General features: G+C 47.1%; 1 protein-coding gene and 1 pseudogene across 10 annotated transcripts; one reads left to right on the forward strand and one right to left on the reverse strand.

Annotated features, from left to right (window-relative positions):
- The first annotated feature begins 2,906 nt into the window (after positions 1-2,906).
- Positions 2,907-37,373, forward strand: SERPINB6 (serpin family B member 6). 9 transcript variants are annotated; one of them, XM_015135415.3, is made up of 8 exons: positions 23,613-23,643; positions 25,678-25,792; positions 26,718-26,892; positions 29,437-29,583; positions 30,393-30,510; positions 32,220-32,362; positions 36,469-36,624; positions 36,840-37,373. In XM_015135415.3, the coding sequence occupies exons 3-8, from the start codon at positions 26,728-26,730 to the stop codon at positions 37,239-37,241; spliced, it is 1,131 nt and encodes a 376-aa protein (XP_014990901.1). In that variant the 5' UTR covers positions 23,613-23,643; positions 25,678-25,792; positions 26,718-26,727; the 3' UTR covers positions 37,242-37,373.
- A 5,284-nt stretch (positions 37,374-42,657) lies between these two features.
- On the reverse strand, positions 42,658-45,668 carry LOC114677730 (uncharacterized; annotated as a pseudogene). The gene is made up of 4 exons (XR_013416859.1): positions 45,567-45,668; positions 44,993-45,101; positions 44,560-44,749; positions 42,658-42,914 (listed from the first exon to the last, which is right to left on the reverse strand). The product of XR_013416859.1 is annotated as an uncharacterized LOC114677730 (transcript).
- Between the last annotated feature and the right edge of the window lie 8,099 nt (positions 45,669-53,767).

Here is a 53,767-nt window from a genome sequence, read left to right on the forward strand (position 1 = left end):
TCCCCGATGCAAGTCTCTCCCCGCTCGGCTCCGCCTCCCTCTCGGTGACTCACCCACACCGAGCCCTGCGACTCACCCTGTTGCTTTCTTTGTTCATCCGGGAGTGCGGCGCCATCTCTGAGCCCCGCCTCCCCTGCAGTGCTCTGTGCTGAGGTCGCACGTTCTCTCCTCCCTCTCCGGGCTGGGGAGGCGCAGGTGGAGCTCCCTGGCTCTTGGCCCTTCCCAGGCCACCAGGCAACAGCAGCCTCCGCCTTCGTTTCCCTTGGTCACTTCAGGCGCATGCTTGGAGGATTTTAGCATCTGACTCAGCTTCCCCGCGGTCCTTCCCTCCACCAGCATCCAGTCACGCCTCTGCAGCCTTCAGTGTCCCGGAGAGGACTGACCAATCTGACCATCAGATCCTATCCAGCCCAATTGGAAGGCCACTGCGGCTCAACAGTGGCCACCCACTCCTGCCCCACCTGGAGCCCCAAACTGCTCAGCTCCTTCTCTAAAACTCTCCCCTCTTTTGTTTGTTGTGAATAACTCTCTTCCCTGGTTCTTTGCACACCTCTCTGGCCTCTCCTTGTCTCTTTCTGGTTATTTTTTTCCCTATTCTCCCTTATGCACTGGCCTTCCTGGGGGTCCCTGCTCTCCCTGCAAAACCTCACCACACCCATGACTTCAGCTATATCCATTTCACCTCACGTTAACATCTGGTGCCTAGACCTCTCTCCCAAGCCTTTCACACTATGCCAAAAAGGAAATGCATTTTCTCCTCTAAATTTGCTCACCTTCCTGTTTTCTCAATCTTATTTATTGTCACAGCCATTCCTCTGCTGGTCCAAGTCAGCAGTCTGAGAGTCATGCTAGACTCCTCCTTCCTTATCTACCCATCCACCAATCACCAAGCCCTGTCTATCCTCCTTTTTTTTCAGTCGGAGTCTTTCTCTGTTGCCCAGGCTAGAGTGCGATGGCACCATCTCAGCTCACTGCAACCTCCGCCTCCTGGGTTCAAGTGATTCTCCTGCCTCAGCCTCCTGAGTAACTGGATTACAGACGCGTGCCACCACGCCCAGCTAATTTTTGTATTTTTAGCAGAGATGGAGTTTTGCCATGTTGGCCAGGCTGGTCCTGAACTCCTGACCTAGTGACATGTCCACTTCTGCCTCCCAAAATGCTGGGATTATAGGCATAAGCCACTGTGCCCGGTCATCTATCCTCCTTTTTAAATAGCTCTGCCATCTGTGCCTGTCTCCCCTGACAGCTTACCCTCACCCTATTTGTCCACGTTGCTGCAGAGTCGTCTTTTCCATACACCAGGAGTCCCCAACCCCCGGGCCACAGACTGGACTGGTCTGTAGCGTGTTAGGAACCAGGACACACAGCAAGAGATGAGCCACCAGCGGGTGAGCTAGTGAAGCTGTATCTGTATTTGCAGCTGCCCCCATTGCTTGCATTACCACTAGAGAGCTCCGCCTCCTATCAGATCAGGCAGCATTAGATTCTTACGGGAGCACAAACCCTACTGTGAACTGCACACACCAGGGATCTAGGTTGCGCACTCCTTATGAGAATCTAATGTCTGATAATCTGCCATTGTCTTCGTCACCCCCAGATGGGACCATATACTTGCAGGAAAACAAGCTCAGGGCCCCCACTGAAAATAAAGTGCACAATAAGTGTAATGTGCTTGGATCATCCCAAAACCATCCTCTCCCGTCCATGGAAAAATAGTCTCCCACAAAACCCGTCCCTGGTGCCAAAAAGGTTGGGAGGGCTGCCATATATAACTCTGATGATGAGACCACGAAGCTCAGAATCCTCCAGAGGCTCTCCACTGCCTGTAAGATGAAATAAAACTTATAGGTGTGACTTATCCATAAGTGTCCAGTCTAAACTGCCTTATATTTAATTATGTAGTAAGCTATTTGTTTCCTTAAACATGTATTTTGGCCCATTTCCCAGTCTTCTAGGTTGGAATATGCTCCTGTGTCACCTGGCCAGCTCATGCTCTTTCTCATTCTCAGCTCAAGTGTTAGGGACTGTATGATACCCTTCTTGATTCTCCCAGTCAGACGTATTGTTGCCACTTTTTCTTATCACTTATCCTTTTATCCTTAGCACCATTAAAGCAAATATCACATCATATTTCACTTGTTTGCACATCTGTCTGCCATCTTGAGCCTAGGGACCGTGTTGCCTGTCTTCATGTCCCCAGTCCCCAGTGTAGCTCCCAGCCTATAGAGAGTGCAGAATAAAAGTTTGTAGAATGAGGCTGGGCGCGGTGGCTCATGCCTGCAATCCCAGCACTTTGTGAGGCCAAGGTGGGCAGATCACGAGGTCAGGAGTTTGAGACCAGCCTGACCAACATGGTGAAACCTTGTCTGTACTAAAGACACAAAAAATAGCCAGGTGTGATGGCACGTGCCTGTAATCCCAGCTACTCAAGAGGCTGAGGCAGGAGAATCGCTTGAAACCAGGAGGTGGAGGGTGCAGTAAGCTGAGACCATACCACTGCACTCCAGCCTGTGTGACAGAGTGAGACTCCGTCTCAAAAAAAAAAAGTTTGTAGAATGAATGAAACAATTAGTCACACCACAGTTAGTGAGTCCTCGTTACTTCATCAAGGCTGGGTATTTTGTGTAATAAAGTTATTAAAGCTGATAAGCAGAGATCAAGTTACCCAAAGAATAGCACTGCCCGTAATCTAAAGAACTTTGCCCTCAGGTTGCTTAGGTAACGGGAAGGAAAAGAACTTCCCTCTGTTCTTGGGCGGATCTTACATTGCTTTTGGAAGAGGTAATGGACTTGGGAAAGAAAGGAGTATGTGTATTGAAGGAATGGTTAGGTGGGAGGAGTCAGACAGGAAGGCTGCAATAGCCCGTCACTCAACCCTGGCTGCTTTATCGTTGGGGCTCAGTGAACAGATTATCTGTTTTCATGGTAAGAGGTTGGGGTTCTCTACTTCAGGTGGGCACTGAGAAAGTGAATTGCTCGCCTTTGTTTAAAAATAATGAAAATGGGCCGGGCGCATTGCTCATGCCTGTAATCCCAGCACTTTGGGAGGCTGAGGCAGGTGGATCACTTGAGGTCAGGAGTTTGTGACCAGCCTGGCCAACGTGGTGAGATCCTGTCTATACTAAAAATACAAAAATTAGCCAGGCATGGTGATGGTCACCTGTAATCCTAGCTACTTGGGAGGCTGACACAGGAGAATTGCTTGAACCCAGGAGGCACAGGTTGCAGTGAGCCGAGATCTCGCCACTGCAGTCCAGCCTGGGTGACAGAGCAAGACTCTGTCTCAAAAACAAACAAAAAACCCAAAAATAATGAAAATGTCTGCCCACCCTTCACTAAGTAGACATAATGAAAATGCATATCTTGTGCCCTCTTTTGCTTTTATTCCGTAATACCCAAGCCCACGTTTTGGAATTAAGCCCCACACCCTTTGTGTGAAAGCCACGCGGCTCTTCAAAGGACCCCTTTAGGGGGAGCATTAAGTTTGCCCAAGGAGGCACCCTTCTGGGTCTTCAAGGCCACCTGGCTGCAATGCAGTCCAATTCCAGCCTGTGTCTCCCAGAGCACCCCCTGTGCCAGGGTGGCAGGGTCCGAGGGGTGTGTCCACCATGGCACCAGACACACACCTGTAATGTGTGTCCATGTGAAGAGACCAGCAAACAGCCTTTGTGTGGGCAACAAGGCTGTTTGTTTTACCTAGGTGCAGGTGAGCTGAGTCCGAAAAGAGAGTCAGCAAAGGGTGGTGGGATTATCATTAGTTCTTACAGGTTTGGGACAGGCAACGGAGTTAGGAGGAATGTTTTGCAGGCAAGGGGTGGATCTCACAAAGTACATTCTCAAAGGTGGGTAGAATTACAAAGAACCTTCTTAAGGGTGGGGAGAATTACAAAGAAGCTTCTTAAGGGTGGGGGAGACTACAAAGTACATTGATCACTTAGGGTGGGGCAGAAACAAATCACAATGGTGGAATGTCATCAGTTAAGGCTATTTTCACTTCTTTTGTGGATCTTCAGTTACTTCGGGCCATCTGGATGTGTACATGCAGGTCACAGGGGATATGATGGCTTGGCTTGGGCTCAGAGGCCTGACATTCCTGTCTTCTTATATTAATAAGAAAAATAAAATGAAATAATGGTAAAGTGTTGGGGCGGTGAAAATTTTGGGGGGTGATATGGAGACATAATGGGCAATGTTTCTCAGGGCTGCTTCGAGCAGGATTAGGGGCAATGTGGGAACCTAGAGTGGGAGAGATTAAGCTGAAGCAAGATTTTGTGGTAAGGGGTGATACTGTGGGTTAGAAGAAACATTTGTTGTATAGAATGATTGGTGATGGCCCGGATACGGTTTTGGATGAATTGAGAAACTAAACGGAAGACACAAGGTCCAAATAAGAGAAGGGAAAAACAGGTATTAAACGACTAAGAATTGGGAGGACCCAGGGCATCCAATTACAGAGTGCCCAAGGGGGTTCAGCATAATTACTTGCTTGGTTGGTGAGTTTTTGGGCTCTATCCTTGACCCTCCTTTTTAAGTAGGAGGCTGAGCTTGGTGAAGTGTGTTTTTAAAAGACCATTAGTCCGTTCTACCTTTCCTGAAGATTGAGAACGGTAAGAGGTATGAAGGTTCCACTGAATACGAAGAGCCTGAGAAACTGCTTGGGTGTTTTGACTAATAAAGCCTGGTATGTTATCGGACTGTATAGAGGTGGGAAGTCCAAACCGAGGAATTATGTCTGACAAAAGGGAAGAAATGATCGTGGTGGCCTTCTCAGACCCTGTGGGAAAGGCCTCTACCTTCCAGTGAAAGTGACTACCCAGACCAAGAGGTATTTCAGTTTCCTAACTTGAGGCATGTGAGTAAAGTCAATTTGCCAGTCCTGGGCGGGGGCAAATCCCTGAGCTTGATGTGTAGGGAAGGGAGGAGGCCTGAACAATCCCTGAGGAGTAGAATAGCAGATGGAACACTGAGAAGTGATTTCCTTAAGGACAGATTTCCACGATGGAAAGGAAATGAGAGGTTCTGAGAGGCAGGCTAGCGGCTTGTAACCTACATGGAAGAGGTTATGAAATGATGATATTATAGAATGGGCTTGTGAGGCTGGAAGGAGATATTTTCCTTTGTCCAAGAACCATTTGCCTTGTGTGGGAAGAGACTGATAGATGGAAGTTTCAGTGGGGGAGTAGGTGGGAGTGGCCAGATGAGAAGGAGAAAAACTGCCGTGAGGGATAAAAGTTGGAATGCTAGCTGCTTTTTTAGCTACCTTATCAGCATAAGCATTGCCCTGAGCAATGGGATCTGATGCCTTTTGATGGCCCTTGCAGTGAATGACTCCAGCTTCCTCTGGAAGTAAAGCAGCCTTGAGAAGAGTTTTTATCAAGGAGGCATTAATGATGGAGGACCCTTGCGTAGTGAGGAAACCTCTTTCTGCCCATGTAACAGCATGGTGGTGCAGGATATGGAAGGCATATTTACAGTCAGTATAAATATTGACGTGTAGTTCCTTTGCAAGAGTGAGGGCCTGAATTAAGGCAATGAGTTCGGCTTACTGAGAGGTAGTAGAAGGGGGCAGAGTGGTAGCCTCAATGATAGATGTGGAAATACCATAACATAGCCTGCCTTTGCTGGTGAGTTGCAATCAGGACTGGTGGAACTGCCATCAATAAACCAAGTGTGATCAGGATGAGGAACAGGAAAGAAGGAAATATGGGGAAATGGAGTGAATGTTAGGTGGATCAGAGAGATACAGTCAAGGGAGTGGGGGCCAGCCTAAAACAGTAAGGTCAAGTTGGACAGAAAGGCTACAGGGCATGGTCCCAGCTCTTGTGTAAGGATTTTGATCACATGGCCCTGTACTTTGGCTGTGTGAAATGAAAAGAGTTGAGATGAATTAGGGAGAGCTAGTGTGGGGGCAGCTTCTAGGGCTGTTTTTAAGGAATGGAAAGAGGAGTGGCAAAAGGATTTAGGATCTGTGGGGTCAGCTAGGTTTGCTTTTGTGAGTTTACATAATGGTTTAGTCAGGATGGTGAAACTAGGTATCCAAAGGCGGAAGTACCTAACCATGCCTAGGAAGGAAAGGAGTTATTTTGTAGAAGGGGTTCAGGTTTGTGAGATTAGCCAGACATGATCAGCAGGGAGAGCACGTGTGTTTTCATGAAGAATTATGCCGAGATAGGTAACAGATGAGGAAGAAATTTGGGCTTGACCGAAGTAATGGGGGCTGTCCCTGAAGCCTTGTGGCAGTACAGCCCAGGTAAGTTGCTGAGGCTGATGGGTGTCCAGGTCAGTCCAAGTGAAAGCGAAGAGAGGCTGGGATGAAGGGCGCAAAGGAATAGTAAAGAAAGCTTGTTTGAGATCCAGAACAGAATAACGGGTTGTGGAGGGAGGTATTGAGGATAGGAGAGTATATGGGTCTGGCACCATGGCGTGGATAGGCAAGACAATTTGGTTGATAAGGCATAGATCCTGAACTAACCTGTAAGGCTTGTCTGGTTTTTGGACAGGTGAAATGGGGGAATTGTAAGGAGAGTTTATAGGCTTTAAAAGGCCATGCTGTAACAGGTGAGTGATAACAGGCTTTAATCCTTTTAAAGCCTGCTGTGGGATGGGATATTGGCTTTGAGTGGGGTAAGGGTAATTAGGTTTTTATGAGATGGTAAGGGTTGCATGATCGTCGCCAAGGAGGGAATAGAGGTGTCCTATACTTGTGGATTAAGGTGGGGAGATACAAGGGGAGGATGGGAAGGAGGCTTTGAACTGGGGAAAAGGGCAGCAATGAGGTGTGGCTGTAGCCAAGGAATAGTCAGGGAAGCAGATAATTTAGTTAAAATGCCTCAACCTAATAAGGGAACTGGGCAGGTGGGGATAACTAAAAAGGAGTGTTTAAAAGAGCATTGTACAAGTTGACACCAGAGTTGGGGAGTTTTAAGAGGTTTAGAAGCCTGGCTGTCAATACCCACAACAGTTATGGAGGCAAGGGAAACGGACCTTCGAAAAGAAGGTAAGGTGGAGTTGGTAGCCTCCATACTAATTTAGAAGGGGACAGACTTACCTTCCACTGTAAGAGTTACCCAAAGCGTCTGTGATGGTCCAGGAAGCTTCTGAGGCGATGGGGCAGCGTCAGTCTTCAGCTGCTAAGCTGAGAAGATCTGGGAAGGAGTCAGTCAGAGAGCCTTGGGCCAGAGTTCCAGGGGCTCTGGGAGTGGCTGCTGGGCGAGTTGGACAGTCTGATATCCAGTGGGGTCCTGTACAGATGGGACACGGCTTAGGAGGAATCCTAGACTGCGGGCATTCCTTGACCCAGGGGCCAGATGTCCGACACTTGAAGCAAGCTCCTGGGGGAGGAGGTTGTGGAGGAAGCCCTGGCAGCTGCGGTTCAGGCGTTTGGAGTTCTTGTGTCCTGGAGATGTGGCTGGGGTTTGTCTCACAGTGGAGGCAAGGAATTGCAACTCAGAAATACATTGCTACTTGGCCGCCTCTACTCTATTATTGTACACCTTGAAGGCGAGGTTAATTAAGTCCTGTTGTGGGGTTTGAGGGCCAGAATCTAATTTCTGGAGTGTTTTTTAATGTCAGAAGTAGGTTGGGTAATGAAATGTATATTGAGAACAAGACAGTCTTCTGGCCCCTATGGGTCTAGGGCAGTAAAACATCTAAGGTTGTTGTCAAACGGGCCATGAATTGGGCTGGGTTTTTACATTTGATGAAAAAAAACCTAAATGCTAACTGATCTGGGAGAGGTCAGATAAAGAAAAAGGAGCATTAACCTTGACTATGCCTTCAGCTCCAGCCACCTTTTTAAGAGAAAATTGTTGGGCAGGTGGGGGAGGGCTAGTCTCGGAAGGAAACTGTAAGACAGACAGGGTGTGAGAAGAGGAGGTGATAAAAGGATTATAGGGTGGAGGACTGGAGGCTGAGGAAGAATTGGGACCTGGCTCCGCCTGGCGAGGAGCAGCCTGGGGAGGAGGGGAAAGGACAGATGGGTCCATAGAAAAGAAGGATTCAAAGGACTCAGAGCTTGGGATGGAGACTGAAGGAGAGAAAGAAGGAAGATTTGGGACGAGTGGCATTGGGGGCAGAGACTAGGGAGGGACCAATGGGTAAAAGAATGCCTGGACGTCAGGCACCTCAGACCATTTGCCCATTTTTCGACAAAAATTATCTAGATCTTGTAGGATAGACAAATCTGGCCACTTGGAACTACTGTCCAGTTTGTATTGGGGCCAAGCGGTATTGCAGAAGAAAATAAGGCATTTAAGTTTTAGGTCAGGTGTGAGTTGAAGAGGTTTTAAGTTCTTGAGAACACAGGCTAAGGAAGAAGAAGGGGGAATGGAGGGCGGAAGTTGCCCATAGTGAAGGAAGCAAGTTTAAAGAGAAAGGTAGAGACACGGAGAAGGGGGTGGGTGAGCAGCCCTGGGCTGCAACATGGGTGAGCAACCAAAGCAGGCATCCCCACAATTGACTTTCCACCAAGGGAATGTGGGTGAATGACCAGGGCAGGTGTCCCATGGTGATCTAGAGACACCAGAGTGTGGGTGAATAACCAGGCAGGCGTCCCTGTAGTGATTAAACACCAAGAGAAGGCTGCCTTCCTGAGTCCATGACCGGCGCCAGAGTTTTGGGTCCACGGATAAAATGTGTCTCCTTTGTCTCTACTACAGAGGAAAAAGAACTGGAATTGGAAGGACAGGGAGACTGAAGGATAGCGAGAGAGAGGCTGGAGAAGAGAGTGAAAAGACCGCTTACCCGATTTGAAATTGGTGAGATATGCCTTAGGCTGGTTGGTCTGAGGACCCGAGGTCGTAGGTGGATCTCTTCACGGAGTGAGGGTGAGGACAGGGGACTGGTCTCCAGAAGGAGTCCCTCTGACCCCGGTCTTCGGCACCAAATGTCACACGCGTCCGTGTGAAGAGACCACCAAACAGCCTTTGTGTGAGCAGCAAGGCTGTTGATTTCACCTGGCTGCAGGCGGGCTGAATCCGAAAAGAGAGTCAGCAAAGGGTGGTGGGACTATCATTAGTTCTTACAGGTTTTGGGATAGGCGGTGGAGTTAGGAGCAATGTTTTGGGGGCAGGGGGCGGATCTCACAAAGTACGTTCTCAAGGGTAGGGAGAATTACAAAGAACCTTGTTAAGGGTGGGGGAGATTACAAAGTACATTGATCAGTCAGGGTGGGGCAGAAACAAATCACAATGGTGGAATGTCATCAGTTAAGGCTATTTTCACTTCTTTTGTGGATCTTCGGTTACTTCTGGACATCTGGATGTGTACGTGCAGGTCACAGGGGATATGATGGCTTAGCTTGGGCTCAGAGGCCTGATAACACCAGCTGAATGTAGCCTCGTAATTGCTGAGCCCTGTTCGCAACATTTTTGTTTTCATGTTTACTTTTTCAGTTTTAGGAGCTTTGTTGTCACAGGAGCTTTGTATCCCTGGTCAAAACTACTCTGGTGAAGCTCTCTGGGTGACTCTAACTTGGCACAGGAGGAGCAGTTTTCCTGAGTTCCTCATGCAACTTGACCCCACTCCCTTCAGCAAAGTCCTGGGAGCTCAAGGGAGGCTGCCTAGTCAGCTGCAGCCCATCCAATGCATTGGGGACCTGCCCACTTGGCTCTTAATTTGCATTTTGAAATGTCACCTAAGTGATTTCAGACCAGATAAGAAGATGAGCTTCTCTTGTTATGGAAAAAGGAAGAGAGACAGAGAGAGAAACCTCTATTTTGTTATTTAGCTATTCCTCAAATTCTTATGACCAGTGATATTAAAAAAAATCTCTAGAACAACACAATTATTTACATTTAACTCAGATTTTATTTTTATTTATTTATTTATTCTTGAGATGGAGTCTCTCTGTGACACCCAGGCTGGAGTGCAGTGGTACAATCTCGGCTCACTGCAAGCTCAGCTTCCCAGGTTAAAGCGATTCTCCTGCCTCAGCCTTCCAAGTAGCTGGGATTACAGGTGCCCACCACGTCTGGCTAATCAATTAATTATTATCATTTTTTGAGACGGAGTCTCACTCTGTCACCCAGGCTGGAGTGCAGTGGTGTGATCTTGGCTCACTGCAACCTCCACCTCCCAGGTTAAAACGATTCTCCTGCCTCAGTCTCCTGAGTAGCTGGGATTACAGGCACACACCACCATGCCTGGCTAATTTTTTTTTTTATTTTTAGTGGAGATGGGGTTTCATCATATCGGCCAGGCTGGTCTCAAACTCCTGACCACAAGTGATCCACCCGCCTCAGCCTCCAAAAATGCTGGGATTACAGGCATGAGCCACCGCACCTGGCCTTAACTCAGATTTTAAATATGAGAGTGTCAATTTGTAGGGGTGGAAGAGGTGTGACACCTCTCCTCACACACTGTGTGGGTCACAGCCAAGGCTCCTATCTCAGAAGATACAGTCCCACCTCCAACTCCAGTTCGCCTTCTCATTCATCCCAAATAAGTCTCTTGAAAGAGAATTCTAAGATGACTTTCTCCATGTGTCTTCAGGCCTGGATCGGACTCAGTTTTTGCTCATCCCACCTACCGTCCCTTGGTAACTAATGACTTGGGAATGAGAAATGCCGTTTTCAATTCTGACTCTCCTCTTCCTCTTAGCACCAGCAGCAGATGCTGACCTGGTTCTCTGTTTCTTCTGTCTTCTCCTTCTCTGTCCTCTTCACTATGTGCTCTTTTCAAAGTTGTCTTTTAAAATGTTTGTTGCTGGACCAAGGAGTTTCTCCCCCAGCTTCATTTAGCATCAGTAACTCTTACCTTTGTTGTAATTTCTCCCTGACCTCTGGACATCTTCGCCTACATGTTCACCAGCACTCTAAGCCCCTTTTGACTCGAACTGATTATTTGACCCCTAGGTCCGATCCTCCTCCCTCTATATACTCTCTTTCATGTATCCAGTTCTCTGAGTTAGAATAAATACAAACCATCTGGAACTCTGCCCTTCTCTCTCAAAATCCACTTGGTCAGTATAGCCTGTGATTTCTGCTCCCTAACTAGCTCTCTGTCTCACAGGCATCACCATTGCCAGTGCCTGGCTGAGGCCCAAATTACCTGTGCTCTGGGCTCCTGAGGCCAATTTCTAACCAGCCCCCTGCTGTCACTGTCTTCTGCACCCTGCCCATCCTAAGACCTGATGCTGAAGTTGGGAAGGAAGAAAAGAAGGAAAGTAGCGGGTGTGGTGGCACATGACAGTAGTCCCTACTCTGGAGGCTGAGGCAGGAGGATTGCTTGAACCCAGGAGGTAGAGGCTGCCACAAGTTATAATCACACCACTGCACTCCAGCCTGGACTATGGAGTGAGACGTGGAGGTCGGAGGGGAGCGGGGAGGAGGAAAAGAAGAAAGGATGGAAAAAAGAGGGCAAGGAAGGGAAAAAAGAGAAAGCAATCCTCTCCTCTTATTAAAATCCTGTGCTGGTTCCCCAATGTCTGAGGGATAAAACCCAAATTTCCTAGAATGGCACAAGGACTCTTTCCCAGCCCATCCCTGACACACCATCCAGCCCTACCCAGCCTCCCTGGGGGCCCCTCCCCAGCCCATACCCTTCTCTCCTCTCTTAAAGCACACTCACCCTTTGCCCCTGTGAGCTGTCACACTGCACCTTTCTGTGGCCTGTGGTAAAAAATAAGTGAATAAAGGGCCGGGCGCGGTGGCTCACGCCTGTAATCCCAGCACTTTTGGGAGGCCGAGACGGGTGAATCACGAGGTCAGGAGATCGAGACCATCCTGGCTAACACGGTGAAACCCCGTCTCTACTAAAAAATACAAAAAACTAGCCGGGCGAGGTGGCGGGCGCCTGTAGTCCCAGCTACTCCGGAGGCTGAGACAGGAGAATGGCGTGAACCCGGGAGGCAGAGCTTGCAGTGAGCTGAGATCCGGCCACTGCACTCCAGCCTGGGCGACAGAGCAAGACGCCGTCTCAAAAATAAAATAAAATAAAATAAAAATAAATAAATAAATAAATGAATAAATAAATAATTTGATGATCCATGATACTTATTAAAACACAGTAAAGAAGTCTTTATTCAGGACCAACTCGATAGGGTTAGAAACTGTTGTAGTGCAGGAGAGAGATTGGACTTAACCAGAAACGCAGCCTGAGGAAGTGGGGATTTACAGCCAAGGAAAGGGTGGGGTCAGTGGATGGAAAATGGGTGAGGAGACACATCAGGAGTCAGGGGGATTCTGGCTAAACCGGCCTCACCGGATTCTTGCGGAAGGCAGGTCAGGGGGATCAGACAGCCCCTGGGAGGTGGGGGAGGATGAGGAGCCTGATCAGATACCAAGGGTGATTGTGAAAGAAATCAGGTACATTCCTCCATATATCTCCCAACTCCCTGAGCCCAGCACAAACACATTCCTCCATATATCTCTCTCAACTCCCTGAGCCCAGCACAAACACATTCCTCCATATATCTCCCAACTCCCTGAGCCCAGCACTAACACATTCCTCCATATATCTCTCTCAACTCCCTGAGCCCAGCACAAACACATTCCTCCATATATCTCTCTCAACTCCCTGAGCCCAGCACAAACACATTCCTCCATATATCTCTCAACTTTAGAAAAACACCACCTGGGAAATCTCCGATAAGGACACAGCGGGAACCAATAAAAAATGCTAAATGTATAATGTTAACCAATTGTAATGCTGTAACCAAGAGAATTCCCTTGTTCCCCTGTAACTTTACATATCCTGTTTACATCGGGCTATAAAAAGCAAGCACTCGCATTGTTCGGGGCCCTCTTGTATGCTGTGGAATGGAGGGACCAAGTTCGAACTTGCAGTAAAAGATCCTTGCCGCTTGGCTTTGACTCTGGACTCTGGTGGTCTTCTTTGGGGGAACAAAAGGTCTGGGCATTACAATTGCACACTGAAACTGGGGAGTTCTTTGCTAAAACTAGATTTTACATGGAAGTGCACAGGTAGACCTAATAGAAGTTTCAGAAACCTGGCTAATGGGCCAGGCGCAGTGGCTCACGCCACCAGCACTTTGGGAGGCCAAGGTGAGCGGATCGCCTGAAGTCAGGAGTTCGAGACCAGTCTGGCCAACATGGTGAAACCCCATTTCTAGCAAAAATACAAAAATTAGCCGGACATGGTGGTGCATGCCTGTAATCCCAGCTACTCCGGAGGCTGAGGCAGGAGAATCGCTTGAACCTGGGAGGCAGAAGTTGCAGTGAACCAAGATTGCACGATTGTACTCCAGCCTGAGTGACAGAGCAAGATTCCATCTCAAAAAAGAAACCTGACTAATGTTTGACCAAGCTAGGAATCTTTGTCACTTGCTTGTTCTTTCTCAACTCTGGAAAATTACTCTTCCTATGAGTCTGAGCTCAGCTGATGCCCCAGGGAACACATCCTGAGGCCCGCAGAGCCGTTCTTCCAGGCTTCCGTTCTCACAGGTGCTTGCGTGACCGGTTAGAGCAGCCACATGCCCTTCTGTGGGCACAGTGCCTTTCCCAGCCATCTGAGCTCCTGAAAAAGGAAGGACCATGCTTCCTGCAATTCTATGTCTCAATTCTCTGTGATCTGATACAATGCTCGTGCAACAAAGATTAGTGCACGAAGTTATGGGGAACTAGTCACTAGTTTGTCTCATATGATTTTCCAGCTCTGTTACTTAGTGAGGGAGGGACCTCAAGTATATGCATTTGCTGTGGGAAGGGTTTACAAATTCCAGGCGTAGGAGAGTGTGGCCTGGTTACATTTCTGGGTCTTTCACCCACTTCAATGAACTACTTGAGTTGTACGAGTGAGAGAGACAAGTCCATGCTGGACTTGTCTCAAAATTCCAGGGAGCAGGGAGCAAAGCCAATATTCGGCCTAGATTGAAGGACCGTGGCTTTACCTCACTTCCAGGTCTACTCTCACAGGTAAGGGAAGAAAGGGTCTAGCACTTAGTCCCTGCAAATCTGGAAGGAAGGCTGGGGAGCGATCACCCACAAAAGTAAGTCCCAGTGTCTCTCAACCCTCCACTAAGACATTTCAGAAAATAAGGCAGGTTGTTTGCTTCGGTACTAGAAAACTCTGGAAGGAAGCTGGGCTCTTTGCAATAAATGCAGGAGCGGGGAGCGTGGTGGCTGCTCTCACAAGCTAGGGATGGTGCAGGGAGCGGAGCTTAGGGTCTTCCCCAGCCTGACCTTGCAGAGGAGACACAGAGAAGCCTGGGGCCTGCTTTGTGGTTGGACGCTCACGGCTGGTGAGAAGCAGAGCGGCCTGTCAGCAGCCCCTGAAGTGTTGTTCCAGAAGCTTTCCTGGGGCAGAAAAAATCGGGACCTTAGTCTTCCAAACACTTTTCTCTTAGGAAAGTGGGTCACCACCTCTCAGAGGAAGAGAGTGAATCTTGTATTTGCCGATTGCCTGTGGTCTCATCCGATCTCTGTTCCTTGTGTCTTGCACCACTTTGAACAGCATCTTATTTTAAACTCTCCTCCTTGACTTCCTTACACTGGCAGGAGAGGTTACATGAATTTTGTCCGTATTCATGGCCTTATAGCAGGTTCTCTGCTGCCTGCCTGCTAGGTGTCCTTTAGAAGTGATCCATGATCCAATCAGGTTTACCAAGCGGCTAACTGGGAGTGGTTGCTTTTTTTTTTTTTTTCTAATGGGCCCTCAGATATGAGAGCTACAAAGTGTTACCAGACAGGGGTCCCAATCCAGACCCCAAGAGAGGGTTCTTGGACCTCTCACAAGAAAGAATTTGGGGCAAGCCTACAGAGTAAAGTGAAAGCAAGTTTATCAGAGAAGTAAAGAAACGAAAGAGTAGCTACTCTGTAGGCAAAGCAGCAGCAAGAGCTGCTCAGCTGACTATACTTACAGTTATCACTTGATTCTATGCCAAACAAGGGGTGGATTATTCATGAGTTTTCTGAGAAAGAGGTGGGCAACTCCCAGAACTGAGGGTTCCTCCCCTTTTTAGAGCATATAGGGTACCTTCCTAACATTGCCATGGCATTTGTAAACTGTTCTGGTGCTGGCAGACTGTCTTCTAGCATGCTAATGCATTATAATTACTGTATGATGAGCAGTGAGGAGGACCCAAGGTCACTTGGGTCATCATCTTGGTTTTGGTGGATTCTGGCTGGCTTCTTTACCTCAAGCTGTTTTATCAGCAAAGTCTTTGTGACCCCTATCTTGTGCTGACCTGTTATCTCATCCTGTGACTAAGAATGCCTAACCTCCTCCTGGCAATGCAGCCCAGTAGCTCTCATATTTGATGATCCATGATACTTATTAAAGCACAGCCTTATGTGACCTACCTGTATTCAAGATGGAGTAGGTCTGGTTCAAATGCCTCTGACAAAAGTATAGAAACACTGCTGATTGGTATTGCTATATGTCATTTGGTTAATTTTTCTGTTGTTCCTAGGAAACATTGCAGTGTTTACTACTGTTGATGAAAAGAGGTAAACTCTGTAAAACATTTGAAAATATTTATTCTGAGCCAAATATGAGTGACCAATGACTCCTGACACAGGAAATCCCCAACCCTAGGAAATCCTGAGAACATCTGCCCAAGGTAGTCGGGCTACAGCTTGGATTTATACAATCTAAGGAAACATAAGACATCAATCAATACATGTAAAATGTACGTTGGTTTGGTCCAGAAAGGCAGACAACTGGAAATGGGGGCTTCCAGTTCATAGGTGAATTCAAGAATTTTCTGGCCAGGTATAGTGGTTCATGCCTATAATCCCAGCACATTGGGAGGCGGAAGCAGGAGGATCAATTGAGCCCAGGAGTTCGAGACCAGCCTGGCAACATAGTGGGACATTGTTTCTACAGAAAATAAAAAAATTAGTCTGGCATGGTGGCATGTGACTGTAGTCCCAGCTACTTGGGAGGCTATGGTAGTAGGATTGCTTGAGTCTGGGAAGTTGAGGCTGCAGTGAGCCAAGATCATGCCACTGCACTCCAGCCTGGGCAAGAGAGTGAGACCCTGTCTCCAAATAAATAAATAAATAAAATAAAATAAAATAGACCTCTAATTGGCAATTAGTTGAAAAGGGTTATTATCTAAAGATTTAGACTCAGTAGAAGGGAATGTCTGGGTGTCTGGGTTAAGATAAGGGGTTGCAGAGACTAAGGTTCCTGTCATGCAGATAGAATCAATAGAAGAGAATGTCTGCATTAAGATGAGGAATTGTGCCTGGATTCCAAAGGCAGGTGTGTATAATGAGAATGAGGCATGTTTGGCCTCCCTTTTCATCATGGCCTGAACTAGTTTTTCACACTAACTTTAGAATGGCCTTGGTGGAGAGGTCCATTTAGTTGGCTGGGGTACTTATAATTTTATTTTTGGTTTACATTATCTATAAGGAAAACAAATTAGGTGTAGGTAGTTGCCTAGGAACTTATGTCCTCTATTGGAGGGCAGGGGTTCTAGCTCTGGACCAATCTCAATGTTTGCATTGTAGTTGTATGATAAATATTCAATTAACCAAATAGAGTGAACTAGGATGTTTTATCCATTAGGGTAAGTTTTTTACTCATCTCTGGCCCCAGTTTATTGTTTATTTACCATTTAGACACTGAGCCTTCCTTGGTTCAATTCACTGTGACCTAGTTTTTTTAAAGTATTGCTAAATAAATTCAAATCCATCTTTACCATTAACATCAAGGTAGAAATGCTCTTTAAGTTTTACCAGTCTGTTAATCCATGAAATTCTGAGAAATTTACAAGGAGAATGATAACATTACATAATGTAAGTGTCACGGTGAAATAGTCACAGTTATTCAGAAGAACTCCTTTTCTCCCTTTTTGTGTTAGAGCTGATATGTCAGCAGAACAGAATGTACTCATTCACAGCGATCTCTTAGTTGCTGTTCTTTGATTTGGTCATGGGTGAGTTACAGTGCGGTGTTCTTACACCGAACCTGATTTGTGTTAGATGAGCTGGTTTGTGGGTTACACATTCTTTTTGAATGTGTTTTTGTCAATCTATGATTTCTAACATTTGAAAGGGGAAGTGTTTCAAAAAATAAAGTGGAGCAATACAAAATATTTACTTGCAACAATCCCAAATTCAAAAGTAAAATGAGATGTGTTTAGTACCCATGACCAAGATCCCTAGTAAATCTTTTTTATTTTTATTTTTTTAAGCTTCAGGGACACATGCTAAAGCTGGCAAATCTCTATTTCCAATTTCCTGATTGTAAATTCAGACTGTCTTGTAAACAGCTGTAAACTAAAAATAAAACTCTCAGCTCTGCAAGCATCTGAATGGACCCCTCCTCTTGGTCAAGGGCATTCCAAAGTTAACCTGAAAAACTAGTTCAGGGCATGATGGGAAGAGGGGGCAGGACTTGCTTTCCTCCCACTGGAATTCAGACACAACTGACCAACATTAACGTTAAAATAGAGATCTTAATATTAGTGAAACAGCTGTTTTGTTTGTTTGTTTGTTTGTTTTTTGTAGCAATCAGACACCAAATTCCAGCCTGGCCCTCATATAGCATCACATGACAAACAGCAGGCCCTGAAAGAAATCAAAGTATTTTACCCCAAAATATATTTATTTGGCATATTTTGAAATTGGCCCTGCAAAGCTGTCTCTTGTGGGGGAAATCTACATTTTGTAGAGAATCCTTTCCCTTTTCCAGGTCTTTTTCCTGATCCAGGAGAGAATTAACTATGAGTCTGGCACATTTTAAGTCTGATGAGAGACATTTACAATCTGTCCTCTCTGAAGCCTGCTACTTGGAGGCTTCATCTGCATAATAAGAACCTTGGTCTCCACAACTCCTTATCATAACCCAGACACTTCCTTCAACTGAATTGATTCCAGGTCTTCAGATAAACTCTTTTAAACCAACTGAAAATCAGAACATCTTTGAATCTACCTATGTCCTGGAGCCTCCCCACCTGCTTATAGTTGTTTCACCTTTTCAAACCGAACCAATGTACATCTTATATGTACTGATTGATGTCTTATGTCTCCCTAAAACGTATAAAACCAAGCTGTACCCCAACCACCTTAGGCACGTGTTTTCAGGATCTCCTGAGTCTGTGTCATGGGCACGTCCTTAACTTTGGCAAAATAAACTTCTAAATTGACTGATACTCGTCTCAGATACTTTCTGGTTTACACACCAAGAAGGCTTTGTTTACTTTTATTTCACATGGAGTACTGAAGTCCTTTCAAACCAAAACTGAACTAGTCCCCATCCAAAGAAGTTTGAGAAAAGAAAATGTCATGCTCTTGCTAAGTAAAACCCATGTGTTTTCAGTCACGGTTAGCAGCAGGGACCAATGAAGCTGGTGGGAAAGAAAAAGACTTTTCCTGAAGGGCAGGTCTTTGTTATGGCATCTTATGTTTGAAACGAATTTTCTGAACATTACACCAATGAATCACCGAGTTCCGTGGAATAACGATTGTGAGCGTGATCCTCTGCTAACAGACTAGGACGTCCTGCCTTCAGCTCTCTGGTTTCCTCTAACAGTGGCATTAACCTCTCCTCCAGCCACCACCTGGCACTGAGATAGCTTAGAGGCACCCTGAACTCAGTTTTCAAGACAGCTGCCTGGGACATTTCCTGAGTGAAGGCCCAGTCCCTGAAAAGTTCTGAGGAAAACTAAAATGAGACTCAGAAGTCCACTGATTCACCCCTGCTCATCTTTCCTTCCTCACTCTGGGTCCAGAGAGAGGGCGAGGCTCTCCACCGGGAGGTTAGCCCCAAGGGTACATTGCGTGATTGACCAATTCCCTGTTAAATGAGAAAGAGGAGAAAGAGAAAAAACATAGAAGAGCCTGAATGTTACCTTTAGAACTTCAGGCGTGAGGCTCTGGAGGCGGGTTTTCCAGGAGAAAACTGTCTTTTTTTGGAGAATGCCGGCATCCCCTCTCCTTTCCCCTCTGAAAATGGCTAAAGAGGGGAAAAGTGGCCTGTATGCATTTCCAGTGGTGCCACATCAAACTGCTTTTTCACGAAAACCCAGGCCTTTGTCCCACGAGCATCAGAACCACTCATCGGAGTAGTTCTCCAACTGTGCACTCATCTATTACTAAAAACCTGGTTACTTTTGGTTTTGATTGCTTTTCATTATAAGCCTGTTAGAATACGATGTAATGAAAATGTCATAAACATGTACGAAACAACTTTTTGCCAGATATGTCTCTCTAGGAGGATGCTGAGCCCAGAATTATTAACCTATGTAATTTGGAAATAGTTCTTCAACCTAATTTAAATCCAGGCGGGACGGCAGAGAATGCCAGACTACAGAACCCCTTCCTAGGTCTCCCTGCCCAGTAAATCTATTTTGAGAAGAAGCAATTAAGTTATGAACAACTTGCCCTTTGGTGAAGCCAAAAGGGCTTCACCCTTTCATTTTGTAGATACTAACACCACAAATGGTCAAGCAATTTGCTCCATTGAAGGTATCAGCCAATGCAATCAAATAAGAGAAAACGATTAGAGGGATGAACATTGGAGAAAGAAGTACAACTATTTCTATTTATAGGTGATATAGTATAGCTATGGATGACTTAAAAGAATCAATAAAAAATACAAATAGTAAAAAAATTAAGTAAGGAAGCAGGTTATAAAGTTAATACATAAAAACAATTAATTTTCTCATCCACAAACAAAAGCTAGTTGGAAAATATAATGGAAGAAACTTGCTTACATACAATACCAGCGAAGAGATAAAATAACTAGGAATAAACTAAACAAGAAATGTACAAATCTTACATGAACAAAACTTTAAAGGAAAAAGGAAAAAAATTATATGAATGAACAGAAAGACCCAGCATGTTCTTGGCTAGAACAACTAAATCAAAGTACAAATGTTGGTTTATAACAGGGTAATATGTAAATTCAATATGTTTCTAATAGATTACCAACAAGACTTATTTTTATTTTCATTTTATTTTTTATTTTTATTTTTTGAGATGGAGTCTCGCTCTGGTGATCCACTCACCTCTGCCTCCCAAAGTCCTGGGATTGCAGGCATGAGCAACTGCACCTGGCCTGCTTGACTATAGTTGAATTTTATTTTTTAAAATTTTTATTTATTTTTCTTGAGACAGGGTCTCACTCCGTCACTCAGGCTGGAGTATAATGGCACCATCTTGGCTCACTGCAACCTCTGCCTCCCAGGTTCAAGCAATTCTCCTGCTTCAGCCTCCCAAGTAGCTGGGATTATAGGCACACGCCATCAGGTCCAGCTAATTTTTGTATTCTTAGTAGAGATGGGGTTTCACCATGTTGGCCAGGCTGGTGTCGAACTCCTGACCTCAAGAGATCCACCTGTTTTGGCCTCCCAAAGTGGTGGGATTACAGGTGTAAGCCACCATGCCCCACCAACAAGATTTTTTTTTTTTTCCAGAGCTAGACAAGTTGACTCTTAAGTTTGTATGGGAGAGGCTAGGCGTAGTGGCTCACGCCTGTAATCCCAGCACTTTGGGAGGCTGAGGAGGGCGGATCATGAGTTCGGGAGTTCGAGACTAGCCTTGCCAACATGGTGAACTCTCATCTCTGCTAAAAATACAAAAATTAGCTGGGCGTGGTGGCATGTGCCTGTAATCCCAGCTACTCGGGAGGCTGAGGCGTGAGAATCGCTTGAACTCAGAAGATGGAGGTTGCAGTGAGCCGAGATCACACCACTGCACTCCAGCCTGGGCGACAGAGTGAGACTCCATCTCAAAACAAACAAACAACAACAAAAAAGTTTGTATGGGAGAAAAAGCAGCAAGGATAGACAGGAAAATCTGAAGCAGAAGAGCACTAAGGAGAACGCACTGTACGAGATATTAAATCATATGAGGAAAACTCTAAAATTGAAAGAATCTGACCAGTAGAACCAAATTGAAAGTCCAGAATCAGACCCAAGTATATGTAGCTCTTTGATACATAACATATGTGGCATGTGAAGACATTAGTGAAAATATGGTTTTTCAATAAACAGAGGTGGAAAAACTGAAAGTCACTTGAAAGCGAGTTAAAATTGGATCTATATCTCCCATACACCAGAATAAACTTTAAATGGATCAGCAATCTAAATATAAAAAATAAAACTGTACAAATACTAGAAGAAAACATTGGTGAACTCTATAATCTAGAGGTTTTTTTTTTTTTTCCTAAAAGATACTGCTCCTTGTGAATAGAGAAAGTTTTTCTATGACTCAGAAACAATAAAGGAAAAATCATTAAAGTTGACTACATTAAAAGAGTGTATGCCAAAATCACCAGAAGCAATGTCAGAAAACAGACGACAAGCTGGGGGAAATATTTGCAATTTATATCACTAAAGACTAATTAAGCCACAACTAGGGAGGGGCGTGTGGTTTGCTACTGGCATCCACTTGGTGGATCTCCACCAGAGATTTTGTGAAACATCTGTAATGCCTGGACAGACCCACAACCACAAGTTATGGGGTTCATGCAGTCAGCAGTGTTGATGTTGAGAAACTCCGCCTTAGGGTAAGGACAGAGGGAGTAAAACAGCTCGAGTTCTCAAAATTGAATTCATGTAAAATACCTGGCTAGCATTTTCCCTACTTCCATTGACGCTAGATGTTTGTTTTCCAAGGCTGCTCCATCTGAGATGGCAGATGGAATGGAGTTTTTACACTTCCTTGGCTAACCTGTCACTACCCTGGGGTCTAATCCCTATGGGCCTGGAGAGAACCGGAAGTCCTTAACACACCGCTCGATAGTACACACAATTTATTTTTAAATTAAAAAAATATATATCTATATTAGTTTTTTATTTCCACAGGTTTTTGGAGAACATGCAGTATTTGGTTACATGGCAAGTTTTTTTTTTTTTCTGAGGTGGAGTCTTGCTCTGTTGCCCAGGCTGGAGTGCAGTGGCATGATCTCAGCTCACTACAACCAACCTCCGCCTGCTGGGTTCAAGCAATTCTCCTGCCTCAGTCTCCTCAGTAGCTGGGTCTACAGGCGTGTGCCACCATGCCTGACTAATTTTTTTGTATTTTTAGTAGAGATGGGGTTTCACCATGCTGGCCAGGCTGGTCTTGAACTCCTGACCTTGTGATCTGCCCACCTTGGCCTCCCAAAGTGCTGAGATTACAGGCATGAGCCACCCCACCCTACCAAGTAAGTTCTTTAGTGGTGATTTGTGAGATTTTGGTGCATCTATCACCTTAGCAGTATACACTGAACTCAATTTGTAGCCTTTTATCCCTCACTCCCTTCCCAGCCTTTTCCCCCAAGTCCCTGAAGTCCATTGTATCATTCTTATGCCTTTGCATCCTCATAGTTTAGCTCCCACTTATGAGTGAGAACATACAATTTTTGGTTTTCCATTCCTGAGTTACTTCACTTAGAACAATGGTCTCCAATCCCATTCAGGTTGCAAATGCCATTAATTCATTCCTTTTTACGGCTGAGTAGCATTCCATCGTATATGCACACTACAGTTTCTTTATCCACTCTTTGGGCATTTGGGTTGGTTTCATGTTTTTGCAGTTGCGAAGTGTGCTGCTAACATGTGTGTGCAAGTATCTTTTTCGTATATTGACTTATTTTCCTCTGGGTAGATATCCAGTAGTGGGATTGCTGGATCACATGGTAATTCTATTTTTAGTTATGGAAGGAATCTCCACACTATTTTCCACAGTGGTTTACATTTCCATCAGCAGTGTAGAGGTGTTTCCTTTTCACCGAATCCACGCCAACATCTATTGTTTTTTGAGTTTTTGCCTTTTGGTGATGGCCACTCTTGCGGGAGTGAGGTGGTATCACATTGTGGTTTTGAGTTGCATTCCCTAATCATTAGTGATGTGGAGCATTTTTTCATATGTGTGTTGGCCATTTGTATACACTCTTTTGAGAATTGTCTATTCATGCCAGCCCACCTTTTGATGGGATTGTTTTTTTCTTGCTAATTTGTTTGAGTTTCTTGTAGATTCTGGATATTACTGCTTTGTCGGATGTATAGATTGTGAAGATTTTCTCCCACTCTGTGGGTAGTCTGTGTACTCTGCTTGACTATTCCTTTTCCCTTGCAAAAGCTCTTTAGTCTGCTTTTTTTTTTTTTCCTTTTTTGAGATGGACCAGGCTGCAGTGCAGTGCAGTGGCACCATCTCGGCTCACTGCAACCTCTGCCTCCCGGGTTCAAGTGATTATCCTGCCTCAGCTTCCCCAGCAGCTGGGATTACAGGCACGCGCCACTACACTCGGCTAATTTTTGTATTTTTAGTAGAGACGGGGTTTTGCCATGTTGGCCAGGCTGGTCTGGAACTCCTGACCTCAAGTGATCCGCCCGCCTCGGCCTCCCAGAGTGTTGGGATTACTGGGGTGAGCCACCGCGCTGGCCCCTGGCTGGCTTCTTTGCCGCAAGCTGTTTTATCAGCAAAGTCTTTGTGAGCTGTATCTAGTCGGCTCATTTTTAAATGCGTGCTCTGCACTCCCCAGTGAATGGCCGTGTATCAGGAGCTGGCCCTTTTCTGGAACCAGGCCAGCATTCAGTCTCTCTAGAGGCACCAGAAACACGCCGCTGGGGCCCTGAACTAGTCAAAGCCAAGGCCTCCGGGCAGGGTGGGGTTGACCCGCGCGTCCCGCCCCGCCTCTCTCAGTGCTCCGGACCCGGGACTCCGCCCGCCTCCCCGCGGGTATTTGAGGTCCGGGGTGGCTCCGGCGTCTCTACCCGCCGTTCCACTCGCTCCCCGCCCTGGGGTAAGTGTCTGGCTTGGGGGCCGCTCGGACACGCTGGCTTGGGTTTGCCGCTCCCAAGTCGGGAAAGCCGGGGGCGCGAGCGTGTGTGGCGGGAGAGGGAGTGGGGCGGGGCAGAGGGCGGCGGGGCCGGGAACGCGCGTGGGTCAACGGCGCGCGGGGACGCGGGAGCCCCGAGAATGGGGCGTGGCCGCGCGGGGCTGTGACCCTCGCCGTCCCAGCAGGGCGGGAGCCCGGGCGAGCGTCCGGCTTGGGTTCCCTTCCGGAGCCTCGCAGCTGCGGAGGACGGCGACGCGGCCGGTGGGTCGTGCGCGGCCGCGAGCTCGGCCGGTGACGCCGCTGACGCGGGGACCCCGGGCGCACAGGCCCAGCGCCCACGGAAGAGGCGGCCGGCGCGGGATGGGGGCGGCGCAGAGCCTCCCGGGCCACAGGTGACCCCCGTGGGCCCCGCGGCCTCCGTGACCCCTCGCCTGCTCCGCGACCCGGAGGACGCGTGCTCAGTCTTGGGGCGCCGAGTGTCGGGAGCCCGGCGGGAGGCGGAGAGAGGCCGAGGGATCGGCGCCGAACGCTGCCATCCGGCCCCCTGCGTGTGTTCCCTGGACTGGCCGTGCTGGGCTTGGCCGATTCCGCAGCCCTTTCCAGGTCGCCCAGACCTGTGGAGACAATCGTGTGGTCCAGCCCGGATCTCCTTACCGCTCTGTGTTTGAATTAAACTTCCTACAGGCAAACTATTACGAGCTTTGATGTCTTCAAGGCAAAGAGGAAACTTTAACCACAAATTGGCATTTAAGTTACTTTCTTCTTCTTCTTCTTCTTTTTTTTTTTTTTTACCTAAAGTTTGGCTTTGGAAAACTGAGGTACAGAAAATTAATAATTAATGTTCACATGCTGTCCGAATACTCAGATGCGAGGGGGCACCTGAGTCCATTTTTTGGGCACTTTTGCTTTCTGGGATGCCCTTGTGCCTAATGACAGGGATACGCCCTGCAGCTGCCTGCATCCTTTCTGGTGTGGGTCAGGCCTAATGAGATGAGATCTGATGTGTTCAGTGACCTTCTAGTTAAGGTCCTGGGCCGGCCTTGTATTGCTGGGGCTGTTATGTGTGCTGGGATTAACACCAATGACTGCTGTTATCAGCATAGATGGCTTGTGTTCTCATTGCAGGACCGTATCTGAGTAATTGCATCCATTGTGATGTGGTGCCACCAAAGAGAAAAGTTCTTTGGTCATACTCGACTATGTAAACTAAGTATTTTAAGTTAAGGCCAATTCCAATGCATTTTATTACAATTCAGCATGAAACAGTTAACACAGACCAGTAACAGCAGAGTGAAATTAGAATGAACAGAATCAACATTCTTTTCCATATATGTAATCATAAGGGCACCCAAGCTACTGCAGCTGCGGTCCTTGCACTCCTTGGCTTGAGGCCCCTTCATCTTCAAGGCCAGTGGAGGGGCCTTTTGCTTTATTCTTTGCATTGCTTTTTCCCATGAGATCTCCCCCTGCCTCCCTCTTAGAAGGACACCTGTGGTTACATTTAGGGCCAACTGGACCACTCCAGGATAATCTCCCGTCTCAAGAGCCTGAATTTAATCATGCCGCACAGTCCCTTTTGCCATGTAAGAGGGCATTCACAGGTCCCAGGGATTAGGACCCAGGTATCTTTGGGGCACTTGTTCAGCCAACCCCAGCTGTGAATGTAAAGGCATGCATGGTGGAGAACTGGTTAATTCAGCATCTCCTCACAGGGCCTTCAGTAGGCACCTCCTTCCCTCTCCCATGTGCTCCAGGAAATATCTGCTCCAGCTTCTCGCCTTCCTTGTTCTGTGGGTTCCCACTCACTGCTCAAGTGAGTCACTGGGACTGTCTTAGAATGCTGGCATTCTCCAAGTGGGACATACTCATTTGGTAAACATTTGAGAACTGTGTCAGAGCAGGCAGACCCCGCATCCCTGTATTCCCGCGTCCCCTCCTCCCCAACCTGACTGCCTGTGGGGTCCTTACCTGCCCCTGTCCTCTCACCTGATTCTGCAGATTCTTCTTGAGCAGTAGCCCAGACAGGGCGTTGGTGCTGCGTTTCAAGCCCAGCTACTTCTTAGCTTCACTTCTGTCAACTTCACCTTCTCTCTAGTGCAGAGGGGCATTGAAGGTAGGTCTCTCTAAGGACTTACTGGGCTTTAATACGTTGTGATTCTGTGATTCCGACTTGCCTGAAGATACCCAGCTCCCCCGCCCCGATGATCCAGCTGTATTCCTGCTCTGGACCCTGCTGGGGCTGCCACACCCCCTGCACGGCGGGGCTAGAGAGATGTGTGCAGCCTGACCCTACCCCTGCGCCTGTCTCTGAAGGTGGAGATGGGCACGCCCCCATAGCCCGGGAGGCAAGGTGGTGCCCTGAGTGTGCTGTGAGTTCAGGAGCAGGAAGGCCTGGCTTGTGGCAGCAGGAGGTCTCCAAGCGTGGTCTAAGATTGGGGCTTTGCCACCTGCAGGGATTTCCTAGAAGGAGATCCAAGGGTCAGGAGGCATTTGAAAGGCTTTCACGCATCTTTGTGTGTGGCTTGATTTATCTTCTTTTATTTTAAGGCTCTTGTTACCCTGAAATGGGGTTCTCTCTCTCATTATAAACACATTTGGCCATCTTTTCTTGTGTAACTGTCAGTGAATTTATCATTTTGAATATTTTTCAAATTAAAACAGTACATTTAAGCCCACAAAACACACCAAAGAATACAAACGTAGAAGCCAAAGGCAATACCCTTCTGTAATTCCATCCCAAGAAAGTGACTCCGGGACAGGGCGCCTCCTCCCACACTTTCTCCGTGTGCGGGCAGGCGTGCAGGGAGGAGTCCTCACGAGACGGGGCTGCATTACACATAGAACTCTTGTTTTCCACACTTAACATTAGAAACACACACAATAATTTGGAGGGTCCTAAAAAGAAACACCCAGACTTCTGTGTGTGTGTCTGTTTGCCCGCCGAACCACAGCGTCGGCGGTGACTATCAGTAAGGCGTGTGAGATGCAGTCCCGTGGAAGCTGTGCTTATGTGATTCTGATTTTCAATCTTGTTCCAGGTCTGCCATCATGGATGTTCTCGCAGAAGCAAATGGCACCTTTGCCTTAAACCTTTTGAAAACGCTGGGTAAAGACAACTCGAAGAATGTGTTTTTCTCACCCATGAGCATGTCCTGTGCCCTGGCCATGGTCTACATGGGGGCAAAGGGAAACACCGCTGCACAGATGGCCCAGGTACAGCTTCAGGGCAGCCACGGGTGCTATTAACTGTCAAGTGAGCTGCTCTTCCACATTCCAAATTGCAGAGGGATTGCTGGAGACGGATGACTGTGCAGTATCGCAGGGTGTGGATGGAGAGTGTGCAGGGAAGGGCATGCCGCCCATGCTGGAGCACCCTGGGGACAATACCCTCACTGACCCATAGGGGTGGAGAGGGGGTGCCCGATTCAGGGGAATGAATGATTTCATCATCACATGGCTTAGCTTGTTCATGAGTTTGTAGATGGTTGTAAAGTCACAAGGTTCAGGTTGAGTCCTGTGATGATCTTTGGGTGCTGTCATCTGGTTTTTGGTTGTTAGGGGTCTTTATTTTCTCGTTTGCGTGTAAACCCTTCTTAGAATGGCATTTGTCAGCTAAACATGTTTTCAGTAGTGGTCTGGTTATTTGAGGTTGTGTAACCAGCTCTCCCAGCTCAGCAGCTTTCCTGGTTGTTGAATCCGGGTGGATTGAGTGGTGCTTCTGCACCACTTGGCACTGGGTGGGTCCCTTGTGGGGCTACGTCAGCGGGGGCTCAGGAGGGTGCTTCTCTGTGGCCTGAGGTCAGGAGATCGGGTGCTTCTCTGTGGCCTGAGGTCAGGAGATCGAGACCATCCTGGCTAACACAGTGAAACCCCGTCTCTACTAAAAAATACAAAAAACTAGCCGGGCGAGGTGGCGGGCGCCTGTAGTCCCAGCTACTCGGGAGGCTGAGGCAGGAGAATGGCGCAAACCCGGGAGGCGGAGCTTGCAGTGAGCTGAGATCCGGCCACTGCACTCCAGCCTGGGCGACAGCGCGAGACTCCGTCTCAAAAAAAAAAAAAAAAAAAAAAAAAAAAAAAATTCTGCTTGAAAATGGAACAGTTCCTTCTTTTCATCTTTCTCTTCCCATGTGTTATCCTAGGCAGCAAAAAGAAGCCAGGTTCATCCTGGACCCCTTAGCCAGATGCTGGAGTTCACAGGGGAGACACCCCATCTTCCCTGTCACTGCGGGTGACCTTCTTTCTACTTCTTCAGCTGGTACACGCACGGCCCCCCCTTTCTCCAGCCCCCAGGAGTCATTTCGTCCTGTCCGTCAGGGTCTGGCTGGGTCCAAGGCCAGGGCCACATGTTTTAGGTTTTGGTCATGGCAGAATTCCACTTTGGGATGGCTGCATGTGTCACCTGTTGCCACAAAACAAACCATCCCAAACTTAGTGGCTGGAAATGACAATGATTGATTATTTCTCAGATTCTGTGGCCTGAGTGGGCAGGACTGCTCCCAGGAAGCAGTGCGGGTCTCTCATGCAGCTGTTTCAGTGGACACCTGGCCTGGAAGGTTCAAGAAGGCCTCTCTCACCCCTGAGACCTCGATTCTTTTTTTTTTTGAGACAGAGTTTTGCTCTTGTTGCCCAGGCTGGAGCACGATGGTGTGATCTCGGTTCACTGCAACCTCTGCCTCCTGGGTTCAAGCGATTCTCCTGCCTCAACCTCCCGAGTAGCTGGGATTACAGGCATGCACCACCACGCCAGGCTAATTTTGTATTTTTAGTAGAGATGGGGTTTCTCCATGTTGGTCAGGCTGGTCTCAAATTCCCGACCTCAGGTGATCCGCCGGCCTCGGCCTCCCAAAGTGCTGGAATTGCAGGTGTGAGCCACCGCGCCTGGCTGGAGGCCTTGATTCTTCAAACAACTCTCCCCACAGGTGGTGGCACTTTCTCCAGGGCTTTCCATGTGGCCTTCAGCAGGATAGCTTGGACTTCCTTCTTTCATGGTGGCCAGGGTACAAGAGAGTGAACGTGGCAGCTGCCAGGCCTTTTAAACAGGGCCTAGGCCTGGAACAGCATCACTTCTACTGAATTCTACCTACTGTATCATTAGTCAGAGCCAGTGACAGGGCCATTCCAGACCCACGGGCAGGAGGGAGCCTGCCCCTTCTGACGTCAGGAGCGGCCTGCGTTTGCATAGATGGGAGGTCTGGTTGGCACCCTTGTTTGCCACCAGACTCCAAGTACTGAGCATCAGGAGACTGGGTTTGTGGAGGGCATTGCAGCTCATGCCAGCACTGACAGGGTACAGGGAGGGGCTTTCAAGACCCTCTGGCCTTTAATCTGATGGATCTTTTTTTTTTTTTTTTTGAGAGGGAGTCTCACTCTGTCGCCAGGCTGGAGTGCAGTGGCAGGATCTCAGCTCACTGCAACCTCTGCCTCCTGGGTTCAAGTGATTCTCCTTCCTTAGCTTCCTGAGTAGCTGGGATTACAGGCATGCACCACCAGGCCCGGCTCATTTTTGTATATTTAGTAGAGATGGGGTTTTGCCTTGTTGGCCAGGCTGGTCTCAAACTCCTGACCTCAGGTGATCCGCCCACCTTGGCCTCCCAAAGTGCTGGGATTACAGGTGTGAGCCACCGTGCCTGGCCTTGGATGGATCTTTTAAGCAGTAGTAAGGGTCTGGATGGTTGTTAGGCTGAGTTTGGGGTTGCCTCATTTCCTGAAGTCAGAGCATACAGGAATGATGTGTTTTCATTCTGTTTTTGATTTCAGGTACTTTCTTTCAATAAAAGTGGTGGTGGTGGAGACATCCATCAGGGCTTCCAGTCTCTTCTCACCGAAGTGAACAAGACTGGCACGCAGTACTTGCTTAGGACGGCCAACAGGCTCTTTGGGGAAAAGTCTTGTGATTTCCTCTCAGTAAGTCATACTTGCTGTTATTCACTAAAGAAAGAAAGGTGGCCAGGTGGTGGGGGCTGGGGTCCAGCAGGAAACGTGTGGCTCTAAATGCCACTATGCCATACGTAAGCTTTTGTAATTTGTTTCTTTTCACCTGCCAATATGTTTTAAATTCTCTGCATTTCAATAAGGTAGGTCTACTTCATGCTTTTGAACTGTCTTGTCAGCATCTTGTCAGGCAGCTCCTTGATGCATGGCTGCTCCCTTAAAGGATCCAGCAGTTGGTGAAGTTTGTTTGATATTCAGAGACTGATTCAACTTAGGTTTTTTTTGTTTTTTTTTTTTTTTCTGAGTCAGAGTTTTGCTCTGTTGCGCAGGCTGGAGTGTGGTGGAATGATCTCAGCTTACTGCAACCTCTGCCTCCTGGGTTCAAGTGATTCTCCTGCCTCAGCCTCCCGAGTAGCTGGGATTACAGGCGCCCGCCACCGTGCCCGGCTAATTTTTGTAGTTTTAGTAGAGACAGGCTATCGCCATGTTGGCCAGGCTGGTCTCGAACTCCTGAGCTCACATGATCCACCCACCTCGGCCTCCCAAAGTGCTGGCATTACAGGTGTGGGCCACAGTACCTGACCTTGACTTCGTTTTTAAGCTAGGATTAAATATAGCTAAAGCTAGGAAGTTGTATTTCAAGTTAAGTCCTCATATTTATTTGTAAATTATGTATGTCAATCATAAAATTATAGATTTTCTGATTTGGTGCAATGAAGAAGGAGGCCGTTGGTGTTCATCATTTTTGTAGCCAGGCAGTTACGTCACTCTGTCTATCCTAGTCTTTTAGAGATTCCTGCCAAAAATTCTACCAAGCAGAGATGGAGGAGCTTGACTTCATCAGCGCCGTAGAGAAGTCCAGAAAACACATCAACTCCTGGGTAGCGGAAAAGACAGAAGGTGAAAATGTATTGCTTTCCACTCGTAACAGCATCTGAACCCATTTTATTGTCAGTTCCTTCACAAGACTTCACAATCTTCACAAGATTCTAAACAGGAATGATGTTTTTTTTCTCTGAATAACTGCAAACTTAAAAAATCTGCTTCTGAAATCAGTTGCCATTATTTGACATTTTGGAAATGCTGGATGTGTGCTGTTGTCTCTGGCTTCTCCCTGCGTCCTGAGCGTACCCGTGATGTCTTTCAGTATTTGGTACACCTCTTCTGGACCAATCCACATTTCAATTTTGAGGAGGGGGTTCATGTTAATATAGTTTTCCCTTTCATAAGTAACATAAAAGATTCAGTATGGATCTCAAGCTGCCTCGCTCTTGGGTAGTACGGTCTACAGTTTTCTTTTTTTTTTTTTTTTTTTGAGACGGAGTCTCGCTCTGTCGCCCAGCCCAGGCTGGAGTGCAGTGGCGCGATCTCGGCTCACTGCAAGCTCCGCCTCCCGGGTTCACGCCATTCTCCTGCCTCAGCCTCCCGAGTAGCTGGGACTACAGGCACCCACAACCGCGCCCGGCTAATTTTTTTGTAATTTTTAGTAGAGACGGGGTTTCCCCGTGGTCTCGATCTCCTGACCTTGTCATCCGCCCGCCTCGGCCTCCCAAAGTGCTGGGATTACAGGCGTGAGCCACCGCGCCCGGCCGGTCTACAGTTTTCATACATTGCGTGGGACACCGGGTCATGCCCTGGTCTATCTACGGTTCTTAATTTAAACATTTTTTTTTTTTTTTAGAGACAGGGTCTCCCTCTGTCACCCAGGCTGGAATGCAGTGCCACAATCACAGCTCACTGCAGCCTCAATTCTTTTTCTTTTTTTTTCTTTGAGATGGAGTTTTGCTCTTATTGCCCAGGCTGGAGTGCAATGGTGTGCTCTCAGCTCACTGCAACCTCTGCCTCCCAGGTTCAAGCGATTCTCCTGTCTCAGCCTCCCAAGTAGCTGGGATCATAGGTGTGTGCCATCATGCCCAGCTAATTTTTGTATTTTTAGTAGAGACGGGATTTCACCATGTTGGCAAGGATGATCTCAATCTCTTCACCTCGTTATCCGCCCGCCTTGGCCTCCCAGAGTGCTGAGATTACAGCCTCAATTCTTGGGCTCAAGCGGTCCTCCTGCTTCAGTTTCCCAAGTAATTGGGACTACAGGTAGCACCACCATGCCCAGCTAATTTTAATAATTTTTTTTAAAGAGATGAGGCCTCACTATGTTGTCCAGGCTGGTCTCAAACTCCAGGCCTCAAGTGATCCTCACACCTCAGCCTCCCAAAGTGCTGGAATTATGGGTGTGAGCCACTGTGCCTGGCCTAACCTGTTCTTTAAGCTTATAAAGAACATCTTTTGACTGCCCACCTTTTTGACAATCCTTTAACTTCCTGTCTTTAAGTCATAGGCACCCACGACTGCTTCCTATCTCATGTGTTATGAACTCATCCTGCATAATTAACATGTATTTGTTCACTTTGTGTGTTTTATTCAAATGGTGATGTTTTTCTTATCAGAAGTTTTTGTTGCTTTGCTTTCAGGACACGCATCCCTTTATATTTGGGGTACAGTGGAACTCTCTATCCGTGCACTTGACTGCTGAAGAGGGCCTCAGCCGATTCCCGGAGTGTCCGGGATCAGCAGCCGCTCCTGCCTAACGTGGTCTTTAATTCTCTGCTCAGGTAAAATTGCGGAGTTGCTGTCTCCGGGCTCAGTGGATCCACTGACGAGGCTGGTTCTGGTGAATGCTGTCTATTTCAAAGGAAACTGGAATGAACAGTTTGACAAGGAGAACACCGAGGAGAGGCGGTTTAAAGTCAGCAAGGCGAGTAAGGTGCCGTGACGGGTGACGGGGGCGACTCTCGGAGCAGCGCCTGCGTTCACACGAGCGTCCCGGACTCGGGGCCCGCCTGCCGAGGGCCTCCACGGGCCCTTTCCGCCCCTGCCCCTGCCCCTCCTGTTTGCCATCCATCGGGTGGCCGCTGTCCCTGGGCTCCTGGCATCCGCCCTGCCACCTACAGGGCAAGTCTGAAGCTGCAGCCCCCAGGCTCCATCAAGGTCCTCAAGCTCAGACTCCAGATACGGTGTGCCGTCCTCTAGCGGACATTTCCCCCGGTCTCTAGCGTCATTCTCACCCGGACCTACACGCTCCTTTCTCTCCGGCGGCGTCCCGGGAAGCCCCGGGCCAGCCCTCCCGCCGCGCTGCACACGGCTCCTCCGCGCTGCTACTGCGCCTCCTGCTGGCCGCCGTGCCGCACTGCAGGGGCGGAACCACTCTCCCTGCTGAATTGAGGCTGAGCAGGGAGGACGTCTGAGAAGTGCCAGACACGTAGCTGGTGCCTAGTAAATGCCGAACCAATGAGTGATATTCAGTCCTCTCTTGACAGTCAGGATAAGTACAGATTTTTGTTTTAAAACAACCAAACCAAACATGTAGATAGACACGGAGATTAACCACCTCCAGCTTGGAAGATGTCATTTGCTGATGGCCCTTTATCTTCCTCTCACTGAATCCACTTTATTGTCTCTCATTTTGTTTATCTTTCACTATAGAAATTTTGAACATAGACAGAGTAGACAGAATATATTAATTACAGTGTATTCCTGATCATTGACCACAGTTAGATCTTCCAGGCTAACTTGAACTTGAGCCTTCAGTTTCTCAAGAAATTAATTTTCATTGTTTATTCTCCTTGCAATTCAGAAAGAATTATTTTCTTTCAAACTTTTGTTCTGAAATGAACTGTCCTATTTTCCCCTGGCAAAATTATTTCTCTCTTTAATCATTAACAAGATGTACAAGGGCTTTGTTTGACTACAGGTAACAGAAACCGCAGTTCACCGTGGTTTAGTTCCTAGGAGCTCATCTCCCCTACCAGGAGGTCTGGAGGCAGGTGAGACCTGGGCTGGTCTGGCACCAGCTGATGATCCCAGGGAGTCTGCTCCGCCATCCTCAGCATGTGGTCTTCTTCCTCATGGTCACAAGATGGCTCAACTGGCTTCAGCAGTCCAGGTGGCAGGGACGGGGAGGAGCAAGGGGAGGAGAGCCTAAACCTTCGCCTTGGTGGTTCTGCCTTTCAGAGAGGGAAAGCTTCTTTCTATATGGTGTAGGCCAGAGCTATAGGTCCCGTGGGTTTGGGGAGATGTGGAATCCTGCCGGGCTTTCTGAGCTCTGCAGTGAAGAAGGATGAAGAAGGGGCTGCAGTATTGAGTGTCCCTCCAAGGGAACAGATTTTGAGTTGACACAGATTCTTAATTTCATTTACTTCTATATAAAATGGAACTTGTCTACATAATTGTGTATTTAGTGAATCATTCAGTCACTAAGGTTAGATCTTTTTATATTACAAGATTGGAGGCTTTGGACCCTGAAGCGGTGCAGGGAGGAATTACTGAAGGCAGGGGTCAGCAAACTCCAGCCTACAGCAAAGCCAGGCCACCACCTGTTTTTTTTAAAGTTTATTGAAACACAGCCATGCTTATTTTTTTATTTTTATTTTTGTTATTATTATTTTTTTACTTTTATTTTTCCAAGACAGAGTTTCTGTCTTGTTGCCCTGGCTGGAGTGCAATGGTGTGATCTCAGATCACTGCAGCCTCCGCTCCCAGATTCTCCTGCCACAGCCTCTTGAGTACTGGGATTACAGGTGTGTGCCACCACGCATGGCTAATTTTTGCATTTTTAGTAGAGATGGGGTTTCACCATGTTGGTCAGGTTGGTCTCGAACTCCTGACCTCAGGTGATCCACCCGCACCGGCCTCCTAAAGTGCTGGGATTAGGCGTGAGCCACCGTGCCTGGCCCTTGCTTATTTACTTACTTATTTCCTCCTGTAACAGCAGTTGACTCATTGTCACAGAGACGGTATATGTAGCCACAAACCAGAAAATAGTTCCTGTCTGGTCAGTTACGGAAAAAACATGCCTACCGCTGGCCAAGGAAATGAGTGGGGCCACCGAGGCCCGGAAGACTGCTCTAGCCAAAGGCTAAGGGCCAGCCCAGGTGAGCCTCTACCACGTGAAAGCAGAAAGCTGCCGCTGCAGTGTATTTTGATTGTTCAATTTAACACAGAAGAATGTGCTACACCAGAGACTGGAAACCATGCAGCATCTTTGACTGTGCCTGTTGCAGGGTATTTACTCAACTCACAGGAGCAGCTTGGAGTCAGGAAATGAGAAGGATTGGTGGATGGGGTGTGGTTCCTGGCCTCCGGCCTTTCTCATTGGCTGGCTGGGGTTGGTGACCAGTGCAGTTTTTTCTGGTGAGATGTGTAAATGTTGCCTGGCCTTTTCAGCATCCCAGCTCATTAATTCATTTATGCATTTATGATTTATTCAGCAGAGGTTGACTGAGTGCCTTATTTTTATTTTTATTTTTTTTTTGAGATGGACTCTCGGTCTGTCTCCCAGGCTGGAGTGCAGTGGTGCAATCTTGGGTCACTGCAACTTCTGCCTCCCAGGTTCAAGTGATTCTCCTACCTCAGCTTCCCGAGTAGCTGGGATTACAGGAGTGCACCACCACACCCAGCTAATTTTTGTATTTTTAGTAGAGGTGGGATTTCACCATGTTGGCCAGGCTGGTCTCGAACTCCTGACCTTAGGTGATCCGTCTGCCTTGGCCTCCCATAGTGGTGGGATTACAGGCATGAACCACCATGCCCAACCTGACTGAGTGTCTTCTGTGCATCAGGCATGGTGCTAGGTATTTTTCAGCCATGCACAAAACCAGCAAAGCATGCTTGCCCTGGTGAAGCTTATGCTTTCTTGGGGGAGAGACAGCAAGCATAAATAAGAAAATAGGAGTGTATTAGACAGTGGTAAATGCTACAGAGATATACCAAGGGAGGGGATAGGAAGCTGTTTTTGGGGTGGGGGTGTAGTGTCAGGTAAGATGATCAAGGACAGCTTCTCTGCCAAAGTGATTTTTGAACAAAGACCATAAAGAGGCAGAAGTTCACCCTCCAGGTATTGGAGGACAAGCTTGCTGTGTAGAGATGAGATGAACCGGGTTTGCTGTCAGTGCAGTGAGGAGGCCTCTGTGACTGTAGCAGATAAAGGGAGAGGAAACTGGGCTCAGCTCCTAGAAGCTAAACCACGGTGACCTGGGGTTTCTGTTGCCTGTAGTCAAACAAAGCCCTCGTACATCTTGTTAGTGATTAAAGAGAGATGAGCTATCACAATTCCAGGTCGTTTTAGGGACTTTCAGCTCCTGCTCTGGGTAAACGGGGAGCCAGGGAAGAGTGTCCTGCCAAAGAACCATGTGATCTGACTTAGGTTCTACCCGGTCCCTCTGGCCGCTGTGCCGGGAACGGTCACAATCATATTATCACAATATTCCAGGGCTAGGCTGGCAGCAGCAGAGGCAGAAGGAACAGGTCAGATTTTGGTTATGTTTTCGAGATAGAGCCAATATAATTTACCAGTGAGTCAGACACAGGGTGCGAGAGAAAGACAGGAGTCAGGGCACTCGAGGGCTTTTGACCACTGGACGGTGACGCTGCCCTCAGCTGAGATGGGCAGAGCTGTAGTAGACAGAGCTGACCTGAAGGATCTACGGAGTGCCACATTACAGGTGGCATCGGGAGTTTCTTTTATGTCCAAACATAGGTGTCAGGTGGGCAGTAAAATGCAGGAGTCCCAAGGACAGGGCAGAGGCCCAGGCTGGAGGTAAATTTGGTGTGATATTGTGTTTAAAGTCATGAGGCTGAGTGAGAGCAATGAGAGGAAAGACATGTCGGGTTTGGGCCCCAGGCACGCCGGTTTCTGGAGGCTGCGGTGATGAAGATGGCAGAGAAGGTGCTGCCGTGTGTTCTGGAAGCTGGGGAGAAACCGAGCTGCATTCCTCCCTGCAGAGAGTGGCCGGTTCCGACAGGTTTGTCCCATGTGTCAGTGGGGTCTTGCTTCAGCTTAATGTTTATCTGTTTTCTTTGTAGAATGAGGAGAAACCTGTGCAAATGATGTTTATGCAGTCTACTTTTAAGAAGACCTATATAGGAGAAATATTTACCCAAATCTTGGTGCTTCCGTATGTTGGCAAGGAGCTGAATATGATCATCATGCTTCCGGACGAGACCACCGACTTGAGAACGGTAACAGCTAAGCTGTGAGAGAGGCGTGCTAGCGAGGGAGCCGCTCGCGGGTGTCTGCCGTGGCTGCTTTCCCCACTTCGCGGTCAGCCATTTAACACCAGACCGCTGCTGACCATAGCCACGCTGCCACCGGTGTCCGGCATCCGCAGCACAGCACAGGGCCCTGGTGGGCAGCAGCACCCTAGGTCTTAAAGTCTTCAACTGTCTCCCTCTAGGTGGAGAAAGAACTCACTTATGAGAAGTTCGTGGAATGGACGAGGCTGGACATGATGGATGAAGAGAAGGTGGAGGTGTCCCTCCCTCGGTTTAAACTGGAGGAAAGCTATGACATGGAGAGCGTCCTGTGCAGCCTGGGCATGACCGACGCCTTCGAGCTGGGCAAGGCAGACTTCTCTGGAATGTCCAAGGCAGACCTGTGTCTGTCCAAGGTCGTGCACAAGTCCTTTGTGGAGGTCAACGAGGAGGGCACGGAGGCCGCAGCCGCCACAGCTGCCATCATGATGATGCGGTGCGCCCGATTCGTCCCCCGTTTCTGCGCCGACCACCCCTTCCTTTTCTTCATCCAGCACAGCAAGACCAATGGGATTCTCTTCTGCGGCCGCTTTTCCTCTCCCTGAGGACAGGGCGGCCTCTGTGCAGCCCCTCTCCTTTCTGTCCCCTACACTCCACAGTGTGCCTGCGACCCAAGTGGCCTTATCCGTGCCGTGGTGGCAGTTCAGAAATAAAGGGCCCGATGGTGGGATGCCGCATTTACTCTGTGTGTTTGTGTGCCCGCGTGGGAGATGTTTCCTAGGATCTGAAATGGCTGCTCTGGGTCTGGGTCACGTTAGGGCGGCAGTGACCACTTAGCTCACCCCTGCCTGGGGAAGGTGTTGCCCACCCCCCACAGCCATGGGGACCCCATGACTTCACTGTGGGCAGGCAGCTGCCCTTGAGGGCGGTGGTGCGACTCTTCCTGGGCTCAAGAAGATAAATGGTGCTTCTCTGTCTCCTCTACTCAGTAGTGGAGTCTCATCCCACTTCTAGGGAGAGAATGGGGTGAAATGGGGTGCTGCAAGGAGGTGCGGGGAGCTCAGTTCCAAAACTGCCACAAGCTCTCCGGAAGCCTGCACGGAGGTTGGAGGAGCAGGTGAGCCAGACGAGGGTGACAGCAGTCCCCTGCCCTGTGGGTGTTTCTGTTTTCCTGGGGACTGGTGGGTCACATACCTATTCACACACACACACTGCCCACTTCTGAAAATGTCAAATGATGGTAGTGTTCCCTTTATAGTAATGGAGTTTATGGTGACTTCACAAGTCAGCACCAGATGCCTTTCTGTTTCACTCAAGTATTACAGACAGAAAAGACAGCTAAGGTTTCTGGGGCCATTTGTGTTAGTTGCTGGGAATGTGATCCCTGCACCCAGCCATCCAGGAGCAGAAGGGCGGGTCAGGCTCCAATGGAGGAGCCACGCAGTGTCCCAGGGAGGCAGGAAGGACTTCTTTTGCAGGCAGTGGGAGCCTGCCCCTCCTTTACCTGGTGCAGCTGTGCTCCCACTCTTCCTGGTCCTCTTTCCCCTTAGTGTCCAGGCTGGGGTGACAGATGGGACTCAGGAGCAGCAGGAGATGTGGCAAGGATGAGTGGGACAGCAGGGGAAAGAAAGGCTGGGTAGTGCTGGTTTTGTCCCTCACACTCCCTGCTCTGCACAGCATTATTGTTGGTTTTTTTGTTTGAGGTGGAGTCTCACTCTCTTGCCCAGGCTGGAGTGAAGTGGCGCGATCTTGGCTCACTGCAAGCTCCACCTCCTGGGTTCAAGCGATTCTCCTGCCTCAGCCTCCCGAGCAGAGTAGCTGGGATTACAGGCATGTGCCACCATGCCCAGATAATTTTTGCATTTTTAGTAGAGACGAGGTTTCACAATATTGGCCAGGCTGGTCTCGAATTCCTGACCTCAGGTGATCCGGCCCGCCTCGGCCTCCCAAAGTGCTGGGATTACAGGTGTGAGCCGCTGCACCCGGCCTCAGCTCATCTTGTATTTTTAGCAGAGACAGCGTTTCCCTATGTTGACCAGGCTGGTCTTGAACTCCTGACCTCATGATTCACCCACATTGGCTTCCCAAAATGCTGGGATTATAGGCATGAGCCACCATGCCCGGTCCATTCCTGTTTTTTGTTTGTTTGTTTGTTTTGTTTTGTTTTGTTTTTAAGATGGAGTCTCCCTCTGTCGCCCAGGCTGGAGTGCAGTGGCCGGATCTCGGCTCACTGCAAGCTCCATCTCCCAGATTCACGCCATTCTCCTGCCTCAGCCTCCTGAGTAGCTGGGACTACAGGCGCCGCCACCACGTCCGGCTAATTTTTTGTATTTTTAGTAGAGACGGGGTTTCACCGTGTTCGCCAGGATGGTCTCAGTCTCCTGATCTCGTGATCCACCCACCTCAGCCTCCCAAAGTACTGGGATTACAGGCATGAGCCACCGTGCCCGGCCCATTCCTGGTAGTTTTTAAAGAATGGGGACAAGAGGACGTGGAACAAGGGTTCTGAGGGTGGGGCAGGGTCCGTTTATGTGATGCTTCCAGCACCACGGAGAGGGCCGCCGCACCGCAGCTGGCAGCCGCCGCCCCGTGCCCAGTTCTTGGGGAGAGGCACAGGGTCTGCATCCCCTTAGGGTCTGCTCAGGGGCAGGGATGGGGGCAGGCGGTGGGGTAAGTGGAATAGTCTCTAACCATCCAGGTGTCATGGTATCATTCCCTTTCCCCGGGATAAGGATGGCATCAGTAGTGAGTTAAGGTGACATTCAGGGTCCCGTGTGTTACTGACCTCTGACAGGGGAAGAGAACAACCAACACCACACCTCCTGCTCTGGAAGGCTCCCGGGTTCCCACTGAGTTACCGCCCCTTAGCTGTCGTGACCTCACCTTTGAAGGGTTTTCTGTCACTTTAAGATACGGTGAAAGGCACAACCGTCTGAGTAATGCCTCTACATCTTTTACACAACCGTCTGAGTAATGCCTCTACATCTTTTACACAACCGTCTGAGTAATGCCTCTACATCTTTTAGGAAATGGCACAAGAAGGCCTTGGGGGGATTTTTGTTTAATTTTAAAATTTTCCATTGTGAACATGTGTTCTTGGATAATCAGAAAAATATTTTATTTATTTATTCATTTGTTTAGAGACACAGTCTCGCTTCATTATGTGGGCTGGAGTGCCATGATTCAATCTCGGCTCCCTGCAACCTCTGCCTCCTGGGTTCAAGCGATGCTCGTGCCTCAGCCTCCCGAGTAGCTGGGGTTACAGGCATGCCACGCCCAGCTAATTTTTGTATATTTAGTAGCGATGGAGTTTCGCCCTGTTGGCCAGGCTGGTCTAAAACTCCTGACTTCAAATGATCCTCCTGCGTCAGCCTCCCAAAGTTCTGGGGTTACAAGCGTGAGCCACCGTGCCCGGCCAGAAAAATATCTTTAAACTGTGTACAGTGAAGTAAGGGTTTCTATTATATGCAAATCCTGTGGGATTGTTTGTGCGAGGGGAGATCTGTTCTTTCTCTGCCACTCACTGCATCCTCACCTGCTCTTCCTCATGTGGCTCCCACCCTTACCTTTCTCTCCCCTGGGTTCATGCTGTTCTTCTCATTTCAGTTCACTCTCCCTGAAAGGACTTAGCCTTCGCCAGTCTGTGCAGGCATGGTCCTGGGCTGGATGGCCCTCTGAGCTCGGCCAGGCGGCTGACCGTGGTCATGCAGATGGTGGTGGGATCCTTGGGTGCACTCATCTTCAGTAAGGGACTTGGACCTCGTAGTGTTCCTCCTGAAGCTGCGGTGGATAGTCTCGGGGAAGGAAAATGGAATCACTGGCTCAGGCCCGCCTAGGTTGCGCACACACTGGGCCTTGCTTCTATTCACTCCCACACTGAGACTGTTTGCATCTGGATGCACAGGGCACACATCCAGTTCCCACATGGATACTGTGTGTGGCTCTCAGGACACAAATCATTCCAATCTTAACAGATGCAAGAAGTAAAAGGGAGGAAACACTCTTTAGTTCATTGCATATTGACGAGCACAACCTTGATAAGGTTGTGTTTGGAAATTATGTATGGGAAGGGAATTACGTATGGGAAGTAAGCTTAACCCAGGAATATGAAGTGGATGCAGCGTGATAAAATGCATGCCATCTGTTCCATTATAGAAGAAAGAAACAAGATCGTAGGGTCATATCCCTTGATGCAGAAATAGCTCTCTCATTCTAAAGGAGAACACGGCAGCCGATAGACACAAGCCACAGTCCCATTAATTGATAGGGCTGTTTTTTCAGTCAGCCCTGCCAAATGCAAAGGGTTTTACATACACTGAGTAAAATTACATTTCCAAAGCAACCTTTTGAGGTGGATATCAGCTCTATTATTGTGGTTTTTAATCTGTAGACAAAAGTTTGGATGAATTTTTTTATCCTTACAAAAGTGTTCTCTAACCTTTTAGTCATTTAGATACTTTTATAGAATCAAGGGCAATTATGTTACCATTATTCTTGAATTTCACGACTATACAATTATACACTTGGGACAGAAAACTATACCTTAAAGAAAAGAATAAATGAAAGAGTGAAGTTTGAGTTCACTTTTCTGTGTCATTTTTGGAGACTTTCTGGAAGGACAGGCCAGCCATTAGGCCGGTAATCGTGTCTATTCTGGCCGTTTCATCTGGCCATGCATACAAGTTCAAGTTCAATTTTTGGCAAACTTGAAAACACGGTAACTTTATGCATGTTTCTAGTAAAATATCCCCTTTCTTTTTTTTTTTCTTTTTTGAGTCGGATTCTCACTCTGTCACCCAGGCTGGAGTGCAGTGGTGCTGTAGCAGGACAAGCCGTAGACAAAACTCCTCAGACACCGAATTAAAGAAGGAAGAGGTTTTTTATTCGGCCGGGAGCGTCGGCAGACTCACATCTTAAGAACTGAGCTCCCCGAAAAAGAAATACTTGGCCTTTTTAAAGGCTTACAACTTTAAGGGGTCCACGTGAAAGGGTCGTGATAAATCGAGCAAGCATGGGAAACGTGACTGGGGCCTACATGCATCAGCTAACAGAACAGAAAGTTTTACAATGCTTTTTTCATACAGGGTCTGGAATTTACAGATAACACAAGTAGTTTAGGCCAGGGGTTGATGTTATTATTATTACTTTGTTTAACTCCTAGGGCCGGGTGGTGGTGCCAAGGTTGTCTGGCTACTTATCTTACTTTTGTTTCTTTCTCTCTTTCCTCCTGTCTTGTGAACTAGGCAAGGTGGGGGGAGGAGGCAGCAGAAGCAGTAGTGGTCTCCTTCCTTAGTGCGACCTTAGCTCACTGCAACCTCCACCTCCCAGGTTCAAGTGATTCTTGTGCCTCAGCCTCCTAAGTAGTAGCTGGGATTACAGGCCTGTGCCACCACGCCCGGCTCATTTTTGCATTGTTTTTGTAGAGACAGGGTTTCACCATATTAGCCAGGCTGGTCTCAAACTCCTTGTCTGAAGTGATCCACCCACCTTGGCCTCCCAAGGTGCTGGGATTACAGGAGTGGGCCACTGTGCCCAGCCAGTTTCTCCTTTCTTAATTAAAACCCAGAACCTCCTAATTTAGCTCTTACAATATACCCTGCTGGTGGTCAAGGGCAGCTGGGGACTTGGCTTCTCAGGCCCTCCCATGCCCGCCCCCAGCCCCTGTCTCTGCACACAGGGCAGCCAGATGCACACTCATGTGACTTTGCTAAAAGGTGAGGGGCCACAAAGGGAAATTAAAGTTGAAAGGAAGTGCTATGGCTTCTCAGTGAACTTGGAGGTCATTTAAAATATCCTTTTTAGAAATAACACTTCCTCTCCCCCTTATTCTTAGAGGAAACAGATAAGCGCTCAGCAGAAATCTGATTAAAGAACAACCTGCGATTTTTTTTCTGAAAACATAGTCAGAGCTTGCGTTTGTTTCAGTATACGAACCCTGTCGCGGGTGAGCAGCACCTTTCAGGGCCACTGGTGCTGGGGTAAAAGAATTTCCCAAGACAGTTGTAGGTAAAGAAAGGCAGATTTATTAGAGAAAGTGGGATATACATCGCAAGGTCGAAATGAGCAGAATCAGCAGGAGAGGAGCTGAGTGCAGGGAACAAAGGCTTGCTGAGGGTTTTAGAGGATGGTTCTCGGGCTGACTGATAACACCAAGGCAGTAGGCAGCTTGCTTGCATTCTTCTGTCAGCAGAGGTGTTTGATGATAAGTTGGAAGTGCTTGATGATAAGCAGGACGTTTGTGAGTTATGTACATTATTTGCACAGGAGGACCGTATGTCCTGGGCCAGAAAGAAAAGCAAACCTACAGCTTATCTGCTTTCTCTCTTTGCTTTCCCCTGGTCCTGCCAGCCTGACTCCTTTTTCCTTATTAGGACTCCACAAACCCTACATGGCATCTACACAGTAGTTACCAGTTATTGAAGGTTTCACTTTCCAGTGTTTCAGTTACCCATGGTCCAAAAATAGGTGAGTACAGTTCTGTGTGTGTGTGAGAGAGAGAAGGAGAGAGAGATCATATTTACATAACTTCTTTTTTGAGACGGAGTTTTGCTCTTGTCTCCCAGGCTGGAGTGCAGTGTGATCTCGGCTCACTGCAACTTCCGCCTCCCTGGTTCAAGCGATTCTCCTGCCTCAGCCTCCTGAGTAGCTAGGATTATAGGGGTGCACCGCCATGCCCGGCTAATTTTTGTATTTTTACTAGAGATGGGGTTTTAACATGTTGGCCAGGTGGTCTCGAACTCCTGACCTCAAGTGATCTGCCTGTCTCAGCCTCCCAAAGTGCTAGGATTACAGGTGTGAGCCACTGCGCCTGGCCTATATTTACATAACTTTTATTACAGCATGTTATTGTAAACCAAAAATAAAATACTTTTTTTTTTTTTTTTTTGAGATACAGTTTCACTCTTGTTGCCCAGGCTGCAGTGCAATGGCCCTGGGTTCAAGCGATTCCCTGCCTTAGCCTCCTGAGTAGCTGGGATTACAGGCATGCGCCACCACGCCCGGATAATTTTGTGTTTTTAGTAGAGACAGGGTTTCTCCATGTTGGTCAGGCTGGTCTTGAACTCCCAACCTCAGGTGATCCGCCCGCCTCGGCCTCCCAAAGTGTTGGGATTACAGGCGTGAGCCACTGTGCCTGGCCCAAAAATAAAATTCTAAGTGCCCCAACCAAACGGACCCCTCCTCTCAGCCAAAGGCATTCTAAAGTAAACCTGAAACACTAGTTCAGGCCGCGATGTGAAATAGGGAGGAGAGGCTCAGACATGCCTCATTCTACCTTCCTCCCTTTGGAATTCAGGCACAGCTGACCAGCAATTACATTAAAACAGACCTTAACACTGACAAAACAGACTCTATCTGGCAATAAGCTACCAACATAACAGACAATAGGCCCTGAAAGAAATTGAAGTATTTTACCCCCAAATATATTTCTTTGACATATTTTGAAATGGCCCTGCAAAGCTGCATCTCGTGGAGAAAATCTACATTTTGTAGAGAATCTCCTTCCCTTTCTGGGTCTTTCTCCTGATCCAGGAGAGTCTGATAAGAGACATTTACAATAGATACCCTCTGAAGCCTGGAGGCTTCATCTGCAGAATAAGACCCTTGGTCTCCACAACACCTTATCTTAACCCACACACTCCCTTCTACTGATTTCAAGTCTTTAGATAAACTTTCAACCAATTGCCAGCCAGAAAATCTTGGAATCCACCTATGACCTGGAAGCCTCCCCCCGACCACCACCACCTTGGGCACATGTTCTCAGAATCTTCTTGGGCTGTGTCACAGGCCATGGTCACCCACATTTGGCTCAGAACAAATCTCTTCAAATACTTTACAGAGTTTGACCGTATTTCAATTTTATTGCATATATTATATTGCATATGAGTTTAACTCATATTTTATTATGAGTTGTTAATCTCTTACCGTGCCTAATGTATAAAGTTTATCATATATATGTATAGGAAAAAAACCACTGTATATATAGGATTTAGTACTATCCATGGTTTCAGCCATCCACTGGAGATCTCTGAACATGTCCTTTGCAGATAAGGGGGGAACTGCTGTGTACTTCCATATAATGTGCTGCCTGTGAAGTGTAGCCAAAATGGGAAATCTGAAAATGAAAGGGGAAAATGAACACAATTAAGGTTTTATTTATTTACTTTTAGAGATGGGGTCTTGTTATGTTGCCCAGGCTGGCCTCAAATTCCTGGGCTCCAGCAATCTTCCCACCTCAGCCTCCCAAGTAGCTGGGACTACTGGCATGTGCCACCACGCCCAACTTGGGTTGTTTTATTTTTTAAATTTATTTATTATAAACCATGTTGGCTATAATTAAAAACAACACATTATATACTTGAAAATGACTAAGAGATTTGAAGTGTTCTTGTTAACGACGTGTGTCTGCAGCTATCTGGAGGAACTCGGGAGTGGCGACTTTGCAGCAATCTTGGTCCTTTGTACTTCTGAAGGAAAGAACTCAAATGAGAGACAGACAAGGGTTAAAGCACAAGGGAACGTTTATTTTAAGCAATATGAGAGTTTATTGGAGAAAGTAGGCTTGGAAGAGGGTCAAGCAGGAGATCTGAAAAATCAGGTGCTTCTTCCGCTTCAATTTTTTTTTTTTGGACGGAGTCTCACTCTGTCGCCCAGGTTGGAGTGCAGTGGTGCAATCTTGGCTGACTGCAACCTTTGCTTCCAGGGTTTAAGCGATTCTCCTGCCTCAGCCTCCTGGGTAACTGGGACTACAGGAACATGCCACCTCGCCCGGCTAATTTTTTTGTATTTTTAGTAAAGACAGGGTTTCACCGTGTTAACCTGGATGGTCTTGATCTCCTGACCTCCTGATCCACCCACCTCGACCTCCCAAAGTGCTGGGATTACAGGCGTAAGCCACCACCCCGGCCTGCTTAGATTTTTATACCCCTTACCCTTTTCCAGGCTGTCTGTCTCTGCTCTTCGTTCTTCCCCTGGGCGGGCTGTCCCTCAGTTACTGCATGCCCAGTAGCCCTGCCAGTAGGCGCAGGATGCTTGGGAGGAGACGCAGGCGCAGTAGAGTTACTGAAGTCGTGCGCATGCCCATTAGACGCAATTCTCCCTTACTGGTCGAGCGCCCCTAGAGGAAAGTCATCTACCGGGTAAATGTCACCCTTTGCTATTACTGCACATGCTCAAAACCCTGTCTGGGACTGTGGCTTGCTCACTCCAGGTGTCTTCTGTCTGTTGCAAGACTCCTGTTATTCCCAGCGCCAGTCATGGGCCACTTATTACCCTAGAGAGATAGTTTTATGCCCTTCTGTCCCCGTCCCAATGAGAACCAGACAGCTCTGGGGTCCCTCCTTGTCCTGCTCATTATTTCGGAGGGACAGATTTATAATTGTCAGACCGTGGCTTGACAAATGTCCAACATTCTTGGGGACCCTCGCGTGCCCTGCTCACGTCTAACCGCCTACTCTGACATTGTCATCACACACACAAAAATGCAGATGAGGTAACGCATATGTGAATTAGCTTGTTTTAGCCATTCCACTGATATGGAAGGATGTGCTCCCTTTAAATGACATGGAGGGGGGAAAGGGCGTGGTCCCTGGCTAGGGCTCCAACCCTGGGCCTGTGCCCATGGACCTAGTTGAGGACAGGCATTTTGTTTTCCTACCCAAATGTTGCATTTCTCAAGACCACCCTGGCCTGCCACGCCCCTACCGTGTGCCTGTAAAACCCCCTGAGACCCTAACAGGCAGACACACAGGTGGCTGGACATCGAGAGGAGCACATCAGTGGAGGAATACATGAGCGGCTGGACGTTGAGAGGAATGGGACGCACTGACAGGCACTGGCATGCAGGCAGGCCATCGGCCGGCAGAACAACGTGGAGTTTGGCTGGGGCAGGCGGAGGAGAGCCTGGGACGCCAGGCTTACCTTGCACTCATTCTCCAAGCCCACATGTAATCCGATTCTTCTGGTACATCAAGGCAAGAACCCGGGGATACAGAAAGCCCTCTGTCCTTGCGATAAGGCAGGGGCGTGACTGAGCTGGTTAACACAAGCCGCCTATGGATGGCTAAAAGAGCACCCTGTAACACATACCCACTGGGGCTTCAGGAGGGTGAACATTCACCCCTAGACACTGCCGGGGTTGGACCCCACAGCCTGCCTGTCTGTATTCTCCCCTAAAGTTTGGAGCAGCAGGGCACTGAAGAAGGGAGCCACAACCCCAGCACATGCTCTGCAAGGGGAACAAGGGAACTTTTCCCGTTTCACTACCATGTATCCATATATCAAAACATCACATCGTATACCCTGACATATACAATTAAAAGTCTATACAATTTTTACGTGTCAATTTTTTAAAAATTAAAAAATTGTTGACTGCCAGAGCAATTTTTATTAAAGAGGACCTAAAAATAATTCTTGTCAAATATTCTTTAAAAATACATTTTTTCCAAAAGATTAAATTCAACACATCTATTTTTTAAAATCAAAAAGTTTAAAAATATGTTGACTATTGAAATATTTTTAAAGTACAGAATAATTATTTGCTATGGAATGAATTGTGCTCCTCTCCCCTCCACAAATTCATATGTTGAAGCCCTAACTTCTAATGTAATCGTGTTGAGAGTTAGGGCCCACAAGGAGGTAATTTAGGTTAAATGAGGTAATAAAGATGGGACCGCAATCTGATGTAATTTGTGGCTTTATGAGAAGAAGAAGAGAGATCTCTATCCATCATGTGAGAACACAGTAAGAAGGTAGCTGTCTGCAAGCCAAAAAGAGAGCCATCACCAAAACCTACTGTGCTGGTATCCTGATCTTGGACTTTCCAGCCTCCAAAACTGTGAGCGAATACATTTCTGTTGTTTAAGCTGCCTAATCTATGGTATTTTGTATGGCAGCCTAAGCTTACTAAGACAGTATTCTTGGTGCATATTCATATACTGTAATTCATCCCTTAGCTGAATCTACCTTTATCAAACATCACTGGTATTTTTCCTCAATAAGGTATTTTTCAATAGGATCTTATTAAGAAAATTTTTATAAAATGCACTTTATTGTCAATAAATGCAAAATTACTATCATGGTCAATTGACTCTTGTCTGTTGACCATAGGTCCTGTGTGACCTATGCAGCCATGCAGGGCTCCTCACTCACAGGGACACAAACTTGGATGGATGTTTTACTGTCATCATTTTGAAATTATTTATAGTTTTTGAACAGAGGATCCTGCATTTTCGTTTTGCACTGGGCCCTGCAAATCATGTAGCTGTTCCTGCTGTTAGACTATGACATTTTTATGGAGGAAGCATTCTTCAGGAGCTGAGAGATGTGGTAAGCCCAGAGCAAATTCTGACAAATGAAGAACTGTCTCAATTCTATTTTTTCTTATATTAAAATGTACAAGTATTTCAGTCTGAATATTTCCACAGTTACAATCTTTTTGCCTGCATACAATGTGTTTCTTCCAGATACTTTTATCAGACAAAGCTTATGAACTGACTGACTTAAATAATCCTTTTGAAGTTTTCACCAAATTTTTGTGCAGTGAACATTTTGGACATCCCGGTTTCACTGCATTCTAGTATAGCCTATACATTTATCCAATTGAAAATAGGAAGCCCATCTAAAGATTCTTCCTCCAAATCAAGATATGCCAAAACTCAATTATAGAATTTCAGAAAGTTAAGTCCTATATACTATTAAGCTGATGCTGTTTAATTAGTTTCTCCTTTGGTTTCGTAGAACTTTGAATATCTTCCTGTTTGCAAATTTTGTTTTCAATGATTTCAAGTAACTAAAAGCTTCCAAAATTAAATTTTTGGGGGCTTCACTCTGAATATTTTGACTAAATATTCCTAACTGATTTTAAACAAAATGCACCTGAAATTTAGAGGACTCAGTTCAAAGAAGGTTAATAACATGATAGAACTTTTAGGCTGATTTAGAATCGTGCTCCAAAAAAGCACACACAGCTGCATTCCAATTGCTCGTGGGCAGCAAAGAGGAAAAGCAGGCGCTGCCATCAATACATCACCAATATCATATCGTATTTGTATTTATCAGCAGCTTCATCACAAATATTTTGTAGTTGTAACTATATAAAGGAAATTTGTAAATTTTGGTAACTATAAATGCTATTTTAAACAGAAGAATATTGCAGCTTCATTAATAAAATTCAAAATGTGTGTTCGTCTTAACCAACTCCAGGGTTGTGACTCATCAAAATTTGATTTACATGACTCTATGAAAATCTTCCCTGATACACATTTTAACTACATTTTTTTTTTGAGATGGAGTCTCACTCTGTTGCCCAGGCTGGAGTGCGGTGGCGCCATCTTGGCTCACTGCAAGCTCGGCCTCCCCGGTTCACACCATTCTCCTGCCTCAGCCTCCCGAGTAGGTGGGACTACAGGTGCCCGCCACCACGCCCGGCTAATTTTCTAGTAGAGACGGGGTTTCATCATGGTCTCGATCTCCTGACCTCATGATCCGCCCGCCTCGGCCTCCCAAAGTGCTGGGATTACGGGCCTGAGCCACCGTGCCCGGCCAAGTAATTTTTTTTTTTTGAGGTGGAGTCTCACTCTGTTGCCCAGGCTTAACTAAATTTTTAACAGCATTTATTCACAACATATTATATATTTTCCCTGTAGGAAAGGGAACTTCTAAAAGCTTATTTTTAATTCTATCCATGAATTAGATGAAAAACTTACACTGCTTTTTAATTGGAAACATCTGATGAAACTTACTTGAACAAAACAAAAGATTTTCTTCTGCTAATGGAGTCAATGCTTCCATGTATTGCTTTACTTTTTGAAAATGACAGAAATTAACTTCAAATAACAGTCATTTGATAAAATGAACAGCCTGCTTTACAAACTAATGTATAAATATATCCTCTGCAATGTACTTGATAGATTGTTATCTTTGGACAGAAATTTCTTTCTTTCTTTTTTTCTTTTGGAGACAGAGTTTCACTCTGTCACCCAGGCTGGAGTTCAGTGGCATCTATCTTGGCTCACTGCAACCTCCACCTCCCAGGTTCAGGCAATTCTCCTGCCTCAGCCTCCAGAGTAGCTGGGACTATAGGCACCTGCCACCACACCTGGCTAATTTTTGTATTTTTAGTAGAGACAGGGTTTCACCATATTGACTAGGCTGGTCTCAAACTCCTGACCTTGTGATCCACCTGCCTCGGCCTCTCAAAGTGCTGGGATTACAGGGGTGAGCCACCGCGTCTGGCCAGAATTTTCTTAAAATAACTTCTAACTTTTGAAGGAGGTGTTAGTACTTCCTTATAGATTAGCATCGTATAGTTTTTACATGGTCAGAAATAGCACTATGGTACCACTGGTGGGTGGTAAGCAGCAACATTTTGTGCACACTAAACATTCCACCACTTGTGATATGAAAATTCAGTACTTAATTTTTGAGCTCACTGTTTGCTAAAAGGATTTATTGCAAAATTAAAGTATAGCCAAACAAGCTGGGCGCGGTGGGTCTTGCCTGTAATTCCAGCACTTTGGGAGGCCAAGCTGGGTGGATCACCTGAGGTCAGGAGCTCGAGACCAGCCTGGCCAACATGGCGAAACCGTGTCTCTACTAAAAATATAAAACATTAGCCAGGCATGGTGGCAGGTGCCTCTAATCCTAGTGCTCGGGAAGCTGAGGCCGGAGAATCGCTTGAACCTGAGAGGCAGAGGTTGTGGTGAGCCGAGATGGTGCGACTGTACTCCAGCCTGAGTGACACAGTGAGACTCTGTCTCAAAATAAATAAAATAAAGTTAAAAAGTATAGTCAAACAATAAAATAAATAAATGGCTGTAGATTTTCCTATATAATGAATAACAAAACCACTGTAGCAAGAGAGTTTGGGCTTTTTTCTATAATAATTTATAGCTTCTATTTCCACTATTAAATATGCCTCTATTTTATAGAACCTCTATTTAAATATGCCTAATTATAGTTTAAACTATGTACCTAAACTATACTTTTCCACGTTTCCAACTGACCCTGCCAAATGATGACTTCTCAAAAGCCACAGCATGAGCCACGTTACAACCAAGTGGCTCTCAGGGGAAAAGCAGTCCTGAATAATTATCTCCTCAGTACTAGAGTCCAGAAGGACTTAGCTGTCCCTAGCTGCTTGTGAACAAGGATTAAGTTGTTTTATCAGCGACTGAGTTCCTTATGTCCTGTCCTTGAAGGGGGAGACTTCTGGAAAGGATCAGACTCAGAAGTTGTCTGTCAGATTTAACCACAGATTAAAGTGAGCATCCTACGCCTGTGAGTCACCTACCAATTTATTGTCTCTTGGCTCCAGAGCCTCCTCACAGGACACATCTGCAACCCTGGAGTTGCCATTACTTCGCTGGATGACACAATGCTACGCTTCGTCACTAGAGGACGCCAGTGAGACACTGCCAGGAAAGCCCAGTAGGAAGACACTGTCCTTCTAGGTTCTGGTCCTCCTGTGACCACTCAGTGCAGGGTCCAGCAGCCCACAAGGACCATCTCCAGCCACATTCTCATTCTTTCTCCACGCAACAGCCTTTTCTGCAGTCACAACAGCTGCAACCTCAGGCAGCTGTGTCCCTACCTGGCCTTTTGCTTCTGCACATGGCTCTGGCAATGGCAGACAGCTCTTGGTGGCCCACTCTGACCCATGGACTCTGCCAGCGGCAGCTGCATGTTTCTGTGGCAGCTGCATCCTCTTCAAAAAGATCTGAGTCTCAGCCCGAAGTGTGTGCAGGGTGGGGGTGGGGTGAAGTTCTCCTAAGACTTTAGTCTTTCCTCATCCACTCTCATTGAGCCTATGGGTAACAGCTGCTCCTTTTTCGCATGCTACTTTGTGCCCCTTTTCTTAACTAACAATCCTTTCTATTCTCCTCTGTTCACATAACTGATGTGGCTGTGTCTCCTGAGTGGACCCTGACAGGTGTAACTGTAGTGGGAGCTCACAGCACAAAGTAAAGGCCTATCAACCCTCCTCCTGTAGCTGTTACTAACAATACTTCATTGAAAATGAAAAGCCTGTGACAAATGCTGACCCAGGCAGGACACCAACGCAACAGGTATAACTGGGACTGTCCCAGACAAGCCAAGTTGGTTGTATGGTCATCCTACTGATATGCTGTATTCCAAGAGGAGATGAGGATTATATTTCCTATTTAATTTTCCTGTCTGCACTGCATCCAATCAAAGCACCCCGTAAAGGAATGGATACATTTAGAAGACAAACAGGCCTCCCTAACTGCCACCCAACTCTTTGTCATTTAATCCTTCCAGGTAATGCCCCTGGAATTAATAGGGCTTCTCATTCGACAAGGCACTAAGGAGACGCTAATGGCAGCTTCCAGGTGGGATCATGTCTGAAACACTTGCTTCTCTCACCAGCTCCTTCAAACAGAAAAACCCGACAAACTAATCAATGTGATGCTTTTCGAATTGAGGACCACTGGGTTCCACACATTCCCGGGTCAGCAAGCATTCTCCGGCATTTCTCTTGAGTGACCTGCTTTCATTTGCTAATGTTCTCTAAAAAGAAGGTTCGTTAATTTGATATTTACCTTTTTTTTTCTTTTTGAATAGCAAGTATTCAATAATACTTGCTTTTTTTTTGGAGACAGAGGCTCATTCTGTCGCCCAGGCTGGAGTTCAATGGCATCTATCTTAGCTCACTGCAACCTCTGCCTCCCAGGTTCAGGCAATTCTCCTGCCTCAGCCTCCAGAGTAGCTGGGACTATAGGCAAATGTAATGATCTGTTCTGTGAAGTGGCTGTTAGTGGGATACCTAGAAAATATTTTTGAAAAACTACAATTGATTGCCCTTGTGGGTAAAGATGCATCTTATCATGAGTAAGAAAAGAACTGCTTTTTGAAAGAGTGTGGAGTGATCATTTTAAAACACGTATTTGGACGTTTTTCTTTCGCTTGTTAAATGACGTTATTGCTACAAAACGATGTTAAAACTCATATACTCATTTTTAACACTTGGAAATGTAATTTTATAACCTTTAAAAGACTCTTCCAAGGGCTGGGCGTGGTGGCTCAGGCCTGTAATCCCAGCACTTTGGGAGGCCGAGGTGGGCAGATTGCCTGAGCTCAAGAGTTCGAGACCAGCCTGGGCAATACGGTGAAACCCTGTCTCCACTAAAATACAGAAAATTAGCCTGGCGTGGCAGCGTGTGCCTGTAATCTCAGCTACTTGGGAGGCTGAGGCAGGAGAATTGCTTAAACCTGGGAGGGGGAGGTTGCAGTGAGCTGAGGTTGCACCACTACACTCCAGCCCGGGCGACAGAGCGAGACTCCATCTCAAAACAAACAAAAAGCTCTTCTGAAAAGAAGAGGTTTGGTTGGTTTTAAATAATTTAAAATATAAATATATATAATCTTAAATATTATAATTAGACGTAGATTGGCCATCAAACATCAAGGCTTAGTAAACTTTTATCAATGTTTTTACTTTATTTAAATCAACCCATATAATCCCAGTGCTTTGGGAGGCTGAGATGGGAGGATTGCTTGAGTCCAGGGGTTTGAGCCCGAAGTTAGCTATTGTCAGTAAGCAGGAGCCCAGGAGAGCCAGAATAATGCCATTTTAAGTTCAGCTTCATTTTGAGACTAACAAGACACATTCCTTTCCAGTCACCACCCATAGTCATAAGATATTTACACTTAAGGAAACGGCTTAAAGACACCCACAGGGACAGAGTCCTACAGCAAGAGAAAGTCAAGATGTCCCAATGCCCACAGCAATATATGCTTTCAAGATAATAATTATTGTTATTGTTTGAGACAGAGTCTTGCTCCTTCCCCCAGGCTGGAATGCAGTGGCATGATCTCAGCTCACTACAACCTCCGCCTCCTGGATTCCAGTGATTCTTCTGCCTCAGCCTCCCTAGTAGCTATGACTACAGGCGCATGTCACCACACCTGGCTAATTTTTGTATTTTTTAGTAGAGACAGGATTTCACCATGTTGGCCAGGTTGGTCTTGAACTCCTGACCTCGTGATCTGCCTGCTGTGGTCTCCCAAAGTGCTGGGATTACAGGCGTGAGCCACCACGCCTGGCCACTTTCAAGATAATTATATTTATGCTTTGATGTATGTACACACTAACAAAACAAAAAAACAAAAA

The sequence above is a fragment of the Macaca mulatta genome, chromosome 4 (genome assembly GCF_049350105.2).
Source record: "Macaca mulatta isolate MMU2019108-1 chromosome 4, T2T-MMU8v2.0, whole genome shotgun sequence".
Taxonomy (NCBI): domain Eukaryota; kingdom Metazoa; phylum Chordata; class Mammalia; order Primates; family Cercopithecidae; genus Macaca; species Macaca mulatta.

Bases quoted from the DNA above. Each gene is read 5' to 3' on its own strand.
- SERPINB6 (XM_015135414.3), top strand. From the start codon at position 24,040: ATGGGGGCGGCGCAGAGCCTCCCGGGCCACAG. The intron at 26,893-29,436 runs GTACAGCTTCAG...TTTTGATTTCAG, and splicing joins CCGCTGCACAGATGGCCCAG to GTACTTTCTTTCAATAAAAG. The intron at 29,584-30,392 runs GTAAGTCATACT...TGTCTATCCTAG, and splicing joins AGTCTTGTGATTTCCTCTCA to TCTTTTAGAGATTCCTGCCA.